Consider the following 72089-nt stretch of genomic DNA (forward strand, 5'->3'; position numbering starts at 1 on the left):
TACCTGCGTACTTACCTAATTTAAATCCAATTAAAGAGTTTTTTTAAAGAGCTAAAAGCTTTTATTTAGAGGGAGTAGTCTTCTTAGGCAGAGCACCCTAAAAGCTTTAACTATAGCTTTAAAGCCTTTCTTCTTTAGAGTATAGATAAGGTTAGTAGTAAAAGCAAAAGCGTAAGAGGACATTTCCGATATAGTGGGTATAATTGCTAAGGTTTTTGGTATAAGGGAAGATCAATTTTTAGTAGCGTTTTTAATCGTATATAGGTGTCTTTATTACTATAGAGGCTTTAGCAGTAATAAAAACACCCTATATTTTATTAGTTAAGATTATCTACGTCTTAAAAAAAACCCTATATAGGGCGTCTCTACTACTATAGGGGCGCTAGCAGTAATAGAGACACCCTATATTCTGCTAATTATCTATATCTTAAAAACTTCCTTTAAGCTAAGTACGGCGCTTATTTACCCACTTCTTTAAATCCTTCTATAGCCGCCTTATAACACCTAATTTAATACCAGCCTTTATAAGCTCCTTGATAGAATTAGCGCTATTAGATTTATCACATAGGAGCTCTAGGTCCCATCTTAAATTATAAACAATTTTATATACCGCCTTAAAGTTAGCCTCCTAGTTAAGATTACTAGATATACTCTGCTTCTAATACGTAAAAAACTCCTCTAAATCCCTTATATAGTTAATACCTTATAGACAGCTAATTAGTAATATAGGTAAGGATAATAATATTAGTTGGCTTACTAGTATAGGAGATTTTTAATTTAGTACTAGGCTTATAAAACCAATGTAAAAGTAATTAATAACGCCTAGAGTACTAGCAGTAGAGCTTTTACCAGAGGCTAATTAACGTACTCTTCTATTATTATTTCCTCCCTTTACTACTCTCTTAGTAAGCCGCGTAGCAAGCTTATAAGGTAGATTCTAAATATTTACAATACCCTACTAGATACCAGTTACCTATTCTCTTAAGTCCTTATCTATTAATTTAACGTCTACCTAGCTAAGAATATAGCACTAATTAATATTTAGGCAGCGCTTCTTATAACGCTAAAATCTAGTAAGCTTAACCCGTAATCCTATTAAATCGGTAGCATTAGCGGCAGAAATATAAGGCGTTAAGTCCCGCTCTAAAATCTACAAGGGCGTTAAAACTTTACTATATAATTAATTAAGCATTAATAGACGAGAGCTAACTCTAGAACGAGAGGCCGCTAGTTAATTTATAGCTGGGGTATATATAATTAAGAGGTTAACCATAAGAGCCTTAGTTACGCCGCTTCTATTAGTATACTTTACCCATAATATAAGCTAAGTATTAATCTTCTATAAGAGGCCAGCCTAACCGGAACATATAATTATCTAATTGACAGTGTTACCGGTAAATAGAAGGTAAGTCAAAGGTAAGTTAAAGGTAAGTTAAAGGTAGAATAAGTTTTACGTATTAAAGGACAAATGCTTCTAACTACTTCTATTTAAAGACTAATCGCTAGTTCTTCTTTAGAGGGGAACTAGCTTCCTATATATTTCTTTTAAGACGCTAGTAAAACCTTTCGCCCCTAACCTATCTAACTATGTCTTTTAAAACATAGATAGGATATAGATAAAACCTCCTACTGTCTTATTAGATATGTATCTCTTAGGGGATTCCGTTATAATTGCCTCCCCTTTTAGGGTCTTAGTTCTCTAAGACTTTGCCTCTACTAAGCTTTTATAGAGTTCCGGCTAAAACTACTAGGGAAACCCTTAGTAGAAAGGTACTCTATAATACGACTTATCGCCATCTCTTTACTAGCGCGGAACTTTACTTTATCTTTCGTTCCTCTACTCTTCTCCTACCCTAGCTCCTTATAGTGTTTTCGTAATAGGATTTTAATAATAGTAATAAAAATTTAGTGGGATTTACCTCTCTAATTTTAGGAATTTATTATAAATAGATCTGGAGGTTATCTAGTACAACGCGTCGACTAACCACTATTCCTATTTACCTAAATAGGCCTTAATAATAACGTCTTTTATTTTAATTTCTTTCTATTTATAAGTCGTTATCTCTCCCTTATCCTTCTATTAATAACACTATTTATACCAGAGCCCCCCTATCGCAGTTGCAATAGAAATACCACAAGGATTACCCCTCTCGCCTATACTCTTCCTTTTCTTTATAAGCAACCTGCTCGACTCCTTTAAGAAAGGGGCGACCTAGGGGATAGGCTTCGTTAATAATATAAACCTAATTATATACGGGCTAATAGCCGCAGAGAATTGCAGAATACTAGAGAAAGCCTATAACACTTATATAGAATGGGCAAAACGTTATAGAGTCTAATTCTCACCAGAGAAATACCAGCTAATCCATTTTATAAGAAAACGCAACTAATCTGCAGATCTCTAGCATATAATTCGTATCTAAGGCTTTAGGGGTTAACCAGTTCAGGGCCTAAGGGTATTAGGAGTATAGGTAGACAGTAAGCTCCGGTGGAGCGTATATGCGGCGTAAGCGGCCCGTAAAGGCCAAGTATAGTTTATCGCTTTATCTAGGATTGTTAACTCTATATAGGGTCCATGCTTTTAGAGGTTACGCCTATTATATATAGCAGTCGTCCGGCCAACTATAACATATAGATCCAGTATTTGGGCCATTAGAGAAACTAAGAAGGGCCCCCCTAAATTACTCCTTAAACTACTTTAAAAGGTCTAGACAGCCTGCCTTTAGAGTATTATAGGCGGGNATAAGCGAACGGCCATAGCACTGCTTAAGAAGGAATCTAATATTCCCCCCCTATAGTTATATATTAAAGCCGCTGCAATATAAAGGACGTAAAATAAACGCAACTCTAATGTTATAAAGTANATTAAGACACGCCTAAGTAAACTATAGAGGGATCCTAGGGTGCCCTATAGGAGAATAAACCAATAACCCTAAAGTAGGGAAGAGATATTAGAGAAACAGGTAAAGAAAGCAGAAGAAGAATAGTACCGCTTTAGGGCCCAGGCCTATATAGAGGAGGAAGGGAGACGCGTAAGAGGTTAGTAAAGATAATAGTAAGACAGAGAAAGAAGCTAAAGTAGAATATATAAGAACGCTAGGAAACCATCTACCGTAATATAATACTAGTTGGACCAACGCTGGAGAGGTAAATAGGAGTTAAAGGTATAGAGGCTAACTTAGGCAAGATAAACCTAAGCTATAGTATAGTTAACGCTATGGGGGGTAAATACCTAAGGGCTCTAAGAAGGCCTAATAAAGGCAGAAAATATAATAGTAATACTCTTAAGAACAGGAATAATAAGACTAAAAGATTGGCTTTACTGGGTGGGTGTCCTAGTAGGTAGCCCAAGATGCGAATATAGCTAGCTAAGATAGACACTAAAACACGTAATACTGCTATGCCCCCTACGCACCAATTAAGAAATAATACTCTTAGTAGCTAGCACAGAGAACTATAATATACTACTCTTAATATAAAAAGGCCTTAAGGCGGTTACCCAGTGGCTTATTAGTTAAAATGTGCTAAATTAGTTCCGAGTTATAAGGGAAATAGTAATAAAAGGCAAGGGGGCGAGTAGTAGGTGCCCCCTAGTAACTCTATAGTAGTAGAGTAATAGTTTATAATACTAGCGCGTCTATAGACTTATTACGGCAGTAGTGGTTCCTAAGGAGGTTAAATAGTAAGGTAGTAAAGCACTATAGGCGACTTATAGGCGCTAAGTAGGCAAGTCCTAAAAGGCGGGGAGATAGATTACGGGGTTTTCTTATTTTTCTTAAATAGAGTTTTCTCCCTATATGTAAATAAGGAGTAGTCTATATGGGCCCAATAGGGATCCAAATCGGACGTTAAGCAATGAATTATTATTATTATTAATAACACTATTTGTCTTATTCTTAAACAGGCTGTTTTTATTATATCTCGCCTTTTAGCTTCTATATCTTTAGCCATACTTCTATTACTACCTCGTTATCTTTTCTTAACGCGTTTATAAGCAATAGGATCCCTACCTTATCTCTTATAACGATACTAACTTCTTAAAGTATTCTCTTATAATAGCTTATGGTCCTTCTGCGCGTCCCCAGACCGGCAGCAGTATCGTTAATCTCCTAGTAACGCCCTAGACAGCGTCTGTTGCTCCTACGGCAGTTTCCCTAAAATACTATTATTGCTGCGTTTATACTCTTACGTAGGATCCTTCCTACGTTTATAAGATACCTTACTCCAGCAAAAACAAATCCAAGTGCTCCTATTGTTATAGTAGGAGAAAGACCTATGTCCTAGTATTTCCTATTCCGTCCTATTCTAGATTTCGCTAATTATACTAAATCCCCGCTATTTATACGCATAAGACTTATAGGCTCTAACGCGCTATCTAAGATTTCCGCTAATATTCTAATAGTAATAGGTAGGGATAGAAGGTGTCTTCCCTTGCTTATAAACTCTTTAATTATATAAGGGTTTCCACTACTATAGAGACGCAATATTCTTGGATATATAGTATCTAGAAGCGTATATATAAACAGCTCGTCCTTATTAATAATAACATTCATACTCTTATATAGGCTACTTTAGCCAAGTAAGTTTCTCTAGTAACTCGCTTAGGAACTATACTAACCTCTTTAGCTAATATCTCTCTACTCCCTACTTAGACGCCAATTTAGAACCTAGGGATACTAAGAATAGCGACAAAGGTTAAGATAAACGTTCTCCTTGCTAGTCTCCTACCCGTGCTAGTCCTTCTAGTACCCATTATTCTAAGAAGAATATTAGTGGAAGTATTAATGCTTCTAGGGATAAAGGAGCTAATAATACCGTTAATAATAACGTTAAGATAGAAGAGGAGGCTCCTATTACTACTGTTAGTGTTTAAGTTATTACCTAGCTCTTTCCTTCTTTTTATAGAATAGCTTTATATAGTGCCTCTTAGGATGCCCTATTATTAGGAATTAACTTTATACTTTAGGGATGCCTTTATTCTAAGCTTTAGTGACAATCTATATAAATACAGTGCACTACTATAATCCCTATATATAATAAACGGGTAGTATTCCTATAGGTGCCTTATAATTCCTTAAAATTTCTAATTCTTTATAGGCTGTCCTTTTACTCCTCTTTATACTATTAACTTTACTATATATCTCTAGTGCCAGGCCAGATACTTTCCTTTTATCCCTAGGGGATCTTTCTAAATCCCTAAGGCCACTTCTTATAATGCTACTACTCCTTCTTAAACAGCGTCTTCTTTAAACAGTATCCCTGGTAGTTCTCCTGTAGATCCTTATAGGCTTCCTCTTACAGGATTTTAGGATCCCTATTATAATGGCGAAACGTTTCCGTTCTTAATGCCTATACTTAATCCTATAGTTTTAATTTACGGGGTTTTCCCTATTGCTTTACTTATAGTATATCCGGAACTATTTCTAAGTCTTTACCTTTAGTTCTTAGGAAGGTTTTAATTACGGTGTTGCATCCTAGCTAAAGGTACTCCTTAGGTTTCCAACTATTATGCGCCTAAAAGTATCCTTCCTAATAAACTAAAAATTCGCGCTTCTTCTAGCGCCATCTTTAGTCTAAAATATCTTCTATATTCTATTCTAGTTCCCTATTAATTTCGCTAAGTAAGGGCGGTTCCACACTATCTCTTCTCCGGTATAGCTTTAGTAAGGAAACATAAAATATAGGATATATTAGATAAGATTTCGGTAATTCCAATTTATAGGCTTAGTTTCCTTTAGTTTTCTTAACTATCTTAAAGGGTCTAAGCCACCAGTAATCCAGCTTCTTCTTAATGCGTTTTATTTAGATATTTTTTATAGATAGTAAGACTTTATCTCCTATCTTAAATTCTTTTAGTATATGTTTTTTATTATAGTACCTTTTTTATACAGCCTAGGCGTCTAGTAAGTGCTTTTTAAGTTCCTCTCTACGAATTCTTATTTACTTAATTCTTTTAGACGCCGCCGGTGCCTCTCTTTTAGGAATAATGTCCTTAACATTCCAGGGGTTATTTACTTTTACCCCAAACAATACTTTATAAGGGGTCATTTTTATACTGCTATAGATGCTTATATTATATATATACTATACCAGAGCTAACCATAATATCTAATTATCCTATTAATAATTAATATAGCAGCGGAGGTAGTGTTCTAATAACGTATTTAAACGCTCTATTTGCCTATCTATTTACGGGTAGAAGGTAGTGCTTATTCTTCGCTATATTTTTAATAAAAGATAGAATAAAGACTAAAATGCACTATTAAATACGGTACCTCTATTAGATATAATTCCCCTTAGCGTGCTAAATAAGAGCTACTGTTTTAAAAACAGGTCTACCAGTTCTACTACCGTGATCATTATTATAATAGCAAAGTATTCTAAAAACTTTATATACCTATTAACAATTACTAGGATAGCGTTAGTAACCTCTCTAGTTCTTATCTTAGTAGGGGGTAAGCCTATAATAAAATCTATTATTAATTCTAATATAGGTCCCTACGGAATAGGAAGTACTAATAACTCGCTATATAGGCGATGCCTAGATATCTATATCCTTTAGCACATATTACACCTTAATATATAGTCCTTAACCTCTTTAGACATTCTATCCCAAAAGTATTTCCTTTAAACAGCCTTAAGGGTTCTATTAGCACCATAGTAACCCCTAAAAGGGTTATTATAGAAGACCTTTAGAATTTCATCTTAAATCGCTTAGTCCTTTAGGATATATACAGCACCCTTAAAGCGTAATAGACCCTTTTAGTCTTGCTACTATAGCTTCTTAGTAACTCCGGCTAAGTTAGTCTCCACTATATCTTTCCACCTCTCCCCAAAGGCGAAGGCGTCCCTTTATTAAGCTTAAAGAAGAAGATCTAGAAAGGTTTTATATAGATTACTTACTTCTATTTTACCTACCGCTATTATAAATTTAAGGCGTGGCATAAGACGTTTTAAACTATTAGTGCTAGTAGATTCTCCTATTATTATATAGTGTGCCATACTGCGGATAGGTATCTCGCCTATCCCCCTTAGATCTAAAAACTTGCAGCTAATGCGCCGTTAAGTTAAAGGTGCCACAGCACCTTTAGTATATCCCGCAGAATTCTCGCTAATTCTAGGGTACGCCAACTTTATAATATCTGCTTAGTCTATAACCTAGTCTATAACTATATCCTACGGCTCCATAATTATATTACTTTATAGCTGTATCGCTAGGACCTCTACCCTATTACAAAATTCTATAGTTTTAGAGAAAGAGTCTTCTTTCTTCCTAAGCAAATTTTGCAATATAGGGATTATTTCCCCTATACTGTCCTAGATCCTCCCTATCTCGTAATCCGGATATCTTAACAACCTATTAGCAGGATTTATCTTCCCTAAGTAGTACATAATTTTAAAGTTATACTATAATAGTGCCTCTGCCTATCTCGCTTATTAACCGCTTAACACCTTTATAGTTATAAAGTATTTTAGGTTATTATAGTCTATAAGGACTTTAATAGGATAATTACTTCCCATATAATAATGTCGCTAGTGCTTTATTACTATAATTATTACGAGCAGCTCCTAGTCGTATATTATATAACGCTGCTCTATAGGGGTTATTTTCCTTAACTAAAATACTATAGGATGCTATTTTCCGTCTTTTAATTAAGATATAATTGCCCTAGGGTAAAGCCGGATGTATCTGTTTTAAGGTATATATATAGCTCCTAGCAGAAGTATATTAGGATAGGCGCTGACGTAAATAAATCCTTTAACTGGTTTATAGCCTACTTAGCAGCTTCTCTAAATATAAAGGGTCCTAACTTCTTGCTATTCTTAGATCCTTTTAGTAGATTAGTAATTAGGAGTATTACTTATAAGTAGTAAACAATAAACATTTAGTAGAAGTTCGCCGTGCCTAAGAAAACCTATACTTCTCTAAATATTATAGGGTACGGCCATTCCCTAATAGCGTCTACCCGACTTTTCTCTATTAATACTCCGTTAACGCTAATAATAAAGCCTAAAAAATTAATGCTAGTAGTATAGAACGTGTACTTTTTTAGGTTTATATAGAGCTTATATTCCCGTAGTCTTTCTAGTACTATTCGCACGTAGTACGTATATACTTCGTAGTTATTAAAGTAGACTATAATGTTATTAAGGTAGACTATATATATCGTGTCTAATAGGCCCGATAATGCCTTATTAATATAGGCCTAAAATATCACCGATACGTTAGTAAGCCTAAATAGCATCACTAGGTACTTAAAGTGGCCATACCGTATTTAGAACGCCATTTTCCACTTATCGCCGGCTTTAATCTGGATTTAATAGTATATATCTTTTAGATCTAATTTTATAAATATCTTTATGCCCAACAGCCTGTTAATAAGCTCCCCTATTAAGGGTAACAAGTAGCAATTCTTTATAGTAATCTTGTTTAGCGCCTAATAGTTAATATAAAGGTAAAGGGTCCCGTCCTTTTTAGGTATAAATATAATCGGTACCCCTACTGGGCTTATAAAGGGCTAAATCTATCCTCTCTAAAGATTGTCTACTATATATTAATATAGTACCGCTAGCTTATTTTCTAATAGGTTATATAGTAGTCTAAAAGGAGGTTGTTTATCCCCTATATCTATCTTATACTTAACTAATATAGGGTTAAGTAAGATTTATACAGCCTCTTTACTAGAAATATTCTCTAAGTTTATATATTCCTATGGAATCTCTAATTCCTTAACTGCGTATAGCTAGACATCTAAAAATGAATATCCTGTGTCCCTGTTCTTAGTGTTAAGAGTAGTATATATGGTATATACCCACCCTTCTTCTTGTATATAGTTTAAGAAAGTCTCTTAATCTTTAACTATAATACGTAGTTAAGACTTCCGATGTTAATATAAGGCTAAAGGCTAATTAATGTCTGGATTAACTTAGTAAAGCTATAGGTATCCCAAAATAAGGTCATACCCCTTAATTTCTACAGCATAGAAGCGCATCTCCTATATGTCCCATAGACTATTACGGTCCTAGCTAGCTACGGAAAAAGCCTATTCCCTATAGCATAGAATCTAGTAGCCTCTAATACTTTAAATAGTGCGTACCTGTAAGCCGCTAAGGTCCAAATCTAATTCTTTTACTAGTAATTAAGAAATAAACCCTATACTCGCGCCGCTGTCTATAAGGTAGTCTTACGTCACCTATTTATTATTAACTTAAATAGAGACAGGAATAACCATGCGGTAGTTTACTCCCTTCTTCTCTTACTAGCCTAGTATAAGGGAGTAAAGATCCACTAGGCTGTCTCTTTTCCTAATTAGGCCGACTCTTACTTCTTTTATTAGCAGAAGCGGCTTATATAGCCCTTCTTGCCGCAGTTATAATAGGTATATATCTCCCGGTTCCCCTTCTACGGATTAGGTCTCTACCTATTATTATTTTAGGGTTAACTAGCGTTGCTCTGGGGCTGTAAGGCCTACTTACGTTATCCTTCTATAGAGCGGTTAGGTTGGAATCTACCCCTATTATTAAAGCTAGGTCTAGTCCTACGCTCTTTATTATTAGCGTCTCGTTCCTTTTACTTACCTAAATGGTTTCTTTTAGCACTCTTAATCCAAGTAGCTTTAGAGATAAGCTTTTCTTAAGAGGTAGGAATTTCGCCCTTCTCTTATATAGCCTGTTAAATCTTAGGTTATAGCTTAGCAAGTAGCTAGTAAAGTTATATAGCGTTATCCTATAGATCTAAGTAGGGTATATTGTCTTCTAGTTCTTCTAAGTAGTTTACAAACTAGACCATAGTCTAACTTGTTAAAATAGGTATAGTTTAATGATTATTTTTATTAAGTATACATATCTAAGAGGGTGGGGAAGCGACAATTATATAGAAGAGTGTTAGAGGTTCTACCTGATAAGAAGCAATACACGCTAACTGGAACCCACTTTAACAGCCCCCCTTAAGCTGAATATAGGTAACAATATAAAGGTCACAAGAGACGTTAATATCTCTCTAAACCTAAAGTATCTCTAAATGCATAGAATACATCTTTCGGCAGCGCCTTAGTGAAACCATCAGCCATTTGTCGACTTGTTTATATATATTCCAGCTTAATATCTCCGTCTACAACCTTCTCCCAAATGAAGTAATATCGGAGAGCAATATGCTTAGTTTGAGCGTAAAACTTAGGGTCTTTTACAAGAGCAATAGCACCTTAATTATTGGCGTAAATAATCGTTGCGTAAGGGGATTTGTTAGTTAGAGATAGTTTTTAAAGAAGTTGTTGTAACCAAATGGCTTCTTTTACTGCAACTGTCTATACTATATACTCTGCTTTATAGGTCGAGAGTACTACCATAGGTTAGCGCTTTAAGGACTAGCTAATTGCACCGCTTCCAATATTAAACACAAATCCCAACGTTAATCTTTGAGTTTCTAAGTTATCTGCCTAGCTAGAGTCTGTAAACCCCCAAAGCGCTTATATCTCTCCTTAGAGGACAAGTTAGAGGTTAAGTGTGCCGCGTAAGTAGGAAAGTATTTAAAGAACAGCTTATATATAAGACTTATTGGGATTAGAAGCAAAGCAACTAACAAGGGAAACGGCGAAGGTAATATTAGGTCAAGTACCGAGTATAGCGTATATTAGGGTGCTAACTAGCAATTAGTATTAAGTCTTAAACGTAGAGTCAGCCTAATAATCTGCCACCGCTAGTTAAAGATAAGTAGTTCCTATTGGCGTAAGGTAAGAGGAATAGTTCTAAAGACTAGCGCTACAAATAGCCTCTTTAAGGTAAGAGAATTGGCTAAGCCGTAGTTTACGGAGTTGTTAATCTTGAGTTACTTTTATATTAAGGTAATAAGTAATAGGGCCTAGATCGGTTATACTAAAGCGTCCGCTAAGTTAAGCTTTAATAATTTTAATGTTAATAATATCTGGTCTAATAAGTAGGAGGTTGTTAATATAGACTGCGATATATATGGAACCTTTAGCGAAGACTAAAGAGTTAGAGTTAAGGGGTTTAAAACTAGCATCTATAAGGAACTCCGAGAGCGTTTAATGCTAAACTTAAGGCGACTGTTTAAGACCATAAAGTGCTTTATTTAGACAATAAACCCATCTAGTTCCATCATCAAAACCTTTAGGTTAATTAACGTAGATCTCCTCCTTAACGCTTCCGTAAAGGAAGGCGGTTTTAATATCCATTTGTTTAATCTTAAGGTCTTATACAGCTGTAATGGCAAAGAGCGCTTTATAGCTTATAGGTTTCACAACGGACATAAAGGTCTTATTAAAGTCAACCCTAGCTTGTTGTTTATAACCCTTTATTACCTACTTTACCTTATATTATATAATCCTTCCTTTACTATCCCGCTTATGCTTAAAAACCTATTAGGCGTTAAGAACTTTATAATTAAGAGGTCGGTCAACAAGTATCTAGGTATTATTTGCTTTATAAGAGCTAATTTTATCTTTGCTAGCGGAGTACTATTTATTATTATTAACGTTAAAGGTAGATTGTTTCCATAACCTTAGCTCATAAGATTTAGCTATAGGGGAGTTGCTAAGTATAGCGTAGAGGTATTTAAAGGAAGGGGTTAAGAAGTAGGCAAGCGCTAAGAATGCTGCAATAGGCGGGTTTTCTCTAATGTCGACAGAATTGCGATACTTAAGAGGTAGTTAAGGCCCATTAGTAGCTACTAGACATTTTAACTTCCGTAAGGGTATCTTATTAGTGGTAAGGCGCTTTAATTTTCAAGCTTTTTTAAGGAGCTGTTTCTCTTCTTGATGCTATTTACGTTAAGTAGCGTAATTAGGTAGAGCTTCTTCTCCCTTAAACTAAGCGTCGATATCTAGAGTATTGGAGTTGTATTTAATATATTATTCTTAAATTCGACGCTTATTACTACCGGGAACTGTTAAAACAGTCTCTTAGAAGTAGATAGCTAAGGCATATATAAGCCATCCTGTCTCTTTATCTCGAATTCGAATGATATGTTTACCCTTAAAGCCGACAAGGTTCCCTAATCTTACCTTCTTATCTATATAAGAGCTAAACTTCTTCTAACTACCGGCCCTATACCAGACATCGTACCTAAAGGTGCAAATCTAGGAGTAATTAAAGACTTCGCCTTGCTCTATTTTATAGGGGGTCTATATTTCCAACGATTTAATAGGGAGGATATTTCGTATAAAGTTAGCGTGCTTAACTACTTCTGGCCAGAAGTTCTTAGGAAGTGAGCAATTATTTATAAAGGTAAAGGCTCGGTTATATATCGTGCGATTAAGTTATTCTAAGGCTCTATTTTATTGCTAACTCTCTAGGGTTAAGTATAAGAACTAAATTCCCTCATTTGTAAGTTCTAGCTAAAAAGCATATCTAAGATATTCTCCTCCGCCATTACTATGTAGCCGTAAGATAAGACTTCCTCGTTGTTTAACCTTCGCTTAATATTATTAAAAATAGAATAGGACTTCAGCCTTATACTTTATTAGGTAGACTTCGCTTATTTTATTAACTTTATCTTAGAAAGTAACGAAATATCTCAATCTATTATAGCTAGCTACTTTTATAGGTCCTTTAATATTAGAGAATATGACTTCGTGAGGCTTAGTATCGTAGTTAATAAGAGAATCCCGATGTATAATATTGTGCATTCTGCCACATAGGCAGGCTTTATAGGTACAGTCGTAAAGGTCTAGTGAGTAAGTAAGGTCTATCCCTTTTAACATTCTTTAGAGCTTTTGTAAGTTCTAGGGGCTAATATAACTAAGCCTTTCGTACTATAACCTCTTAGCTAGGTTTCGTAAGCTGCTGTATAATATATGGCTGGTTTAATAGCTAACTGTAAAGGCTATAAGCCCTTCTTAATAGTCGGCCTAAGTATAGAGAAAGAAAAGGCTGGACTTGTGAAACGCGTAAGCTATAAGCTTTAAGTTATAGAGAAAATCGCATCTAAGGTCAGATAGATAAAGATAAACTTAATTATTAATAAGCTGTAAACTAGATACTAGGTTGGCTTATAAATTAGGGATATAAAGGACGTTAGTAAGAATAAGCTCTCTCTTAACTCCTAGAACTATAAGTTTTAGGTATACATCTCCCTTTCCTATTAACTAGAGACACGTTTCTCCAATTCCGGAGATAATAATCTTCTTATTAGCTTGAAGATCTTAATAGGTAATAAATAGCTCTCTTAATTAAAATATGTGCTAAGTATACCTAGTATCAATAATAATTGCAGAGGAGAGATTAATATTTAGTTTAGCTATAAAATAAAGTTGTCTAGTAAGCTTAGAGGCGTAGAAGCAAGGAGGAATGTGAATAATATAGAGAACCCGCCACCAATAGGCAATAAGGCATAGTCGGCGAAGTAGGTTACATATAAAGTAGCGTAAGTTCTTCTATAGGTTATATATATAGGCTAATAGTTTCTATGCTAATAGTAAAGGTTAAAGGGCGATCTATATAAGCAGTAAAAGACTATAAAAGAAGAATAGTATGCCGGCTGTAAAGAGTCTAAAGGGAATAAATAAAAGATAATATAAGAGTGGATGGATCTGTAGTAAAGAACGTCTAATATAATCGGAAATACGGGAGTTTCGACCACAATTATTAAGGTGCAATTATGGCCTAGTCAGCTTGCTATAAAGTTAAAGCTTTTATAGCCACCTTATTTATTACTAGACTGTAGTTAATTAAATAGCCATTCCTATATATTGCCTCAACTCAGTAAGAGGCTTGCCATTTATTATTATTACTAATAGTGCTGTAGGTAATAATATAGATCCTAATAAGGAGTTGCTCTAATAGGCTCTTTATTGTTTTCTAAAGTCCCTTCTATAAGCAGAGCGCGTATCTATCTCTACGGCTTTTTTAGGGTTTTCCTTTCGCCAGATCTCCTTTAAGTGGAGTTAAAGGATCCAGCATCTGTCTTTCTAGTGGCCAGCGCGTTTATATAGCCTACAATACGGTCTATTATATTGTTGTTAGCCTTGCTAATTATAATACTACTAGCGGTAAGAGGCTTAATTTATGTATACTTAGAAAGCTACTAGTTAACTTTAGAGTATAAGTTGCTCTTATATATGGGCAAGGCCCTAAACTTTTAAAAAAGTGAGGGTCTTATTAGTAAGGGAGTATATAAGGTAAAACGATTCTTGCCAGCCGTTAAAAGTAGGACTAAGACTATTAATAAACTTAGAGAGTAGGTCTATTCGGTCTATAGTATGGTTTTGGGTCTTAAGGTCCAAGTATATCTCCTTAAATTTAATAACGTATTCTTTAACGTTCTTATAGTTTGCGAGAGTAAGGTTTTGCCATTTAGCGCATATTTTAGCGTATATCGCGTCTCCTTTTGGCTTAAATTCCGCGTATAAGATTTCTATTACATCCTTAATTTCGATATAGTCTTTAATAAGGTTCTATCCGCGAGTGCCATAGGTTATAGAGATATAGTTTACTCCCTTAAGTTGCTTTCTCTTTTAAGCTTTAAAATCCGCCTAATAAGTTTTAATAAGTTCATTGTAAGCGTCTCTCTTAACCTAAGGTTGGTTTATAGCTGGTTTGGCTCCTAGGTTAACTAAAGCGTCTAAATTAAAGTTATTCTTAATTAGCCACTGCCTAGTACCTTTCTTCTACTTCTTATAGTCTATGGGGCTTTTAAGTGTCTAAATATTAGAGAGATTAATATTAGACTTAGAGTATTTAATTACTATAATAACTTATAAGAGAGAAGCAAGTATTTTAGTAAAAAGGTAGGAAATAATATTCTTTAGCTTATATACTATCACCTTTTTAGTATTTAGTATAGTGCTAAGGATTTAACAACTAATAATAATAATAATAATAATAACAATGGCACTAGGAATAGTAATAGTAATAGGTAATTAAGACATTAATAGAAAACCTAATTTAAGGTTAACAGATAGTAATAGGCAACTAAAACATAGTAAGAAAAGCCAATCTTAATTAATAGGATGTCTAAAATTTCTAGAGTGCGTATATCTAAGTTAGAGTACGCATATCCGAATGTCCAAAATATCTAGAGTGCGTATGTCTAAGGTGTCTAGAGTACGCATATCCGAAATATTTAGAGTGTAAAGTGTCTAGAGTACATATATCTAAAATATCTAGAGTGCGTATATCCGAAGTGTCTAGAGTGTAAAGTATCTAGAGTGCGTATATCTAAAAAGTCTAAAGTGCGTATATCCGAAGTGTCTAGAGTATAAAGTATCTAGAGTACGCATATCTAAAATATCTAGAGTGCGTATGTCTAAGGTATATCTTAAGACATAGTATACAGGTCGCTGCGCGATAGAAGCGTCTCTAGGCTCATAACCTGTTAAAATAGGTATAGTTTAATGATTATTTTTATTGAGCATACATATCTAAGAGGGTGGGGAAGCGACAATTATATAGAAGAGTGTCAGAGGTTCTACCCGACAAGAAGCAATACACGCTAACTAGAACCCACTTCAACATAACTATCCCGCTATTTAGCGTTATAGTATTACTAATTATAGTCTATCCCTTAATTAGTAGGGTTTTAGACCTAATTAACTAACTAGGTCCTAAGTTTACTAAATTTAAGGGGTATAGTAAGTTTCTTCTTATAGCATATCTATAAACTCTTAACGGTGCCACGCAGGAAGGTAGAAGTAATTAGTGTTTAATTATACTCGTTAGAGTAACGTTTTAGATCTAGCTAAAACTTGGTTTTATATTATTAGATAAAACAATTATAGTTCCGAAGACTATCACTATAGTACTTATCAGGTTCCTTTATACGGAATTTAGGTTTTTCTGACGTTATAGTATAGTATAGCGTTACCCCTTTAAGTCCGCTTCGTGTCTGGGGTGTCTATACTTCCCCTAATTGTCCTTATAATTATTCTTAGTAGTCTTAATATACTTATTTTAATCGTATCTCTAACTCCTTTATTTTTTATAGGGTCTTATATAGCGACCGCTCTAATAACTCCCTAGCGGTAATTGTTCCTAAGGGTCTCGCAAGGTTAGATAGACTAGCTGTAGCTTCTTCGTAAGAAGAGGGAATGCGCTCCTTTAGGGAGACTCTTTAAGCCTCTTACGGTAAGGGCGTTGCTTTATAGGTACAGGAGTATGGTCTATTATCATTAATTAATAGCTATACGTTCCTAACGGATTGTAAGCAATTAGAATTATAAGAGGCCAGCCTAACCGAACGTATAATTATCTAATTAATAGTGTTACTGGTAAGTAGAAGGTAGTTAAAGGTAAGTTAAAGGTAAGTTAAAGGTAAGTTACATCGGAAAATATTCGCAGGATGAGATTCAAGTAGACTTTATGTGGCGCGTTTCGCGTAATTGACATGCAATTTGACTAACTTGACACGCAATTGACCAACTTGACACGCAATTGACCAACTTGACATGCAATTTAACCAACTTAATACGCAATTGACCAACCTTGACATGCAATTTAACTAACTTAATACGCAATTAACTAACTTGACAACTTTAAAAGCTAACTGCATATTCCTTGACACGCAGTTAACCTATTTAACAACTTTAAAAGCTAACTGTATATTCCTTGACATGCAATTAAGGTAAAGTTATATGCCAATTACGCAATCTTATATAATCTTACATAGTCTTATTACTTAGAGGCTCTGCACAAGGCTCTGCACAAGGCTCTACACGAAGCTCTACACGAAGCTCTACACGAAGCTCTACACGAAGCTCTACACGAAGCTCTACGTAGAGGCTCTGCACGAGCCTCTGCGCGAAGCTCTGCGTACGGAGGCTCTACACGAAGCTCTGCATCGGTCCCGCTATATTCCCGATAGCGTCTACACGTGTCTCTGCCTATGTAGCCGCCTTATTTTTACCCTTCCTTCCTCCTTACATCCTCCCTACCTAAGGGAGGCACTAGAACGGGCAGCCAGCAGAGGACCGTTGCTAGAACTAGATGACTATCGCTAGAACAGACGACCGTCGCCAGAACCAGACGACCGGTTACCAAAACCAGACGACCGTCGCCAGAGCCAGACGACCGTCGCCAGAACCAGACAATCGTCGTCAGAGCCAGACGACTATCGCCAGAGCTAGACAACTGTCGCTAGACAGACGACCGTCGCCAGAACCAGACGACGTTACCAGAACCAGACGACCGTCGCCAGAGCCAAACGGACCGTCTCCCAGAGTCAGACGACTGTCGCAAAAACAGACGACCGTCGCCAGAGCCAGACGACCGTCGCCAGAACCAGGACGACACGTCGCTAGAACTAGACGACCGTCGCCAGAACCAGACGACCGTTACCAGAGCCAGACGACGTTACCAGAACTAGACGACCGTCGCCGAACCAGACGACAACGACTAGCCAGCGAACACATATAACGATTCGATTAATATGATCGAATCAAGGGTAGCACAGACAGGTAGGTATAAAACAGGGAGATGCTGGACGGTAGGCAGATGCAGACAGGTAGGCAGATGACAGGACAGGTAGCAGATGCAGACAGGAAGCAGATGCAGACAGGTAGGCAGGATGTAACGCTAGGCAGATGCCAGGTGGCAGTTGACAGACAGGTAGGCGATGCAGACAGGATTAGATAGCAATATAGAGAAGACAGCTAATACCAAGAAGGATAGGCAATGACAGGAGCGAGCAGGTATAGGCAATGCAGGACAGGTTAGCGTAATGCAGGCAGGTAGGCAATGCAGACAGTACAAGTAGGCTGAGACAGGTAGCAATGCAGAATAGGTAGATACAGCGTAGAATGCAGAGTAGGCGATGCAGGCAGAGGTAGGCGATGCTAGGCAGGTAAGGTTAGGCAGTCAGGTAATCAATAGGTAGATAGGTAGAAGAGAACCATCGCTATATTTATATAAATTAAATTATCTAAAATAATATTATTTATTTTTACTAGGCCTTATAAATAGCTTAAATAGCTTTTATTTATTTAAAAATATGCTATTAGTATAAAGAGGTAAATAATTAATATAGGTTGCCAATAAAAAAACACGACATAGGCTAGTCGGTCGAGTTGCCAAATGACCTCAACTGCGCGCCAATTGCGTCAACCACCAACCATTGAGGCCATTGAAAGGGTACCATATTTTGCCGATGTAAAGGTAAGTTAAAGGTAAGTTAAAGGTAAGTTAAAGGTAGAATAAGTTTCATATATTAAAGGACAAATGCTTTTAACCACTTCTATTTAGAGACTAATCGCTAGTTCTTCTTTAGAGGGGAACTAGCTTCCTATATGTTTCTTCCAAGACACTAATAAAACCTTTCACCCCTAACCTGTCTGACTGTGTCTTCTAGAACATAGATAGGACATAGATAAAACCTCCTACCGTCTTATCGGATATGTATCTCTTGGGGGATTCCGTTACATCTTCTACTACTAGGCTATAACCTTAACTTCTATTATATTAAATCTAACGTTACGAACGCCTACGTATTAAGTGTTAACTTTAGCCTTAATTAGCTGGAGCTTAATACGAATACCTTACTCTTAATAATATAGCTCTCTCTTATAAATAGGAAAGACTTAGAGTTGCTAAAGATTATAAAGCTAAAGGCTTATACCAATAAGAGTTTTAGTAAAAAACGAATCCTTTAGGTATTAAATTACTATATTATAATTATAAGTAATAAACACGCCGCCGCTTCTCCTCTCTATATTACTAATCTTACTCTTAAAATATAGGCGAGGCAGCGGCGGGATTAGCTCATCCTTATACTTACTTAGTAAGCGTAAGCGAGCCCTTAGGGGTAAGTAAGAGGATAATAGTAAGCGAGTAATTAGAGAAGTATAAGCCTAAGCAGCACAAGCCTAAGCCTAAGGAGCACGAGCAACTTCCTAAGAGGTCGTGGCCTAATATTATAGTATTAATACTAGCGGCTCCTGCGTTAAATATAGTAACTTATAAGATCTTAATTAAGGTAATCCACCGTGCTAACTTTAGTAGTATCGCCAACCTTCTGCCTCCTCCTTAACGGCCTCCGCTGTGGCTTCTAGATTGTTATCTATTTCCTTAAGCTCCTCCAATATAAAACCTAACTAAACGGCGTTGTGTTCGCGTCTTAGCAGCTATTATATTATATTTAGGCGATAGTTTAATAGCAGTAGGGGCCTAGGTAATAAGGAGGGAGGAAGGTAGCTTCGTCAAGTTTATTAAGAAGGAGGACTCTCGCCTATTAATTAAGCTGCTGCGCGTTTTAAAGAAGGATGCATATTAAAGGAAGATAGATTAATAATAGTATAACACGATTTGATGTAGATATTATAACTTTGGTAGGCCAGGCAAGTCCTGCATGGCTTCAATTCGATTGCCCCTGGCAACTAAGACGGTCCTTGCGTGCAGGCACATGCGTTCGCTTCAATTACTATGTACAGTTGGTGGCAACCAAGCGAGATTGGATGCGCGTACCGAATTTGAAAATTTGGAGCCCTCGCTAAGGGGGGGGGTGGAAGCTGGTCGTGCACATCACTGTATTCTGTATGGGCAAAAGTGTAACCACGCCGACCTTTTGCCGGCGGTTCCATCGGTGACCACGCTTAACTTTCGCCGACCCCATCGGTGACCACGTTCAACTTTTCCGTGACCACGCTCAGCTGCACCCTGAGCCACTTGCAAGAAGCAAGGCTCTGCAAATGATTTTAGCAGGAAATATCCGGTGGGGTGGCAGGGAGCGGAACAGGCAGAGTATGGTAGTTCATTTCCCCTTGTATTTAATCCGCATACTACAAGTAGGATTAATGGAAGAGGATATATTCTAATTTGCAGACCGGTCTCCATATTTTCTCTAGGTTGCTGATCTCCTCACCATTTCTTTCTGGTCATTTCAAAAGAGGAATAATATGTCAACATTGTTGGTCACATGTTTTTGTTGAGGAAGAGCTCTCGATCAAATGCGAACGCACATGTAATTGTATGTACCAATGACTTAAATTTTTCCTTAGCTCACTGTCTTATTTAATACGACGCTCCAATCACAGTTTTCTGGTACCCATGCATTATCAGACGCCTCGCTATATCACATAAAATATCTTGGCCATGCAAAAGTCGTCCAATTCTCTGCCTTCTCTGGGTCTGAAAGAGGCCGATTTGCAGGGATTTTAAACTCAGAATAACACTCGCAGTTTTGCTTTAAAAGTGCAAAAGGTAGTTGGTAGTGGAGCATCTTTGGAAGAACTTGCTAATGGCATTTTCTCTGTTTCTAATTCCGTAGTCCTCCGAAAGCTTACTCTAAAGTTCTTTTAGTCTATCACTACTCATAGGTACGTCGCGCTAACAGCATTTCGGATATCCCTTGAATGTGGGTTACAGATATCGAGTTTGTTGCAAGGATTATTTTGAGACAAGCCTTGTCCTGTAGGACAAATGCATAAGGACTAGTGGATACAGGATGTAATCGATTATTCATACGCCTGGAACCTATGGAAATCTTAGCAAACTGGCCACATCCGACACAACTGCCCGTATAAGATGCTCTTAACCCCCTTCTTCCGCTCCGTGTCTATTCATGCCTCTTCTCTGTGACGATTCTCTCTATAATTCTGCGTCAATGCTCACAGATCCTTCCAACCGTGAATAACCACAGCGAAGGTTTAACGATGTGCATATCCGCTAATACGCTGTACTTAGGGCCTCTGCAAGTCGGAAGAGGCTGCGAGTTGCGGATATGCAGAAGTGATCGCACAGGGCTGAATCTCGGTGGCTGGGTTGTGTGGGAATTTCATGATGATGATCCGCTGCTGCTATTGCCTTTCTCGCCCAATCCTTCGGGTAGCTCCCAACCGGATGTATCGATTCCTCTTTCCCTTGCAATGTCCAAAAGCCGCTTGCGCTCAGAAATCTGTGCTCTCATGTATTTGATAGTGGCCCCGAGTACAACGGCTTCGCTTCTACCCTGTCCCTCCATTCCAGGCACAATGCTGGCGAGACGGTCGAAGCCATCCCGGATTGCTTGACGGCGCTTCTGTTCAGAGGCGATGTGGTTGTTCTTCTTTTCTTGCTCAGTGAGACGAGGTTTTTCAGTCGTGGTTTTGTTAGGAGATGACATTGGTGAAATGCGAGCGCGAGGACGAGAAGTAGATGGGTGGCTTTTTGGATGACTGCCTGAAGGGCTCCCGCGACTTTGATGGAGGGAAGAGGACTTAGCGCGACGACTATTTGTATAACTTGAGGCTGTGCATGTGAACGAGAGAGTTAGCAGGCCCGAGGCTAAGGAGGTTGCATGGAGAGAAGCATGAGCTTCATTTTATTGATCTCTCGAGGCCATGAGAAGGTGGAGAGGAGGAGATGTGGTGTTGCGTTGGGGCCCAGGATGGAGTTACCGATGAGAATATGGTCCCTCGGCAAGCCCGTGACGTGAGAGATCGCACAGGACAGGGCTGAGAAGCGCGGACAAGCCTGTGGATTGGTGGCGTTTCAAGGACGTTGTTTCACGCGAGGAAGGTCTCCTTGCCGCCCAGCGTTGAGATCGTCACCTGCCTTGGCATGTCCGTTCCTTCCAGCCGCCGGGGTAGGAGTCCAGTGACTGAGCGACGCTATCGCGAAGCTGCGCCATCCCCTTTGGTCCACCACGACTTATTCTTGTTGAGTACCATACATAGTTGGACAGAAAGTGCGGGTCGCTGCTCCTTCAAGCCCCATCCGCGATATTATCCCCGTTTCCACCAGCAGCTCCACCAGGCCTTCGAAACGAGTGACATGAGGCCAGGCTCACTCCACCTCACATATTGAGCACGCTGCTACTCGACGTTGCTCACTCGCTGCGATGTCGACCGCTTCAACCCGCTCGCGAGGCAATAATCCAAGATTTAACAGCCTCCAACAAAAAAATCACCTGCAACGTCAGAGCTCTTACACCCGGAAGCGCGCTATAACCTCCCAAGATGCTTACCTTTACGCCCTCCGCGTAGCATACCTTTGCTACCTCCTCCAACCACGTCAAAAGCGCCTCCAACATATCACTGCCCCTCCTCGTACCATCCACAGGTCGTCGACCTCCGTAACTGACCTTGTGAAGGACTTCTCCCTCATCAGAGACTCAAAGAGTACCCGGTTCCCTCATGGCTTTATGACTGAGCTGGACAAACGGATAACAGGGGTGTTATTGGGAAAGGAGAAGATGCCAGAATATAGTGACTCACTTGTCAAACGCACGTTCGCCGTTTTCCTCAATGAATTCAAAGCACCACAGTATCGAAAATCTATGGAGAAGGACCGGAGAGTGGAAGATTTGCTACTTATATTCTTTTCCAGTGCCACCAAAGAGCTGCAGAAGGGGAAGGCTCCCGGTGATGATAACTGGAAGCTGATGGTGGATCGCCATGTGGCCTTGTTCATTCGCCTGGTTAGCTCCACGCTGAAAGATCATGACTGGGTGCGAGATAGGCCTGAGTTGAGCAACAGGTTGCAAACCATGGAGAAGAAGCTTCTCATGCATGATCAAGACCTAGCAACAGAGAGCCAGCGCAATGGAGGCGCTGGTGGATCTACTATTGAAGTTGAAGTTCCCAGGAGCTATGAGGTCAAGGATATGCCTTTGGTTCTAGTTGTTTCCCGCATATTTAACATCTCCTACTCTCAGGTACAGTCAGACATAAACAACAACAAGGCAGTATGGACAGAGAAGGCTGCCCTGCAGGACTTGAAAACTTATCAAACCTATCTTAGTCTCAATACCAAGAAGACCCTTAACAGCGAGGACTTTGACCTCGAGGATGCTTACGAGACGTGGAAGAAGTCTGAGATCCCGGATCTGTCTCAGATGATGTTAGCAATAATCCAGTCAAACCCTGAACTGGCGAAGAGCACCCCGGGCGGAAGTCTACCACAATTCAAGCCTAGCGGCGGTCCTACTTCAGATTCTTCTAGCTACTCTGATATGTCGAGGAAAATGTCAGACCAGTCAGAGAGCGGGTCTTCCTATGTTATCGATCAACCAGTGGATATGAGCGCTTTGAACCTACGAGACGAGCCATTACGCGGTTCAGGTGATGACGACTCTTCATATGTCTTCATCCCTCCGGATCCAAGGGCATTCTACCGAGCAATTCTCAAAGAAGCCCTTATCTATGATTTACACAATCAAGAGCTTCAACCAGCAGAAGCTACCACCGAGACGCCTTCAATAAAAATATTATCCAAGCTGTCTGCGGAAATACTCAACGAGATTGCGTTGCGATGGCGCATACCTCACTTCTCTAGACTCATCATTTTCTTGGATGTCATTAAAGAGAAATACCAGCACCAGGAGATAGATCTCGACACCCTAGATGCTGCATTCAACTACGTCAAGGAACCACCAGCGGATAAAAAAGTCAATAGAATGAGCCATATTGGTGCGGCATTGTTTGATCGGACGAAATGGACGGTAGCCGATTACGCTCTAAATCAACATATACTTTCGTCACTTCATGACGCTCTGCTCAGGGAACTTTTTGAGCTCATGCTACTCTGCTTTGATACGAAAGCACCGCCCCTTGGCCCTATTATGTATGTCTTGAACAACCATATCTATGATGACCCTCTTTTCTCGCAATCGCCTGAGGATCTCGATCGGTTCTCTGAACAGCTGCGGGATTCGCTACGGCACAGAGCAAGTGAGGTGTATCGGGAGTTACTCGCGAAAAATATTCCAGACACCAAAGAAGAATGGGAGTTCTACCACGTCATCCAACTCGGAAAGGCTGTTGTAAAATTAGCCGAGAGAATCCAGAAGAGATACCGCAAGAATCCCGAAATCATGGGGTACGCAAACCTCGCAATCATATGAAATATAAGCTTATACTGCTGTAGGGTTAATCCTTTAATGGTCCTTGTGGAAGAGATGCTGCCAGCATATGCTGCAGATGCAAGAGATCTAGTTGCACGAATAATGGATGTCGCTCAAAGTAAAGGCGAAGAAGTACCTATTCAAGATGGGTTCGATCTCTACAAAGAGCTGGTTGAGATTCGCCGCATACACGCTGATGCTCTACCTGGGTAAGTACGTGCGCCTCTCAGTCTGGCAAATGTTAATCTGTTCTAGTCGACAATTTGCGTTCCACATTGAAGGATTGCTTCAAGACTTTGTTTGGAGATGGATTGAAATGACCGATGCTAACCTTGTGGGGTGGGTTGAGAATGCAGTGAAGCAAGATTCATTCATCGTTGGATCCGAACACCCAAATCAGATCCTCATGGACGATGAGCGGCATAGTGTCTCGGTTGTTGACATATTCCGTTCCTTTAATCAGAGCATCGAACAAATTGTAAATTTGAATTGGGATGACGACCTCCAATACGCAAAGTTCATGACTACGCTATCCAAAGCTATTGGTGTCGGACTTTCTAGATACTGCGAGCTAGTCGAGCAGAAATTCAGCAAAGAGATGGATCGGCTGACTCCGGAGCAAGAAGCTGCGGCCCGTCAGACTCGCCAAGAGAAGTGGATGCAGCTGGCCAAGGATGCTTGGTCAAATAAGGAGAAGATCGAGCCTTTTCAATTTTTGCCTGAAGTAGATCCATACCCCCCGCTCGCTCTGCGTTGTACTGACTATCAACTAGTCTCTCGTGAAACTGAACAACATCGAGTATGCAACTCTTCAACTAGATAAGCTGGAGCGTGAGATTAATGTCGACGCATGCGCGGAAGTAATTCAGAAACATGCTCCGCCTCCTACCCAACGGATCCGAAAGCCTGACAACTATGTTTTTACTATAAAGATAATAGAGGCAGAAGATCTCAAAGCGTGTGACATGAACGGCCTTAGCGATCCTTATGTTGTTCTCGGCGACGAATACCAGAAACGTCTAGCTAAGACCCGAGTCATCTACGGGAACCTCAATCCTCGCTGGGATGAAACCATCGACATCACTACACAGGGGCCTCTGAACATCATTGCGACCATATGGGACTGGGATACGCTGGGTGACCATGACTGTGTCGGTCGCACTTCACTGAAACTTGATCCTTCACACTTCAGGGATTTTATGCCCCGAGAATACTGGCTTGATCTTGACACTCAAGGAAGACTGCTTCTGCGAGTCAGCATGGAGGGCGAGAGGGATGATATTCAATTCTATTTTGGGAAGGCGTTTCGGACACTAAAGAGGACAGAGAGGGACATGACGAGAAAGATTACTGACAAGGTGAACAGAGCAAAACTAGTGTAACCATTTTTGTTGCTAACGTCTTCCAGCTTTCAGCATACATCCATCACTGTCTATCTCGACGAGCACTGAGAAGCATGTTATCTCGAGGCATCACGATGTCATCCGTATCAAGCTATTTCCAAAGAAGTCGGCCTCAATCGGTACCGCAAGGTCCCACACAGCGTGATGTTACGAACGCACTCGAGCCGCTATTCAATTATTTCAATGACAATTTTGCAATAATGAAGCAAACATTGACAGACTCCGCCATGGTCATGGTCATGACGAGGTTGTGGAAGGAGGTTCTTGCGACTATTGAGTCTCTACTTGTTCCTCCACTATCTGACAAACTGTCTCAACAGCGGCCCTTAACGCAACAAGAATTAGATATTGTTTTTAAATGGCTACAGGTATTCCATACTCCTTATTTTGATAAACAGCACTAATAGGCATAGCTTCTCTTCGATTTCTTTCATGCTGTGGACGATGAGGGAGAATCGTGCGGTGTACCAATCGATATTTTGAAATCTCCAAAGTATCATGAGCTTCAGAACCTCAACTTCTTCTACTTCGAAACTACTGAGAACCTTATTCGTACGTCCGAGACAATGGCTTCTGCCACCGCTGCTCGCCAGCAAGCGGAACAAGCACGTCTTAACCGACTGTCTGCCCCTGCTGCCGTTGGTCACCAATTCGGTGGAGCGGTTGGCCTTCTTGGTCTCCCTACAAGACGCACTAAAACCATAATGTTATCCCGAAATTTGGGCACTATGAGAAAGGCAAAAGAGGAAAAAAGAAAGGAAGCACAAGCAGATCCGAACGACGACATCATCCTTCGAATTCTGAGAATGCGGCCAGAGGCGGAGCGGTACTTGAAAGATAGGAGCAGACAAAAGGAAAGACTAGCGGCAGCGGCAGCGGCGGAGATGATTGTGAGACAGAGCTTAAATGCCGGTGGTGGAAGAATGACTAGCACGCTACCAAAATCTCTTCGATAGGAGAGCGGTATGATGATTTGATTCGTTAATTATATGCCACCCTTTATACGATACCTTGGAAGTTCTGCTAGGGGTTCTGATTCAGCGGGTGTCTTGGGATGATGGGCGTTAATGACTGGCTAGGCGATCACAACGGCGGAATGGTAATGATTAAGCCCTCTAGAACCGGACCCGAGTTCTCGTCAAGCATACTTAAACAATTAGGCCTATTAGCAGACTAGAAATATGAAGCACATAGACACATGTCCTTTTAGATTGCTAAGTGTTGCCACTACAGAGCAACTGCCTACCACTGTTCCGAGACGTATCAAGAAACATTGAACAAAATTAATGGTTCCTTTCGATGATCTCCTTTGCAAAAGTAGCAAAATCCCTTTTTCCATCTACCATCTCCCATAGATTCGGTTGTGTAAATACGGCAAGCGTGTTCCTAGCAACCTTGCCGTCACCCATTCCTAGTTCAGGTCCACGAACAAAATGAGGGACAGCCTTAAATCTACCCTTCGTAATGACTTCAAGAGCCTCACCTGTCTGAAATGCCAGACAGTCGCGTGGTATGTTGACTTTCGTAACAACTCCAGACCGTGAGTGTATGTAAAGGCCAGATTTGGGGTCTGGGGAAGAATCCAGTTCCGGAAGCGTGGAATGTGAGCTCGAGATTCTTGGTGCGTTGGCTGTCTCATCAATAAACATAGCAGAGGTGAGGCCGGTGAGACAGCCGTGGTCTAAATGAGTGGCACACCAGTCATCATCCTCACTTGCCCTAACATCGAAACTCTCATGAGATTTAGGAGAAGGGTAGTAGTGTAGCAGTCGTGCCTTCGTTGATACACTTGTCCCGACAACATGTTCAAGGTAACCCTCAAGGTAACCATCGATATGCGCCACAGCGTACCTGTCACATGCCTTGGCAACTAATACTCCGGTTTCGATAATGAGATTGCACAACTCTCGAAATGTCTCTTCAAATCCGGGAAGTAATTCCTCAGCCGGCCAAACATTCGGAGCAGTGTACTCTGAAAAATAAGGGTACTTCTCGGAAAGGCTTTTCTGAATGGTCGGGTCCTCAAAGGCTGGGGAACAATTCACATAGTACGATCCCTTGAAGGTATCATAGCGACCGTCTTTCAGTGTTTCTTTGCCGCATGACCAGCCGACGAGCCATTTTGAAGTAGGTGATTCTAGTTTTTCTAAGGGAGAAATTAGCTGCGTCGGGAAAGCCTCAAGATGAAATGGACTATGCGAATTATTGTAAAGAAGCCGTAGTCACCTCATGCTTTAGGATAAGATGCTAAATATGCAAATAGGATAGAAACCATAAGTATTCAAGAGAAAAAATTACCTAGCTGATCTGGGGGTAAACTAGCAAGAAACGATGAATAAGACAGCATTTTATGCCTTAGATCGGCAAACCTCGAAGGAAGATCTTTCACAATGATTATTCCAAGAGAATAAGGGCCAAAAGCTTCTTCAAGGGTTGAGAACTCAACACTGCCTAGTCATCAGTCAGAGGTTTAGAATACCATTGTTGAAATTATATGACTCGCCCTGGCGCAGGTCTACCAAACTGACAGCTACAGCGTTCTGATTTACGGTACTAGCAGCCATACTAGATGCCTATTGCAAAATTTATTATATGCTACATTCAAGATGCGGTGGGTATGCGTTTTAAAGAATTGGATCTCCATTCACTTGCCGAAAACGCGCTTTCACCGCCGGCGTCTTCCGCAAATCTTTCTAAAGTAGTTGCCGTGATTGCCTTTCTAGCCCTTCGTAACTACTTACTGTATGTTGAACACCATTACGAGCAATACACAAATAAACTCGCAAAAATGGTCAAAGCACTCACATTCAAAGGCGATAAGAAATCCAAAAAGCGCAAACGAACCACAGAGCCAGCAGATGCCGACGCCCCCTCCAAAGAGCTTGCAACGACGTCCTCGGCAGTTGCAACTAACGAAGACGACTCTTGGGTCACCGCGGAGGTTCCCAACGATGTTTCTGGGCCTGTTATCTTCGTCCTCCCCACCGAGCCTGCCACATGCCTAGCCTGCGATGCGAATGGCAAAGTCTTCACTTGTGAAATAGAGAATTTTGTGGACAATGACCCTGGGACGGCTGAACCACATGACGTACGACAAGTTTGGGTAGCAAATCGAGTTGCAGGAACAGAGAACTTCAGTTTCAAGGGACACCATGGAAGGTATATTCGAACAAGTGACAAACTTCAGACCATGCATCTAATCTTTGACACGCTGCTCCAGGTATCTGAGCTGCGACAAATATGGCATTCTTTCTGCCACACCCTCTGCCATCTCTCCCGAAGAATCATTTCTATGCATTCCGGTCCCTGATAGCTCTGCCACTTTCAGTATACAAACCCAGCGCGAAAAATTTCTCACTGTCGATACTAAATTATCCAAACCTGAAGTTCGTGGAGACGCTGGAGATATATCCTTCAGCACTACTGTCTGTATTCGCATGCAAGCTAGGTTCAAACCGAATTTGAAAGCATCAAAAGAAGAGAAGGCACGCGAAAAGATTAGCCGGAAAGAGCTGGAGGAGAGTGTTGGGTGGCATCTCGACGACGATGAGGTCAAGAAGTTAAAGAAGGCCAGGAGGGAAGGTAATTACCACGAGGTCTTGTTAGATGTCAAGATAAAAGGGAAGCACGATAAATTTGCATAAAGCGACTTAGGTTTTATGTAGACGGATCGATTGAATCCCATATCAAATCATCCTTCGCAGTGCAGTCACGTTGACATAAGACCAAAATAGGCACCGGATAACCTCACATGGTACCTGAAGAGTAATAGAAGGCTATGGATATCTCACAAGCCTTTTTCCAACGGATACTGGGACGCCTAGTTATGAGACCGACCTGCAGAGTCGCCATATGAAACTTCCCATGAACCCAGCCATCTCTCCACCAGTCACATGCAAGGGGATTTCAAGGTAGCATGAGAATATCCTTCACTTTCACGACCACAAAAGCATTTTATTATGGTCGGTCAAAGCAATTCCTTGTGCTGGTCGAGACGGGCTTCGAAGCGCACACAAGCATCAACTTTACTCCATGTTCACTTGGGCCACCTTCGACGCGAATTGTGAAGTGTTGTGTTTGACCGACAATCCCTCCCAAGGAGTGCGTCGCTGATGAAGTCAAGTCAGATGTTCATTTAATTACCGAGATCGGCCTTGGTTTATTCCTACTATCCCTTAACCCGTCAACTTGGGCACGCAGGTTATCGATAAGAGTCCACCAATCAGATCGGTAGGATTCGGTAGCCGTGCTCAGGAATACACAATTCGGGGAGTGGCCAAGGCTTCTGGGGGGTTTTTTTCGCCGTCTTATTTGGGGGAATCTTATACNGAGTCTTCTGAACAAGATCTACATCAATTCTAGCGTGATTAGAAGGCATGGTGGTGGTATATTTGATGGTTTAATTCTACGCGTTGTTCTGATTCTGGTGTTCGCGCACGGGCCTTCCACTCTGCTCGCCCTGACGGGTCAAGGGATAAGTACATAGAGTTCAAATTCTGCCATCATACCCTCCAGCAGACGGCCTGTTATTCTAACTAGTAACTGAGATCGCCTGGGTCTCTTTTTTGGGTTGTTGAACCTAATCGTTACGACTTATACACATGAATAACATGCGGATTGCAATAACTAAGTAGGCCACTCTGTCCCCACTACGTTCATTCACACGGTTAGCTTGCTCTTACAAGGGGAAAATCAAAGCAAATCACCTACTTCGCCACCAATTCCAGATTCCTTGTGACCTCCAAAGATTGCTTGCGGCGTGGGCTTCTCCCAGCTGTTGACAAATACACTACCCGCCTCCAGTCGCATAGCAATCTTCTCGGCGTGGGCGACATCCTTGCCCCAGACACAAGCTCCAAGGCCTGTATTAGTATTATTAGCACGCGCTATAACTTCCTCCTCATCCCACCAAGGCTGTGTTGGAACGATTGGCCCTAGTTATTGCCGTTAGTACATAACAGGATGTACTCTCAGTTGTCCAAATATAACTTACCGAAAGGTTCCTCGGTAATGATTCTTGAGTCATTGGGCGGATTGTCAATGATTGTTGGCTGTATGAAGAATCCCTTGGAAGCGGAGATATCGGGGCTACCGACAGCGAACTTGTAACCTTTGGCTTTACTATCTGCGAAGAATCCCTTGATTTTCTCGTACTGCATCTGATTCTGGACTGGCCCAAGCAAAACGCCATCCTCATCACTCGAGCCAACCTTCATGCTTTTGGTAAAGTTTACCATGGCCTCAACGAATGGTTTGTAAATATCTTGGTGGATGTAGATTCGCTTCGTCGCTACGCAAACCTAGGGTAGGGTTAACGGTGGAGTTTCTAGGTTGAGATTGGCAATTTCCACAATTTCGTACCTGCCCTGAGTTTTGGAAAGCACCCATGGCAACTTCAGGAGCAACTTTCTTGATATCCACATCCGGTAAAATGATAGAAGCATCATTTCCACCTAGCTCCAAAGTAATCCTCTTCAGGGTTTTGGCGCACGCCTCCATAACCTTCTTCCCTGTGGCAATAGAGCCGGTGAATGAGATCTTAGCAATGCCTGCGTGCGCCGTGAGCATGGCACCAAGCTCATTACTGCCACCAACGACTTGAACTACGCCAGGTGGAAAGATCTCTTGCGCAAGCTCAACTAATTTCAGGCCAGTGTAGGGGGTGAATGGGCTATCATCATTAGCGGGACGCAAAGCAGCATTGGATGGCCCTACCTACGACGGCTTAACAATCACACAATTGCCTGTAAGTAAAGCCGGGGCGATCTTGCCCGCAGCTTCATATTGTTAGCAACATCCAAAAGAATATTTCATAATGAACATACACAGGATGAGCGGGACTGTTGAAAAGAGTTAGCATGTCACGAATAATATCTGGTGGCCGCAAACTCACAGTTCCATGGGCAAATGGCACCCACCACACCAAGTGGTTTATATCTTGTCATTACAACTTTCTCATCATCTTCAAATCTCTCTTCCGGGATGTTGAGAGTACCTAGGTGCAGGTCAGCACCACCAATGTCAAGATACCATTTTAAAAGCCACTCACAGTGGAAGCCCACAAATGCAGGAACTCCTCCGACCTCTATGGTTGCAAATTTTCTCTGGTTTAACGAGTTAATTCACAAACAGTAAAGGCAACTTAGGCAGTGCAAAGTGGTTCACAATACCGGCTTCCCTGCTTCTCTACAGAGCAATGTAGTGAATTCTTCAGAATGGACTGCGAATAACTCTGAGAACTTTCCAAGCATTTCCTTCCTCTTCTCTACAGGAGTGGCAGCCCAAGCGGGGAAGGCATTCTTTGCCGCCGTCACAGCATCATCAATATCTTGCTGGGAACCGATTGGGCAATCCCATAGTTCTTCTCCCGTAGCCGGGTTAATACCGTGGTGTACATTCTTTCCGGTACGCTTCTTGCCATCGACGATGTTGTAAAAAGTCTCGAAGTCGAGACTAGGAACTTTGGACGGGGACATGATTACGCCTGTGGGTTTTGCAATGATTTTCAAAGGTAATGGTAATAGGATATGCGTAGGTAGAATGAGGTAGGAAATCTTGTTGGTTCCTAGGTATCAGTGAGATATAGTAAGCTGACAGTGGCTGGGAGATTTGTGATTGTTCAAAATAATTTGTGAAGTGGCGGATATGTGGGCAGGATATAGTCAGAGAGCAGTATTTATCAGGTTTCGTAGGCTCTCCAACACTTAGGGAGGAGGGGTATCAAAAACATGGATTTCGTTACACTAGTTGTAGCTAATTTAGGAGGCCTGAGGGAATACGGCTTAGAGGATGCTGATTTGGGCGAGAGGCTGCTGATTTGGGCGAGAGGCTCTGCAAGGGAGCCATGCTTAGCTTCATGCACGAGCTAGCGCCGAGCCTTGTGTTTTTTGAGGTTTCAAAATCGTATAATAGACCGGTTTTTCGGGTAAATGAGGATCTTCGAACCACCTACCGTGTAGAGTTAGTATACAGATTAGTAAAAGGACGCTGTCGATTGAGGTTATACAGGGATCCCTTACAACTGTACCATACCTAATTAATCCAATATTAAGCCCCTCGTCGCGTCTTCTAAATTTAACGTGATTGTGCCGTCGCATTAGGTCTTTATTGTTGTGTATAACGCCCGAATTAATGAGCCGCTTCTTGGACGATATTAATAACGGTTTCCTCCTTCTTTGGATGGTAAATCGACGCCAGAATCTATTGATAGAAGAGTCGTGGCGCGGTGTACAGGCGCCCAAGAGTCGTGCTTCCTTTCGGGCGCTGCGTTTCCAATAGGATCTTAATGGTACAGATAAGGAGGTTTATCGATAGGAGACGCGGTAAAATTATTTAATCTGCCTACCTTTTTTTGGATATCCATTGTATTATACTGCGTGCGATACTGCGCATGCAGCCTCTAGGCTATGGTGCTATAGTTCTATATATATATATCCTTTTTAGGCAGCTTAATATATACTAGTAGCTATATCCTAGTAGTTTATAAATCCCTAGACTAGGGGTTTATAGTTTTCTAGTAAAATACTAAGTTACTAGCAACTATTAAGTAGTAAGAAAACGGTGAGAAAATAGTAGGAAAAATTAAAATAAAATTATAAGTAATCCTAACGCCTATCCCTATCCTATTTATTGTTTATTTTTATCCTTTTGCTCTTTATAGTCTACCTACTAGGAATCTAATAGGAGTTGCTATAACGAAGCCTTGTAGGAAATACTACGATAGACTTGTTAATGGGCTAGGTATATAGGTTAAGGAATAGTTAAATAATAAATATAATTAGTGAAGTAGGTTGCCTAATAGATTAACTCTAATTATATTTTAAGATTTACTATAAAAAAGAGAACTATCTAGGTAGGGACTGTAGTCCTTTAAATATATAATACTATATCTAAGAAATATACTAAGTATATTAGTACGTTAGTACGTTAGTATATTATATTTCTATATTTCTATATTTCTACGTTCTAAACTTATAATATAACTAGATATATAACTTAGCTACTTCTTATCTTATAGCTTAATCGGTTCTAGCGCCTCCTATACTATCTTAACTAACCCGTTTATGCCCTTTCTTAATAGTCGTACTGTAACGGCGCTATCGCACGTTACCTGCCAAATTCTGCCATATTCTGCCGACCTGCGATTGGCCCGCCTAAAGCTAGCGCCTTAGCGGCTCACCCTATATATTTGTTTACATCGGTCCTAGCGACCCCTTTTCCTTCTCTTTAGCTTAGTATCTTTATAATATAGTATTCGTTTAAGCTTCGGTTNAGAGGCATTTNTTNAAGCNNTAANATTATACTAAGCTCTCCCTACCTTNCCTGGGAAGGCCTTAATAATATCCCACCCTAAAGAAACTTCGTCTGCAACGACGCATTAACGCGCTATACTTAGACACTAAAATAACTCTACATTGCCTGGGAAGGCCTAGATAATATCCTACCTTATAAGCCAAATAGGACTAGACCTATACCCCCAGAATTAAAACTAAAGCGTATAATACTAACGAACCTTAAGAAGCTAACGATGGCACCTAAAGTAAGCTTATTTAAGAGAGCTGCCTCTACCTAAAAGGAACCTAAGATCTAATTGGGATTAGAAATTAAAGACAATAATAATATTATAGACATACGCGAGCAGATTCGCGCCCTTATAGCCAGCTAGGAAGCCGATTATCTTAAAGTAAGAAATATATAAGAGACCCTATAAGAGATCCTAGAAAGCCTTACGGCCCTATAAAATAGCCCGGCTTCCCCTTCTTAAAGCCCTAGCTAACCTATTTACTTTACTAAATGTGATATACTAGGGAGTACGGATATAATAACAAAGTAATTAAAGTCCGTTAAGCTCCCTAACCCCCTACTACTATCTAATAAGATAGACCCTACCTTTAAGAATTAGAGGATTTAAGTATAAGGAAAGCTCTACGTTAATTATAACTATTTCCTTTCTAAAAAAGCTAAAATACTTTACCTCTTTAGTTAAACCACTAGGGACGCCTAACGGCACCTTTAAGCTAAGTTTGAGGACAACTCCCCTATCTAATTTATATCTGTTAATAAGATAATACAGCACCTAGCAGCTATCTACGTTAACCTAAACAAAGTATAGGATGCCCGTTATAACTATAATTACCTAATAATAAAACCGAACTAACCCTTTGCTAAATTCTAGACTTAATTTCTATACCTTACAGGAGAAGGCTAGGTTCCCCTTAAGAACTACCAATTAGACCTATATAATAAGCTAATAATCTAGCTATAAAAAAAGATTACTGTAACCTTAAATAACCTACTAACCTATAAAAAACTCGCAGCTTATTGCCTATTATTAGACTTAGAACTAAAGTAGATTAACGCCCGCCCTAATTGGTAAAAGTAACTCTATAATAATTAGAACTCGCTAGCTATACCTATAGGAGCTAGAGCAGGAAGATAAGTTATAACTACTCTTATACTAAAGGCGGTTATAACTACGCACTAGTAAGCCTCGCCCAACTAGCTACGTACTACGCTATTAACTAGTATTTACCGTAATACTTTAATTAACCCTACCTCGGCTATATGCTTTAACTGCGATAAGTAAGGTTACTTTACCTTATTCTGCCCGGAGCTAAAGGATATAGGCGATATTAAGGAGATAGAGGAAGAAGAAATATCCAATAAGTCGGGAAAAGAAGAACCCTAGGGAAAGACTCCCCCCTAGGGTACCCTATTAATCTTAAAGAGATTAATCTTAGTTAGTTAATAGGTAAAAAGTATTTTATGGTTCTATATATAGTATCTTAAAATAGATATAAAGTTAATATAACCGCCCTTATTAACACTAGAGTAAATAGCTTTGCCTTTATAAATATTATATATATAAATAATATTGCCAAGTTTCTAAATATAGAAGCTATCTAACTAGAGAAGCCTATTTAGGTAAAGGGCTATAACGGCTAAACCGGTCGGCCCGTTACCCATATCTTAAAGTTATATATTGCTTTTAACGGACAACGCCAATATAGTATCCCCTTTTACATCCTAGACCTAGGGTCCTATAATATAATCCTTAGACAAAAATAGATGTCCTATTTTAATATTTAGTTAAATATATAAAAAAGATAGTTTATCTAGCCGGAGGATAGACTAAGGTTGCTCTTCTTTATTAGGGAGATCTAAACTAACCGCAAGACACTAGCTGTAAGGGCTAACCCTACCTACTAGTAAGATGTCCGGGCCCGTAACCTAGCCTTTACCTAAGAGGACGCCCACTATAAAGCTAGAAAGAACTCTATACCGATAAAGATACTTTCCTAAAGCGCTATATTTAAAGAGGACTCTATATATAAAAGCGGGACAGATAATAATATAGATAATATCTAAATCGCATAGATTTAACCGTTATAGAAAAGAATATATTAATAGGATATAAGGAATAACCTCTAAAAGATATAATAGGAGCTAAAAGGAGTAATAATAACGCTAGTACCCTAGAAGTCCCTAAAGTTATATACGCCCCTATTGTTAGTTAACCCCTCTACCGTAAATATTACCGTAATTAGCGCTATAGCGTTCTACTTTAATATATACCAAAAGGATAATAAGGTTTTTATAATAAGCCTATATAAAATTAACCGAATTATTAATAATAGAGAGAAAAGGCTAGATAAGGAAACCAATAAGGAACTAGTTAAACGCCTTTTTCCTACCATTTATATAAGCTATAAGGATGCATTCTTAAAGGCGGCCTTAAATAAGTTACCCCCCTACCAGATATACGATTATAAGATTTAATTAAAGGCCAATAACTTGCTAGGCTATAGCCCCCTCTACTATTAATTAACGGATAAGCTAAAAGTAATAAAGTAGTACTTAATTAATAACCTAGATAAAGGGTTTATCGAGCTAAGTTAAGCCCCTTTTACTTCCCCTATCCTATTCGTAAAAAAGCCTAATAAAGGCCTTTATTTTTATATCGACTATTAAAAGCTAAACACTATTACTTAAAAGGACTAGTATCCTATTTCTTTAATTAATAAGACCCTTATACATCTAAGCTAGGCAAAGATCTTTACTAAACTTAATATCCGCCAAGCTTTTTACCGAATTAGGATAAACCCTATATCTAAAGATTTAATAACGTTCTATACCTATTATAGTTCCTATAAATATAAAGTTCTTTCTTTTANATTAATAAACGGACTAGCTATATACCAAAGGTATATAAATAATATTCTTTTTAATTACCTTAATAAATTCTATACGGTATACCTAGACGATATTCTTATATACTTAGATAACGAACTTAAGCATTAAGTTTATATTAAGAAGGTCCTAGAAAGACTACGGAACGTAGGCTTATAAGTTAATATTAAGAAATATAAGTTTAGGGTAAAACGTATAAAATACCTTAGGTTTATTATAACTATAGAAGGAATTAAGGTTAACCCTAAGAAGGTAGAGGCAATCCGTAACTAGAAGCCCTCTTACATAGTAAAAGGAATTTAGTTCTTCCTTAGTTTTTATAATTTCTACTACCGGTTTATTTATAACTACAGAATTATAGCAAAACCTCTTATACAACTAACTAGGAAGGATATACCTTTTATCTTTAATAATAGCTGCATAGAGGCCTTTAAAGAGGTAAAGAATTAGCTTATCTCTTCCCTAATCCTTTATCACTATAACCTAGACCTTAAATTAATACTAAAAATAGACGCCTTTAATAGGGTTATAGCGGGAATCCTATTACAGTTATATCTAGACAGTAAATAATACCCTATAGCTTTCTTTTTAAAGATAATAGACCTGGCTAAGTGTAACTATAAAGTATATAATAAAGAAATACTAGTTATTATTTAATTACTCTCCTAATAGCGCGTAGAGCTTAAAGGTATAAACTCCCGGATTAAGATATATATAGATTATAAAGCCCTAGAGTACTTTATAACTATAAAGCAGCTTATAGGGTAATAAGCCTAGTAGGCTAAAATACTTTCCTAATTCTTCTTTATAATTATATATTGTTCTAGTAAGCAAAACTCTAAGGCTAATGCCCTAACCCAAAGAGAATAAGATATAGGACCCTAGAATAAGCTAAAGACCTAATATTGGACGCGCGCCCTCCTCTATCTAGAATAGCTTAACCTATAGATCCTTAAAGAGCTAAACTCCTAGTAAAACAAGCTAGCACTAATAGAGGAGTCCTTAAATAAGCTAATAGGGCTAATTAACCGCCTCTTAACTATAAACCGCATAGCTAACGCCCTAAAGGCCCTCCGCGAATAAGCTATAAAAGAAGACCCCAATTTTAAAACGGAGGAAGGATTGCTCCTATACTAGGAGCGGCTTATAGTCCCTAATATTAATAATCTATAGACTAAACTAATCTATAAAGCTTATTACTAAGTCTTTATAGCATACTCTAGCAAAAACAAAACCCGTAAAATTATTAACTACCGCTACTACTAGCTAAGAATAGTTATAGATATTAATTAATATATACGGAACTGCGAAGACTGCTAGAGAGCTACAATCCTACGGGATAAAACCCTAGGACTACTTAAGCTACTTCTAATACTAGAGCGCCCTTAGCAGTATATTTTTATAGACTTTTATAAACTACCTAGGGACCGTAACGGATATAATATAGTTATAGTTATAGTTAACCGCTTTAGTAAACGCCCGTTCTTAATTCTATATTATAAGAATATTAATACTAAAGAGGTAGCCTAGCTATATATCTATTACGTCTACCAAATCTACGGACTACTAGATACTATTATATCTAATTATAGGCTATAGTTTATATTAGCCTTCTAGAATAAGTTTACCTAAATCTTAGGCATTAAGCTAAAGCTTTCTATAGCTTATTACCCTTAAACAGACGGTTAGATAGAGATTATAAATTAGTACCTAGACTAGAGGCTTAGGCCCTTTATTAACTATTTCTAAGATAACTAGTCTAAACTACTACCCTTAATAGACTACGCGCAAGTAACCCTACCCTATAACTCTATAGGGTTTGCCCCAATTTAGCTAGAAATAAAATACTTACCCCGCATAAGCTTTAACTAGAAAAGGCTAGAAGCTATCCTATACTAAGGCCTAATAGTACGCTAAACAATTAGAGGAGGCCTAGACGGTAGCCTATAAGAACCTGGAAAAAGCTTAAAGGTTAATAGAATAGTAGGCAAATAAACACCGTTAAGAGCCCAATTTTACCCCTAGTAATATAGTCTAGGTTATAATAAGGAATTAGAGAACTAAACGACCTAGCCGTAAGCTAGACTACTAGATAGTAGGACTATATAAGGTTCTTAAGAAGATAGGTAACTTATATAAGATAAAGCTCCTAGACTTAATTAGGGTTTACCCTATTTTCTTACTAGATAAGTTACGGAAAGCTATAAACAACCTATTGCCTAGACAAAAAAATAAGCCTCCCCTACTAGTTTAAGTAAACAGTAACAATAAATAAAAGGTTAACGAAATACTGGCCTATAAGATAGTATAGGGAGCGCTAAAATACTATATTTAATAGAAGGGCTACGATCTTAACCTAACCTAATACCCTATATAGAACTTTATAGGCTGCCCCTAGAAGCTTAAAGAATTCTATAANTAATACCCTAATNCNCCTANACCCCTAAAGTACCTANANNAATNNATNGAATNCTAGTATAATAAAGANNATAAGTTACCNGAAGAATATAGGGATAAAAACGCCCTAAAGCCCTAATACAGCTATCTGCCAAATTCTGCTATATTCTGTTGTTTTCTGCTAGTACCGTAAAATTTTAGATATCTAGGAACTTCGACCACCAGTTAAAGTTGTCTGATTGGTTAGATCTATACTAAGACTTTTAGCGGCTACTCTTTCTAGCCTAGTGCTTCTACTTAGCTTACAATCGCCCTTTATACTTAGTTAGGACAGACTCGTGTCCCCTTTATCTCCTTATCTTATATTTTTATAATCCTATATTTATAAGCCTAGTGCTACCCTATTTCTAACTAAGCCTAAGGGCAGGCTTTCTTTTAAAGAGGGGGGTNATGTAANNGCGCTATCGNANGTTACCTGCNAAATTCTGCNATATTNTGCNNACCTGNNATTNGCCCGCCTAAAGCTAGCGCCTTGGCGGCTTACCCTATATATTTGTTTACATCGGTCCTGGCGACCCCTTTTCCTTCTCTTTAGCTTAGTATCTTTGTAATACAGTATTCGTTTAAGCTTCGGTTCAGAGGCATTTGTTTAAGCCGTAACATATACTACTGCTAATATAAGGTCCGTAATAGTTACCTCCTTTCAGATACTATTATACCCTTTAGTGTATATAACGGCCTAGGCGCCTTCTAAAGCTATATTAATAACGCCTTATAGGACTACCTTAACAACTTCTACTCTACGTACTTAGATAATATACTTATTTATAATAATAACCCTTTTAAGTATACTAAGCACGTTTAAAAGGTCCTAGAGCGCCTTAGGGACGTAGGACTCTATATTAATTAAAAAAAAGTATAAATTCTTAGTTATAGAAGTAAAATACCTTAAACTAATTATTACTACTAAGGGTGTCCGCATAGACCCTAAGAAGGTATATATAATTACCGAATAGTAAGCCCCTAACTATATTAAGGACGTATAAGCCTTCCCTAGTTTCGCTAACTTCTATTAAAAATTTATATACAACTTTTTAGGCGTGGTAGTACTACTTACAGTAATAATATAAATAAAGGGCCTTTTTGTAAAAGGAAGAAAAACGTATTTATGCTTTACCTAGACGCCTAAATACGAGAAGGCGTTTTAAGACCTTAAAAATGCTTTTAATAAAGCACCTATTCTAGCTTACTTTATACTAGAATAATAACTCTACCTTAAAACCGACTTCTTAGACTATGTTAATACAGGCGTCCTTTCTTAGATAGGTAATAACGGTCTCCCCCACCTAGTCATATTCTACTCGTTTAAGCTTATACTCTAAGAGTATAACTATAAGATCTATAATAAGAAACTTCTTATAATTGTATAAGCGTTTAAGGAATTCTAACTAAAACTCTCCTTAGTAGAACCTAATTAGCCTACTAAAGTCCTTACGGACTATCGCAACTTTAAGTACTTTATATAGACTAGGAGTATAAGGTACTAAGCCTAGTAGCTTAACACGCCGCTTATAAGACCTCCCTTAGTTAAAAGAAGACCCCTAAAATTAGGTTTAATAATAAACAATCCTAAAAGCATGGAATTTAGCCCTAGATATACTACCTACAATAGAGCTAATAGTACCTTAGCTTTGTACTATAGAACTAAAGTTACCTTCTAAAATTAATAAGCTTATTACTACGGCATATAACACCTCTATTAACCTATTACTATATTAACTTATTACCGTAAAGATTACTAGCGCCTATACGCTACCTACTAACCTTTAAAGCCTAGGCTAGATTAATATAGCAGCCTTAGAAGTAAAAGAGAACAGACTCTATTATAAAGGCCGCCTATTTATCCCTAATTTAGAAAACCTATAATAGCAACTAATTTAAATAGCCTATAACCTCCGGTTAAGCAGCTACTTAGACAAAAAAGAAACCTATAAGCTCCTTAGCTAATACTACTTCTAGCCTAAGATAATAGACTTAGTTAAACACTTTATAGGTACCTGCTATAGTTATAAGCGCGCTAAGGCCTTTAATATAAAGTACTAAGGACTACTATACCCNCTACTAGTACCTATACGATAATAGGCAGATATCGCTATAGATTTCGTTGTTAACCTACTACCCTATAAACGATACGGCCGTACCTATAAGAATATCCTTATAATAATATACTAACTTATAAAAGAGCGCAACTACGTCCTAACTAAAGGTGTAGCCGTTAGCAACGTTATTAACGCCTTTATTTGCGAAGTTTACTAACTATATAGGTTACCTAACTTAATTACGTCCGACTAAGGTATATAGTTTAACTCTAATATATAGAGACGAATCTGCTAACGCCTTAGCATCTCTATTAAGATATCTATATCCTTCCACTATAAAACTACTAGGTAATTAGAAAACGCAAACGCTAGTATAAAAGCGTATCTATAATTGTAACGGCTTATATAAATGCTTCTAAACCAAAGCTTATAGAATGCTATCTTATAAAGATACTAAGCTAAAGAGAAGGAAAAGGGGTTGCTAGGACCGATATAAACAAATATATAGAGTAAGCTGCTAAGGCGCTAGCTTTAGGCGGGCTAATTATAAGTTAGCAGAATATGGCAGAATTTGGCAGGTAATATACGATAGCGCCGTTACATTACCCCCCTCTTTAAAAGAAAGCCTACCTTTAGGCTTAGTTAAAAATAGAGTAGTACTAGGCTTATAAACGTAGGATTATAAAATATAAGATAAGGAGATAAAGGGGATATAAATACGTCTAGACTAAGTATAAAGGGCGATTATAGGCTAAGTAAAAGCACTAGGCTAGAAAGAGTAGCCGCTAAAAGTCTTAGCACGGATCTAACTAATTAGATAACTTTAACCGGTGGTTAAAGTTCCTAAATATCTAAAATTTTATAGTACTAGTAGAAAACGGCAGAATATAGCAGAATATGGCAGAATTTAGCAGATAGCTATATTAGGGCTTTAAGGCGTTTTTATCCCTATATTCTTCCGGTAACTTATTATCTTTATTATACTAGCATTCTATTTATTCGTTTAGGTACTTTAGAGGTCTAGGCGTATTAGGGTATTAGTTATAGAATTCTTTAAGCTTCTAGGGGCAGCCTATAAAGTTCCACATAGGGTACTAGGTTGGGTTAGGATTATAGCCCTTCTATTAAACACGGTATTTTAGTATTCCCTATACTATCTTATAGGCTAGTATTTTGTTAACCTCCTATTTATTATTACCGTTTACTTAAACTAGTAGGGAAGGCTCGTTCTTTTATCTAGGTAATAGGTTATTTATAGCTTTCCGTAACTTATTTAGTAAGAAAATAGGGTAAACCCTAATTAAATCTAGGAGCTTTATCTTATATAAGTTGCCTATCTTTTTAAAAACCTTATACGGTCCTGCTATTTAGTAGTCTAGCTTACAGCTAGGTCATTTAGTTTTTTAATTCCTTATTATAACCTAGACTATATCGCTAGGGGTAAAATTAGGCTCTTAACAGTATTTGTTTGCCTGCTATTTTATTAACCTCTAAGCTTTTTCTAAGTTCTTATAGGCTACCGTCTAGGCCTCCTCTAATTATTTAGCGTACTATTAGGCCTTAGTATAGAATAACTTCTCTTATATAGTCTAGGGTTCTTCTAACCTTTTCCAGTTAAAGCTTATATAAGGTAAGTATCCCATTTCTAGCTAAATTAGGGCAAACCCTATAAAATTATAGGGTAGGGTTACTTGCGCGTAGTCTATTAAGAGTAGTAGTTTAGACTAGTTATTCTAAAAATAGTTAATAAAGGGCCTAAGCTTTTAGTTTAGGTACTGATTTATAATCTCTATCTAACCGTCTATCTAGGGGTAATAAGCCGTAGAAAGCTTTAGCTTAATACCTAAGATCTAGGTAAACTTATTCTAAAAGGCCGATATAAACTATGGCCTATAATTAGATATAATAGTATCTAGTAGTTTATAGATTTGGTAGACGTAATAGATATATAGCTAGGCTACCTTTTTAGTATTAATGTTCTTATAACAGGGAATTAAGAATAGGCGTTTACTAAAGCGGTTAACTATAACTATAACTATATCGTATCCGTTCCGGTCTTTAGGTAGTTTATAAAAGTCTATAAAGATATACTATTAAGGGCGCTCTAGTATTAGGAGTAGCTTAAATAGTCCTAGGGTTTTATTTTATAGAATTATAGCTCTCTAGTAGTCTTTATAGTTCTATATATATTAATTAATATCTATAACTATTCTTAGCTAATAATAGCGGCAGTTAATAATTTTATAGGTTTTATTCTTGCTAGGGTGTGCTATAGAGACTTAGTAATAAGCTTTACGGATTAGTTTAGTCTATAGATTATTAATATTAAGGATTATAAGCCGCTCCTAGTATAGGAGCAATCCTTCCTCCGTTTTAAAATTAGGGTCTTCTTTTACAGCTTATTTATAGAGGGCCCTTAAGGCGTTAGCCATGCGGTTTACAGTTAGGAGGCGGTTAATTAGCCCTATTAGCTTATTTAAGGACTCCTTTATTAGTGCTAGCTTGTTTTACTAGGAGTTTAGCTCTTTAAGGATCTATAGGTTAAGCTATTCTAGATAGAGGAGGGCGCGCGTCCAATATTAGGTCTTTAGCTTATTCTAGGGTCCTATATCTTATTCTCTTTAGGTTAGGGTATTAGCCTTAGAGTTTTACTTGCTAAAACAATATATAATTATAAAGAAGAATTAGAAGAGTATTTTAGCCCACTAGGCTTATTATCTAGTAAGCTGCTTTATAGTTATAAAGTACTTTAGGGCTTTATAATCTATATATATCTTAATTTAGGAGTTTATACCTTTAAGCTCTATACACTATTAAAAGAGTAATTAAATAATAGCTAGCATTTCTTTATCGTATACTTTATAGTTATACTTAGCCGGGTCTATTATCTTTAAGAAGAAAGCTATAGGGTACTATTCGCTGTCTAGATATAACTGTAATAGGATTCCCGCTATAACCTTATTAGAGACATCCGTTTCTAGTATTAATTTAAGGTCTAGGTTATAGTAATAAAGAATTAAGAAAAAGATAAGCCGATTCTTTATCTCTTTAAAGGCTTTTATATAGCTATTATTAAAGACAAAAGGCGTATCCTTCCTAGTTAGTTGTACGAGAGGTTTTGCTATAATTCTATAGTTACGGATAAACTAGTGGTAGAAGTTATAAAAACTAAAAAAGGACTAGATTCCTTTTACTATATAAGGGGGCTTCTAGTTATAGATTGCCTTTACCTTTTTAGGGTTAACCTTAATTTCTTCTATAGTTATAATAAACCTAAGGTATTTTATACGTTTTACCCTAAACTTATATTTCTTAATATTAACTTATAAGCCTATGTTCCGTAATTTCTTTAGGACCTTCTTAATATAAACTTAATACTTAAGTTCGTCGTCTAAGTATATAAGAATGTTGTCTAGGTATACTATACAGAATTTATTAAGGTAATTAAAAAGAATATTATTTATATACCTTTAGTATATAGCTAGTCCGTTTATTAGTCTAAAAGAAAGAACTTTATATTTATAGGAACCATAATAGGTATAAAATATTGTTAAATCTTTAGATATAGGGTTTATCCTAATTTAGTAAAAAGCTTAGCGGATATTAAGTTTAGTAAAGATCTTTACCTAGCTTAGATATATAAGGGTCTTATTAATTAAAGGAATAGGATACTGGTCCTTTTAAGTAATAGCGTTTAGCTTTTAATAGTTAATATAAAAACGAAGGCCTCTATTAGGCTTTTTTATAAATAGAATAGGGGAAGTAAAAGGGGCTTAACTTAGCTTGATAAACCCTTTATCTAGGTTGTTAATTAAATACTACTTTATTACTTTTAGCTTATCTATTAATTAATAATAGAGGGGGCTATAGCCTAGCGAGTTATTAGCTTCTAATTAAATCTTATAATTATACGTCTAGTAGGGGGGTAACTTATCTAAGGCCGCCTTTAAGAATGCATCCTTATAGTCTATATAAATAGTAAGAAGAAGGCGTTTAACTAGTTCCTTATTAGTTTCCTTAGCTAGCCTTTCCTCTCTATTATTAATAATTCGGTTAATCTTATATAGGCTTATTATAAAGACCTTATTGTCCCTCCGGTATATATTAAAGTAGAACGCTATAGCGCTAATTACGGCAATGTTTATAGTAGGGGGGTTGCCTAATAATAGGGGCGTATATAACTTTAGGGACTTTTAGGGTGCTAGCGTTATTATTACTCCTTTTAGCTTCTATTGCATCTTTTAGAGGTTATCCCTTATATCCTATTAATACGTTCTTTTCTATACCGGTTAAATCTATACGATTTAGATATTATCTATGTTACTATCTATCCTACTTTTATATGTAGAGTTCTTTTTAAACGTAGCGTTTTAGGAGAGTATCTTTATTAGTATAGAGTTCTTTCTAGCTTCGCGGCGGGCGTCTTCTTAGGTAAAGGCTAGGTTATAGGCCCGGACATCCTACTAATAGGTAGGGTTAGCCCTTATAGCTAGTGTCTTACGGTTAGTTCGGATCTCCCTAATAAAAGAGGGCAACTTTAGTCTATCCTCTAGCTAGATAAACCGTCTTTATTATACGTTTAACTAAATATTAAAATAGGATATCTATTTTTGTCTAAGGATTATATTATAGGACCCTAGGTCTAGGATGTAAAAGGGGATACTATATTAGTGTTGTCCGTTAAGAGTGATATATAACTTTAAGACGTAGGTAACGGGCTAACCGGTTTAGCCGTTATAGCCTTTTACCTAGGCTAGCTTCCCTAGTTAGATAGCTTCTATATTTAGAAACTTGGCAATATTATTTATATAGGCAGTATTTATAAAGGCGAAGCTATTTGCTCTAGTATTAATAAGGGTAGTTATATTAACTCTATATCCATTTTAAGATACTATATATAGAACTATAAAATGCTTTCTACCTATTAGCTAACTAAGAGTAATTTCTTTAAGATTAATAGGGTACCCTAGGGGGGAGTTTTTCCCTAGGGTTCTTCTTTTTCTAACTTATTAGACGTTTCTCCTTTCTCTATCTCCTTAATATTGCTTATATCCTTTAGCTCCGGGCAGAATAAGGCAAAGTAACCCTATTTATCGCAGTTATAGCATATAGCTAAGGTAGGGTTAATTAGAGTATTGTGGCGAATACTAGTTAATAGCGTAGTACGTAACTGGTTAGGCGAGGCTTACTAGTATATAGTTATAACCGCCTTTAGTGCAGAAGTAGTTATAACTTATCTTTTTACTCTAGCTTCTATAGGTATAGCTAGCGAGTTTTAATTATTATAGAGTTGCTTCTACTAATTAGGGTAGGTGTTAATCTACTTTAGTTTTAAGTCTAATAATAGGTAATAAGCTATAAGTCTTTTGTAGGTTAGTAGGTTATCTAAGGTTATAGCGATCTTTTTTTATAGCTGGATTATTAGCTTATTGTATAGGTCTAATTAGTAGTTCTTAAGGGGAACCTAGCCTTCTCCTATAAGGTATAGGAATTAAGTTTAAAATTTAGTAAAGGGTTAGTTTAGTTTTATTATTAGGCGATTATAGTTATAATAGGCATCCTATACTTTGTTTAGGTTAATATAAATAGCCGCTAGGTGCCGTATTATCTTATTAATAGATATAAATTAGATAGGGGAGTTGTCCTTAAACTTAGCTTAAAGGTGCCATTAGGCGTCCCTAGTGGTTCGACTAAAGAGGTAGAGTATTTTAGCTTCTTTAGAAAGGAAATAGTTGTAGTTAACGCGGAGCTTTCCTTATACTTAAATCCTTTAATTCTTAAAGGTAGGGTCTATCCCGTTAAATAGTAGTAGGGGGTTAGAAAGCTTAATGGACTTTAATTGCTTTATTATTATATCCGTACTCCCTAGTATATTATATTTAGTAGAGTAAATAGGTTAGCTAGGGCTTTAAAAACAGGAAGCTAGGCTATTTTATAGGGCCGTAAGGCTTTCTAAGATCTCTTATAGGGTCTCTTATATATTTCTTGCTTTAAGATAATTGGCTTCCTAGCTAGCTGCAAGGGCGCGAATCTACTCGCGTATGTCTATAACGTTATTATTATCTTTAATTTCTGATCCTAATTAGACCTTAGGTTCCTCTTAGGTAAAGGCAGCTCTTTTAAATAAGCTTACTTTAGGTGCTATTATTAGCTTTTTAAGGTTCGTTAGTATTATATACTTTAGTTTTAATTCTAGGGGTATAGGTCTAGTCCTATCTAGCTTATAAGGTAGGATATTATCTAGGCCTTCCTAGGTAATATAGAGTTGTTTTAGTGTCTAAGTATAGCGTGTTAATGCGTTATTGTAGATAAAGTTTCTTTAGGGTGGGATATTATTAAGGCCTTCCCAGGCAAGGTAGGGTAAGCTTAGTATAATGTCACGGCTTATATAAATGCCTCTAAACCAAAGCTTGTAGAATACTATATTACGAAGATACTAAGCTAAAGAGAAGGAAAAGGGGTCGCTAGGACCGATATAAACAAATATATAGGGTAAGCCGCCAAGGCGCTAGCTTTAGGCGGGCTAATTATAGGTTAGTAGAATATAACAGAATTTGGCAGGTAACGTGCAATAGCGCCGTTATATATTTATAGGAACCATAATAGGTATAGAACGTTGTTAAATCTTTAAATGTAGGGTCTATTCTAATTTAGTAGAAAGCTTAGTAGATATTAAGTTTAGTAAAGATTTTTGCCTAGCTTAGATATATAAGGGTCTTGTTAATTAAAGGAATAGAATACCGGTCCTTTTAAGTAATAGTGTTTAGCTTTTAATAGTTAATATAAAAATAAAGGCCTTTATTAGGCTTTTTTATAAATAAAATAGGGGAAGTAAAAGGGGCTTAACTTAGCTCGATAAACCCTTTATCTAGGTTATTAATTAANTACTACTTTATTACTTTTAGCTTATCNATTAATTAATANTAGAGGGGGNTATAGCCNAGCGAGTTATTGGCTTTTAATTAAATCTTATAATTATATATCTAGAAGGGGGGTAACTTATCTAAGGCCGCCTTTAAGAATGTATCCTTATAGTCTATATAAATAGTAAAAAGGAGGCGTTTAACTAGTTCCTTATTAGTTTTATTAGCTGGCCTTTCCTCTCTATTATTAATAATTCGGTTAATCTTATATAGGCTTATTATAAAGACCTTATTGTCCTTCCGGTATATATTAAAGTAGAACGCTATAGCGCTAATTACGGCAATATCTATAGTAGGGGGGTTACCTAATAATAGGGGCGTATATAACTTTAGGGACTTCTAGGGTACTAGCGTTATTATTACTCCTTTTAGCTTTTGTTATATCTTTTAGAGGTTATTCCTTATATCCTATTAATACGTTCTTTTCTATACCGGTTAAATCTATGCGATTTAGATATTATCTACGTCACTATCTGTCCTACTTCTATATATAGAGTCCTCTTTAAACGTAGCGCTTTAGGAGAGTATCTTTATTAGTACGGAGTTCTTTCTAGCTTTATAGTAAGCGTCTTCTTAGGTAAAGGCTAGGTCACGGGCCTAGATATCCTACTAGTAGGTAGGGCTAGCCCTTACGGCTAGTGTCTTACGGTTAATTTAGATCTCCCTAATAAAGGAGGGTAACCTTAGTCTATCCTTCGGCTAGATAAACTGTCTTTATTATATATTTAACTAAATATTAAAATAGAATATCTATTTTTGTCTAAGGATTATATTATAGGACCCTAGGTCTAGGATATAAAAGGGGATACCGTATTAGCGTTATCCGTTAAGAGTAATATATAACTTTAAAATATAGGTAATAGGCTGACCGGCTTGGCCGTTATAGCCTTTTACCTAAATAGGCTTCTCTAGTTAGATAGCTTCTGTATTTAGAAACTTAGCAATATTATTTATATAGGCAGTATTTATAAAGGCGAAGCTATTTGCTCCGGGTTAGGGAGCTTAATGGACTTTAATTGCTTTGTTATTATATCCGTACTCCCTAGTATATTATATTTAGTGAAGTAAATAGGTCGGCTAGGGCTTTAAGAAGGGGAAGTTAGGCTATTTTATAGGGCTGTAAGGCTTTCTAGGATCTCTTATAGGGTCTCTTATATATTTCTTACTTTAAGATAATTAGCTTCCTAGCTAGCTATAAGGGCGCGAATTTACTCGCGTACGTCTATAATATTATTATTATCTTTAATTTCTAATCCTAATTAGATCTTAGGTTCCTCTTAGGTAAAAGCAGCTCTCTTAAATAAGCTTACTTTAGGTGCTATTATTAGCTTCCTAAGGTTCGTCGGTATTATATACTTTAGTTTTAATTCTAGGGGTATAGGTTTAGTTCTATTTAGCTTATAAGGTAGAATATTATCTAGGCCTTCCTAGGCAATATAGAGTTGTTTTAGTATATAAGTATAGCGTATCGATGCGTTGTTGCAGATAAAGTTTCTTTAGGGTGGGATATTATTAAGGCCTTCCTAGGTAAAGTAGGGTGAGCTTAGTATAATATAACGGCTTATATAAATGCTTCTAAACTAAAGCTTATAGAATGCTATCTTATAAAGATACTAAGCTAAAGAGAAGGAAAAGGGGTCGCTATAACTAATGTAAATAAATATATAGGGTGAGCCGCTAAGGCGCTAGCTTTGGGCGGGCTAATCGCAGGTCGGCAGAATATGGCAGAATTTGGCAGGTAACGTGCGATAGCGCCGTTACAATAATAAGTAGTCGCCTATAGTTAAGATAACTAAATAGATTACCTTCCACTAGGTAAATTCGCAGCGAATAACTATATATTAACTACTATAGGACTTACTCTATTCTTTATAAATAAGGGTTATTACCCCTAATCCGGTATAGAGCCACTAGAACCTATTAATAAGAAACTACTATATAGAAAACGCCTTAAGATGCTACTTACTAACTAGTATATAGACCGTATAAAAAAATCTACTTAACTACTATAAGGGAGAAATGGCCTAGGCTTAAGTAAAGTAGGCCTACTTTACTAACTATTATAGAACGCCACTACTAGAGATATGTGTTAGGAACTAGGTATAGCTAAATATACGCAATATCTTTATATAGAGGCCTATAAAGTTACTTAACTATAAAAATCTTAACCCCTATTAAATTAAACAAGTTATTAATAAGGGGGCTATATATAAGCTAGAGCTTTTACCTACCCTAGCTACCTATAGAATATAGCCTATATTTTACCTATAGCTACTATACCTTTACTAGCCTAACCCCTTACCAGGATAGATATAGCCTAAACCCCTACTAGTATCAATCTAAGATAAGAATAAAGATAAGAACTATAAGGAGCGGACTGTTAAACAAATTATTAACTCTAAATACTTTAGTAAAGGTAGAGGACGGCGGCTTTACTATAGAGCTATCTATATAGGATTTAATATAGATTAGCTAGAATAGCAACTATAGGAAGACTTTAAAAATACAAAGGATCTAATTAGCGATTTTTATTACGCGAACTTATAGAAACTGGGCCTAAGTAGAGATTTCATACCTAATCCTCTATAGGAGCCCTTATAGAGTTAAACTATTATACATTACTATATAAGGGCAAATTGCCGTTAAATTACTAAGATCGCCGTTACGTAATAGTAAAGTACGATTATATAACCGGAAAATCATTAAGATGTCTAGGAACTTTAACTAGTAGTTAAAGTTATCTAATTAGTTAGATCCTTAGATGCTAAGCCTTATTATATAACGTTATTATAAGCCTTTAGCAATACCCCTTTCTTCTTCTTTATACCTTAAGTGTCCCTTTTATATATATATAGTAACTATAGCGTCGCTAGAGCTCCGCCCCTATAGGAGGGGGGGTAGTGTTACGGAACCCCACCGTAGGGGCCTCTAAGGGAGAGCCCCGTGCTTTTGCGTATACCTTACGTATAGCTTATATTAGCTACGCGCAGGTATATTACCTCCTTACGCCCTTAACCCTTATAATTGATTGCGTAATGTCTTATAGACTTTTTAAATATATACGTTCTATAGCTACTGCCTCCGTCCCGTAATAGACTTACTAATAAAGCACCTACAATCTTTAGAGGATAATCTTAAGCTACTATAAGTAGAAAATAAGGAGCTGTAATAATATACTAATAAGAGGCGGGTAAGGAAGAAGTGGAAGTGAACTACTCTCTAAGGAGTTAGTTCTTATACTAGCGGCAGCTTAGGAACTTGCTACTAGTAGAGAAGCTGCTATAAGGGCTAAAGAAGAAGCTAAGATAGCTAGAGACGAGCTATAAAAAAAGCGTTAAATAGTAATTGCGCTTAAAAGAAAACAGGTAGAAGCTAGAAAGGAAGCTATATACGCTTTATAATAGAGAGGTAGGGGACGCAGCAAAGGTGGCGAAGAAGGCGAAGAAGGCCTCTAACGCTACCGCCAAGATTACTTGCTAGAAGAATACTAAGAAGACCCAATTAGCAGCTACTAAAGCGGCTAATTAATGGCAGTTACATTAATTAACGGCTAACACGCTTTATAAGTAAGTAGAAGGGTCTTTTTCTACATGGGCCGCAGCTTAAGTCGTTATTAAGCAACTTTAGGATGTAGCTAAAAAGACGTTGGATCTACCGGATCTACTAAATAGCCTCTAGGAAGACTAAGAGGAGGACTATATAAGTAATATAACTGACAACGAGTTCTTAAATAAGGAGACTAAGCTAATTGGTGGTGGCTGGGGCTAAATTTACCAGCCAATTAAGCTTTAAAATACTAGAAATCGACTTTAGATAGACTTATAAATATATCTTTATTGCTTTAAGACTCCGTACTAATAATGCAATGATTTGTGATGGTTTTTACTAGTTATTTGCCACCAAATCGGCATTTTGGCGAATTTTGGTGTTTAAATCGTGCAAAACCCCGGGAGCCACGTTAAGTTTGCAACCGTTAGGTGGGCAAGTAGCGCGTAATAATCGGCCTTTACTACGGGCCAGAAGGGTTTTATAATTGATATTATATGCCGTTGCAGTAGCATTAATAGTTCAAAATTGACCGTTGCGATACGCGTTTAGGGCTAATAGGTATCTACCCTCTTTTTCTGAAGTTGATAAAGGCATTGCGTTGTAAGTTATTTAAGAAGTGAGATCCGTCGCGTCGAGTATGCAAAAAAGTTGGTCACTCACTTGTGTTAATAACTCGCTTGTGGAATACGTTATAGGAAAATAAGAAGTTAATAACGTAGCTGAGTAGGTTACTTAACAGATTAACTCTAATTATATTTTAAGATTAATTATAGAGAAGAGAACTATTTAGGTAGGGACTGTTGTCCTTTAAGTATTTAATACTAAGTACGTCAGTACGTTAGTATATTGGTACGTCCTTTACATTCCTATATTCCTATATTCCTATATTCCAAACTTATAATATAACTAGCTATATAACTTAGCTACCTTTTATCCTATAGCTCGATCAGTTCTAATACCTCCTGTACTATCTTAACTAACCTATTTATATCTCTTCTTATTAGTCGTACTACTGCCAATATAAGGTCCGTAACACTAGGCCTACTATTAGTTAACTTAGCTATATTCTTATTATAGTTTCCTATATTTTAACCGTCCCCTATATACTACCTCCTATAGACCATTACTATATACTATATACGCCCTATCCCCCCCCTAAGGCCTATTAGGGGGGTTTATCCGTAACCGTAATACTAAAAGGCGAGCGGGATATTATGTGCTGGGTATTTTTTATACCTAGGCCCTAGTTACCAGGCTCTCTCTAGGGGTTACCAGTCCGTAGAGAGGAGACTATAAAAACTGTGTGGTCGCTATCCAGGCTGCCGGGCAGTATAACGTAAACGTCGAGCGACCGCATGCTCGGCGATTACCCTGGGGGTTAGGAGGGGGGTATACTTATTCGTTCGTTCGTTCGTTCGCCCGTTCGTTAATACAAGGTCGTCGATGCTTTCAATTGGAGGTCGGGGGACGTTGTTAGAATCCGTGTTGTATCTATAAGGATTACACAGGTACTTGGAATAGGAGTACATAGTAGCTGCTGTTTTGTGAAGGGGTATCAACAGGATCCCATGTAAAAACTTTTTACCACCGCCCACGACGCTCAACAACCAGGCCCTACCCGCACGCTGTGCGACGTCTCTGCGTTGGCTCTGCTGAGTCTGAACTTCGAAGACCGCAGGTTCGTAGCCGTTACCACGTACAGGTGCAGAGTCCGATTTCAACGGCCTTGTTTACCTATATACCTAGCCTATTAATCAGTCCACCGTAGTATTTCCTACAAGGCTTCGTTACATTAGGGTAGTAGACTTACTTTAATTCCACTAAACTACACGGCAATTTAGCTATTATATGATCTAAAGTATTTAGTATATAAGGCTTTAAATTAAAATCAAGGTCAATCTATAGGCAGATCCTAAGCAGATAGCTCTGCATCGAGGCTCTACAGTCCAAATATGCACTAGATTCGGGACTAATATAATCTTAATTATTAACTACAAAAGGTATATCAAAAGCCTCCAAGCTAACAGCCTCCAAGTTAAATCCGGGCTTCAAATTGGAGCCTTAAATCGTGGTGCGAATGGAGCTTTGATCGATATTTTGATTAGGCGAGGTTTGGGTTGGCGGTTTGGTACATTTAGTCCGCCATAGATTCTCGAATTCCTCATCCATCCAAACTCTGGATCTGCACCTTAATCGCGCCTGTCTTTGGATCGGCCGCAGTCTTAAAGGCTTTAACAGCATCCTCTAACTTGAATCGATGTGTTACTAGCTTCTTCATGTCAATGACACCGCTCTTTACGAGTCGAATAGCTCTCGGCCAAGTGTTACAGTAGCGGTACTGGAATTGAAGGTCGACCTCCCGTGTACTTAGTCGCATGAACGGAATCTTCATTTCGTTCTTTCCGACACCAATAACAAACACCTTTCCGCCGAATTTGACTGCCTGAATGGCACTCGCAATGCTACTTTCAACCCCTGTGCATTCCATGACGACGGCAGGTTCGACACCTTCCATCAATCCCACCACTAATTCTGCGAAATCTTTAGAAGTGTGCGAGAACTCTACCTTATGCGTTAAAACGCTAGGCACAAGCTCCTTCGCAAATACAAGCCTTCCTTCGTCAATGTCTGTTATGACGAGTGGGGAAGCTCCAGCAGCTCTGCAGCAGAGCAACGTAACAAGCCCGATAGGGCCAGCACCGCATACGATGACAGGATCACCTAGGCCAACACCAGCTCGCTGCATTCCTGCTAACGCCACAGATAGCGGTTCCAGCATTGCCCCATCCTCGAAGCTCATGCTCTCAGGTATTTTGTGACACCATACGGCCGGGTGGTTGACATAGCGGCGTAGAAGGCCTGGCACTGGGGGTGTTGAGAGAAACTCAACATTCTCACACCCATTATATCGACCTGTGAGACATGGTTCGCAGGCGTGGCAGGGAATATTGGGTTCGATGGCAACGCGGTCACCTGGTTTGAGGCTTGTTACGGAAGGGTGAACGGTTAGGATTGTGCCTGCAGATTCGTGACCGAGAATGTGGGTATCTTTAACGATCATGGGGCCAATGCGGCCAGCATGCCAGAAGTGGATGTCAGATCTGTATGTAATACACCATTAGTTGGTAGAGTTGGATGTGAAAGAAAGAATTCGAACCCGCATATTCCAGTGCTCTTGATGCTAATTGTGACCTCGCCGGGTTTAAGACTCTCTCCTTTCCGTATTGTTTCGACAGATGGTTGAACTTCTGCGACCCAAAGTTCATGTTGTGGATTTGTGTAGACACCAATATTTGGCCTTGAAGGTTGGTCAATTGTAATAGTCGGAGTAGACGACATAGCTACAGTTGAAGCGTGGAAAGAATGGCGGGGTGACTCCGTGCACGGTCCCACTGTTACGGACCTTATACTGGAAGTGTTACGGATACTTAATTACACAACTAGCCTTACCTTTATTTGATAAATTAGACCCCCAGAGAGAAATTGCGCCACAACGTAGCTAAGGGCTAGCGCTACGCTTATGGACCTTACCCTAGTCCTATAGGCTCCTGGACTAATTAGATCGCACTAAGAGGAATTTCTCCCCAAGGGTCTAAGAGCTTATGGGCGCCCTTTATATATAAATGTATTGTTTCTTGCTACGCGACAACTCTTCTATTATAACGCTATATCTCGACCCTTTTATAACGCCTAGTTATTATAAAAATACTACAAGGTAAAAGCTCTTTAGCTTCTCTATCTATTGTATTAAATAGTAACGTTGTAGCTATATAACACGGTTAGTTGTAAAACTTATTATAGTAAACCCCCCTTATTACAATATAGGGTATATAACGATATACACCCCTTAATTAAGCCTTTTTTGGTGTAATATTATAATAATCCGACTTTTAACGATATTGTTAAGCACCTACTACCAATATCGCTATAAGCAGTTTTTAATTCGTCAGATTTGGCCTTTACTTACCATAGGTTTAGCCATTAAATACACCACACAATGATTAAAATGTATCAAAATTATACCCAGATCTTACTCTCTGCACTTAATTCTATTATATTTATTATAGAAAGATAGAAAAATTCTAAAGCGTAATGCCGTTATGGCTTCTTGTAAGGGCGCGGAGAGACTTCGGGGAAGATTTAAAGGAATGATATAAATTCTATCTAAATCTAAGGGTATATAGCTCTCGCTAAGAACAAGACGTTGCGTAAAGAAGAGAAGGGAATAACAAGAGAATCATATAATTAAATAGTCAGGGGCTTGGTGGTCAATGCGTGCGTATATACGCACGCGGTCTTTAACAGACTTCGGTAGAACTTAATTAATCTAGCAGAATTCGGTTAAAGCGTCGGAATTTATCTATTAAGTGTTTTACCGAGATATTCCTACTATAACTAGGCTAGTCCCGTTATAGTACCCCCCTTTTTAGCTAAAGGTCCAAATAATTTAATTTTAGTTAAGACTTATAACTTATCGCGTGTTATATTTTCGCGTTAAGTAGTAGGATAAAGTTTTATTAGTTTTAATTATAAATAAACTAATTAGGATTTTCTATGCCCGGTATAAAAAATTACTATTAGCTTAGTTAGGGCGGTAAGCAGAACTAATATCTTTATAGTAGGTCTTAGTAAGGCAGATCTAACTAATTAAATAACTTTAACCGGCGGTTAAAGTTCCTTAATATCCTATATATTACGTAATTATATTATAAACGTTATAACGTATTTCTAGTTCTTTTTAATTTTAAGCTTCCTACTATCGTGTTTCGTGTATTTGTATTAGGTAGTAATTATTTACTTTTATATTATATTTATTTAGCCAGAGTAGGCCGCAAAGGATAGTCTTTATAGAATTTTTTTACTAGGGAAGGCGCGTTAGTCTTAATCTAGTTATAGGTTTCCTAAGTTTATATTTTATATCCTTCCCATTTAATAAGAAGTTTAAATTATTTAAATTATATCTTTTATTATATATTATTAATTAAATTAATAAAGTAAGAACTATTGCCGTTATTAATAATTATGGGAGGTAGTAGTAGTACTTCGCGAGTTATAGGTTTACCCTTTAAGGGTTATAGCAAGTTTACATAAAATATTAGATGTATTTTTATTTTAGTTAGTAGTTTAAGTTTATAAGTATATAGGCTTAATTTCTTCTCTACTTAGTATAGGCCTGTAAACTTCTAGTCTAGTTTTTTTAAAGGTTATTAAGTCTTTAGGTTTTATATATTTAGGTAAACTATATTACCTTCCTTAAAGTCCCACGCGGGAGCTTGTCCTTTATTTACATACTATTTATATACTATTTAAGCATACGCTAATTTACTTCGTAATAGTTCCGTTAACTACTTTATTTAATTAGCAAAGTTATATATATTAATTAGTTAAATCCTCTTAATTATAGGTCCTATTATATTAATTTTAGGTTATAGTTTAAATCTAAGTTAAGGGTTTTATCCGTAAGTTGCGTAAAACGGCGTTACGCCTATTAATTCATTTCTTATATTATTTGCAGTAAACTTAGTTAATAGTAGCCACTTTTCCTAATTATTTTATAGGTAGGAGTAGTACATTTATAGGTATTATTCTATTATTACGTTTATAATTTCGGTTTAACTATCTATTTCTAGATAAAATATAGTTAAGAGTTATATTTATATACTTAATTATTTATATAGGGCTTACTAGAAGTCTAAAACAAACTAGCTTTTATAGTCGGATATTATTAAATTAAAAAGTCCGTATAGCTTAAAGACATACTTAATAAAATATTCAGCTACTAATATTGCATTAATTAAGTCTATAGGAATTATATATTACATTTTTATAAGACGGTTAATAACTACTATAATATTTATAAACCTATTACTATTAGGCAGGTTAACTATAAAGTTAATTAAAATATCTCGCTATCTTTATATTAGAATTGGCAATAGTTAAAGTACTCCTTACTTCTTTATATAAGAGGTCTTCCTATACACGCATATTTTGCATACTTAAACGTATTTTCGTATATAGTTATACATTATAGGCCAGTAATATACTTATTAGATAATCTTATAGGTCTTTATACGGCCAAGATACTCTACTATAAGGGAATTATATATAAATTTAAGTATCTTAAATTATAAGGGTTCGGAATTCAGGACTACTATCTTTTATTAATAGTATAACCAATTATTACAGATTTCGCATTTAGCGAGTATAATATCCTTATATTACCGTTTCCCTATTTAAATTACTTTTATTATATTTACTATCTAGGGGTCGTTCTTATATTTATGCTCTATTAATTTATCAATTTCTATATCCTACTTATTAATTTCTAATTTATTCCTATTAAGCTCCGCGTTTAAAAATATAGGCGTAGTTTCTTAAAGCATTTAGGCGGTAGTAGAATTCGCGATTAATTTATAATCCGTTTATTAGAGGCGTTTATAGGTAAGTCCTATAATTATTATATTAATAAGTTAGGCTTTTTATTAAGTTTACTAGGTCGGTATATAATTTTAAAGTTAAATAATAAGAGGTATTCGGCCTAACAAATTTAGCGCTACGTTAATTGCTTTATAGTTATAAAGTACTATAGGTTTTTATAGTCTGTTAATACGCGTATTAGAAATAATAATCCTTTAAGTTTTAGACGCCATTATTTAAAGCATCTAATAATTATAAGCAGTTCCTTATTATATATCTTATAGTTTAATTTAGTAGGGGTAAGTTTCTAGGAGAGAAAGGCTACTAGGCGTAGCTCGCCGTTCTTATTATATTGCGATAACACTCTTCCTAGCATATAATTAGACGAGTCTGTTTTAACGATATATTTAAGGTTTAGATTAAAGTAAGCGAGAATTAGAGTAGTTATAAAACGATATTTTAGGTCGTTAAAAGCTTATTTATATTTAGTAGTCTATTTAAATCTTATATTCTTCCTTATTAAGTTTACTAATAGCTAAATAATTTTTAAAAAGTAATTAATAAATTAACGGTAGAAATTTGCAAATCCTAGAAATCCTTAAATATCCTATATACTACTAGGACTTTTCTAGTTTATAATTATAGCGATTTTCTTAGGGTCCATTTTAATTCCGTTGCGAGATATAATTAGGCCTAAGTATATAACTTTGGACGTATAGAACTTGTATTTCTTAATATTGCATTATAAGCCCGCGTTTTATAGGCGTTTAAAAACTATTTAGATATACTTCTAATGCTTAGAAAGCGAAGATAAGTAGATTAAGATATTATTAATATACGCGGTAATAAATATATTAAGGAATTCGCGAAGCGTATTATTAACGTATTACTAAAATATACTAGGACCGTTTTTTATACTAAATAGCATTACTAGGTATTTAAAAAGTCCCTATTATATATAGAAAGCCATATACTTCTTATCTCCTTTATAAACACGGATTTAATTAAAGGCAGTAACTATGTCAAGCTTCATAAAGTATTATACTTTTAATAAGCGGTCGAGCGTTTCTTAAAGTAGAGGAATTGAATATTGGTTTTAAATCATAATTATATTTAGGGCTTAATAATTAATATAGAACCTTAAGCCTCCTTTAGATTTCTTAACGAATAGTATAGGTAAAGTAAATGGTAATTAACTAGGGCAAATAAATCCTTTCTCTAAGTGCTCTTTAAGGTATTATTACATTATAAGCAGCTCTTTTTATAATATACCGTATAACGGGCCGAACTTTAGTGTCGCACTAGGTTTAAGTTCTATCTTAAAATCGTGCTTATCTTAATATAGGGGTAGTTAGTTTACAAATCGTTTCTTAAACATATTAATTAGATTAACACCAATTGGAGCTCTTGCTACACCCAGCCTAAAAAGACTAAAACCAACTAAAAGAACCCTAAAAAACACCTAGAGAATCCCCCTAAGATACATGCATCACAGGGGAGGCACATATCGCACGACGGCGGTTCGTACTCGCGCGCGACCGCTAAAACTATACCTAGTAATGGCCCTCCATAATAAAGACGGGCGAATACCACACTATAAAGCGGAAATACCTTTATTAAAAAGGCATCTAATAAAATATAAAGCCTACTGGACGCGTCTAGTACCTAGAATCGCGGGGGAGTAACCGTTAGCTATAATGATCTAATATAGCTAGTAGAATGGCTCCGCTAGTCTAGCGAACCTTAGGCGCCCCTTTAACAAACCCTTAATTAAATCCTCTAACGGCCAAGCAAAATTAAAAATAAATAAAAACTTCCCTTACCGGCGAACCGCACCTAGGCCACCGTAGCTGTGCTTCTATAGTATAGGGAACTTACCCCCCTTAAGATAATAACTGGGTATATAATTATAATATAACTAAATATAGAAAAAGTAGAGGGGCTTAGGGGATAATTAGAAACAGAAGTCCTTATAAAGATCCATAAAGAGGTCTATAACGCTATTGCGGTCTAATACCTTAGGAGCGGAGATATTAAAGTCACCCTAAAGGACTAATAGGTAAAGGAATAAGCCATAAGGATAGGGGACAGGCTAGGAGAATATATTGGCATAAAAGTACTCTATAAGGATTACCTAGTTAAAGTCCTAGCGGTGCCTATAAGCCTTAGGGTAAAAAAGGGACACTAGGCGGACAATATAGCAATTATATAGGAGATAGTAAGATAAATAGAACGCCTTATACTAGGACTTAAGATCACCCAAATCTAATAGCTTTAATAGGAAAATATAAACTAAGTAAATAATAAGAATAATAAGAGGATATAAAGGTTGCTGGAGACTTGTTAGGGAGACGCCAAACAAACGCATAGCTTCCTTATTATTAGTATATATACACTAGGAATGCAAAAACTCCTTATTTAAAAAGGAATAATTATAAACGGCCTTATATATAATATAAGGCTCTATAACTATAGACTATGCCTAGAATAATAATATTGCTATATATAATAGGGATACACCTAATCTATATACGTAGTATAGGTGTGCTATAGCTATTATATAGGCCCCCACAATATAAGACACTGCTTAAATTAAGACTAAATAAAATGTGTAAACTGCCACTAAAGTATATATAAGGCGTGGGAGAGAGAAGACTATATTAAATATAGGAGACGGAAGGTAAGGGCTTAATAGCTACGGGAATAACTACACGCGAGGTTATACGAATAGAAATAATAGGCGATAAGCTAGGGGAGCGCAGGTGCCTTTTAGCGTTTCCTATCTTTAATACTGGGGGGCTAGGCCAGCTATCCTAAGCCTTAATAGGCTAGAAGCAACACCGCGCGATATCACTAGACCGTATAGGGACATAAGGGTTATAGGGGATATAAGGGAGAGAACGCCCTATAGGAAGACCCTTATAAATAGCTACAGTAAGCTTAAGACCGGGATAATTAAGAATTAGACTTAACGCGGTAAATATAACATTTATAGCCAACTTTTAAAGGGTATATAGCCAACTAGTAAGAATAGGGGAAGAACCGGAGTTAATAATAGATTTAGATATAGAAGCGCTAGTAGGAATATAAGATACGGAAATAGAAAGCTCTATATAAAATAAGTAATAATTAGGGTGTAGATATAAGAGATAGAAGTTCTAAATATCCTAGAGAAAGTAGAAATAGAAAAAGCGAGGAATAATAGAGAGGTAAAGGACCCTTGCTAGGGGTCCGCTACCTATTTATTATATAGTATAACTATAGTAATATAAACTACCGTCTTATAAGGCCCTTACTAGACAGTCTAGACTTAGAGAAATACTATATCCTTACTATATAAGAGCCGTACTATAATACCTATATATAATTAACATACTGCCCCTAAGGATTTTAGCTCCTATATAAACCAAAAGCAGCCACACGCGTGTGCTTTATAATTAGTAAGACTATTAGCCTATCCTTATAGTTATAGCAGGCAGTTAATCTAGATATTATAGTTATAATAATCTAGATATATAGAGGACTAGTATAAATTATTAATGTATATAACCCTAGGGTTAAAGGGGTCCTACAAATAGAGAATATTATATTAGTAATAAGCTTACTTAAAACCGAAGGCATAGAGTCTATTCTATTAGAAGATATAAACCTCTACTACCCGCGGTAGGGGGGTATCCACGTCGCTGCTAAATAATAGGTAGAGTGCCTACTAAAAGCTATAGACACCTAGGGCCTTAAACTAGCCACCCCCCCTAGAGCAATTATATGGCAATAAGGATCCGCTAAAAGTATAATTAACCTTATATTTATAGATAAAGGCCTATACCAGAGACTTAAAAAGTATAACCCTAAAGAAAAATAGGTACTTACCTTAAACTATATCCCCATCTAAATATAGCTAGATTTAGACATTAAGGCGTAACTAAATAGTAAAAGATACGCAATAAGGATGCTTAAGGCAGATAGTTTCCTTAATACAGTTAAATAATAACTCTAAGACTTAGAAGAAATCTACCTAATACTAAATAAGCGAGGCTTATTAGCTACCCCTAAGGAAATTAACTAAAGACTAGAAAGGATCTAGGCAGCGATTAAAAATAGGCTAGAAGAGTACTACCCGGTCTTAAAACCGGGCCCTTATACGCGGCACGCATAGTCTATATAATGCGCGGTTCTTATAGCTAGCTAATAATAAGTAAAAAGGAAATACTTAAGTAGCTATAACTCTAAAGATAAGAGACGATATAAAGATATAAGAAACTAGTTAAAAAATACCCTAAAAAAAGAAGTAAGGAATAACTGGAGACAATTTATAAATAAGCATACTTTTAACCCGAGCCTCCCCTATAATAAGGGCCTGTGGGCTATAGCAAAATAGGTAAAGAAAAAGGCAGGGTAACTAGCAGAAGACCTATACCTACTACCCCTATAAAGAGCAGGGGAATTACAGGCCACTAATAATAATAATAATAAGAAGGCAAAGATCCTTATAGAAAGGTTCTTCCCCTAACCGGCTCTAGTAGACCTTAGTAATATTATAGGTAAAGCACCGGTAACTCGCCTACAGGTTAACAGCGATATAATAATAGAGGAAATGGCTAGAACTATTAGCCGCCTTTTAAATAATATAGCACTAGGTCTAAATAGGATTCTAAATAAGGCCTTAAAGACCTATAGACCACTTATAGCACCCTAGCTTATAGATATAGCTAAAGCATGCTTTATTATAGGCTACTACCTACGACTTAGAAGATTTATAACGACGGTTATCCTACGAAAAGAAAGTAAAGTAAATTACTTAATCCCAGGAAGCTACCGCCCTATTGCCTTAGAAAACACCCTTAGCAAGATCTTAGAAAAGGTAATAGCGGACCGTATAATAGATATAGCTAAGAAATACGCCCTACTACCATAGAGCTAAATAGGGGTAAGAAAGAACCGCTTAATACTATTAGCACTTACGCTACTCGCTACCACCATTAAATCTACATAAGCGATGCGAAGGGACTTTATAATATTAATGCTTAGCCTAGATATTAGTGGCGCCTATAAAAATATACCCTATAAGCGTCTCCTATACATCCTTAGGGCAAAAGGCTTCCTAAAATGGATTATATAATTTATTTAAGGGTTTATAGGTTAGAAAAAAATATTACTAGTCTTTAGCGGATACTAGAGCCCCCCTATTATAGTTGCAACAGGAATACTATAAGGATTACCCCTCTCGCCTATACTTTTCCTTTTCTTTATAAGCAACCTGCTTAACTCCTTTAAGGAAGGGGCAACCTAGGGGATAGGCTTCGTTAATAATATAAACCTAATTATATACGGGCCAATAGCCGTAGAGAACTGTAGAATACTAGAGAAAGCTTATAACACCTATATAGAATAGGTAAGACGATATAGAGTCCAATTCTTACTAAAGAAATACCAGCTAATCTATTTTATAAGAAAACGCAACTAATTTATAGATCTCTAGTATATAATTCGCATTTAAGGCTTTAGGGGTTAACCAGTTTAGGGCCTAAGGATATTAGGAGTATAGGTAGATAGTAAGCTCCGGTAGAGCGTATATGCGGTATAAGCGGCCCATAAGGGTTAAGTATAGTACATCGTATTATCTAAGATCGTTAATTCTATATAGGGCCTATGCTTCTAAAGGTTACGCCTACTATATATAGCAGTTGTCCGGCTAACTATAACGTATAGGTCCAGTATTTAGGCCATTAGAGAATCTAAGAAAGGCCCCCCTAAGTCGCTCCTTAAACNACTNTAAAAGGTCTAAATAGCCTNCCTTTAGAGTATAANAGGNGNATATAAGCNAACGGCNANAGNACTNCTTAAGAAGGAAGCTAATATTCCCCCCCTATAACTATATATTAAAGCCGCTGCAATATAAAGGGCGTAAAATAAATGTAACTCTAATGTTATAAAGTATATTAAGACACGCCTAAATAAAATATGGAGGGACCTATAGGAGAATAACCAATAACCCTAAAGTAGGGAAGATATATTAGAGAAACAGGTAAAGAAAGTAGAAGAAGAATAGTGCTGCTTTAAGGCCTAGGCTTATATAGAGGAGGAAGGGAGACGCGTAAGAGGCTAGTAAAGATAATAGTAAAAGAGAGAAAGGAGCTAAAGTAGAGCATAAAAGAACGCTAGAAAACTATCTACTATAATATAATACTGGTTAGACTAACGCTAGAGAGGTATATAGGAGTTAAAGGTATAAAGGCTGATTAAGGTAAGAGGAACCTAAGCTATAGCATGGTTAACGCTATAGGGGGTAAATACTTTAGGACTTTAAGAAGGCCTAATAAAGGTAGAAAATATAATGGTAATACTCTTAAGAACAGGAATAATAGGACTAAAAGACTGGCTCTACTGGGTGGGTGTCCTAGTAGGTAACCTAAGATGTAAATATAGCTGGCCAAAACAGACACTAAAACACGTAATACTATTATGCCCCTTACGCACTAACCGAGAAGTAATACTCTTAGTAGCTGGTATAGAAAACTATAATATACTGCTCTTAATATAAAAAGGCCTTAAGGCGGTTACCTAGTGGCTTATTAGCTAAAATATACTAAACCAGTTCTGGGTTATAAGGGAAATAGTAATAAAGGGTAGGAGGGGTAAGTAACGGGCGCCCCTAGATGACTCTATAGTAGTAGAGTAAAGTCTACAATACTAGCACGTCTATAGGCTTATTACGGCAGCAGTGGTTCCTAAGGAGGTTAAAAAGTAAGGTAGTAGGAGCACTATAGGCGATTTATAGGTGCCTTATAGGCGCCTTATAGGCGAGTCCTAAAAGGCGGGGAGATAGATTACGGGGTTTTCTTAAATAGAGTTTTCTCCCCATATATATATAAGGAGTAGTCCGCGTGGGCCTAATAGGGATCTAAATTGGACGTTAAGCAATGAATTATTATATTAATTAGATTGTAATATTCTTTAGGTATAAGAGGTTAAGGGTTAATATATTGCTTCGGTTTTAACGCTTTCTTAATATCTTCTAGTATTATAGTAAAGATCTTATAGTCTTATTTTCTTACTAATAAGTAAAAGGGTACGGCTTGTACTATATAAATTTTAAGGGGTTTTAATATATTATCTTCGCATTCTTTACTAAGATCGGTAGTTATAACTTTATTATGTTAGTTTAAGGTTTATAGTAAGGGCAATTTATATTATATTAAATTTAAATAGTTGTGTATATATTTATAGGGTAAGTGGTATTTTAAGTAATAACTTTGGCAGTAGGTTGTACGGAATTTTAGTATTTCTTTAACCCAGCTAATTAATGGGTTGTGTTGTTTTAGCTATCTATATCCAAGTATTACCTTATAATACTTTAAGGGTATTATAAATAGGGAAANNTATTTAAGGTNTTNNCCTATNNACATCTTTATAANAGCGTAGTGCGTTAGTTNGCNGTATATTAAAGGCTTACNATTAAAGCCTTATAGGCCTTAGGGCTTATTAAGTTTCTTTAAATTTAAGTATTAAGTTTTCGCGTAGTTTGTATTAATAAAGCCTATACTAGTAGCTCCGCTATTTATAAGGATTTATACTTCCTTCTATTTTCTAAGTATTTAAATTTTGCTAAGTATATTAAGGGAGTTATATTGTATATCAGCGCTAGAAGAGCCTAGATACTTATACTCTTCCACTTCTTATCTTAAGGCGCAACTTAGCCCTAGGATAATTCGTTTTCTAAATTAACTAAAGGTAAAATACTTTATAGCGACTAAGTATAATTTATAGAATAAGTGCGACTTAAGGACTAAGAGGAGCTACGGCGGACCTTTTTAAAAGGGTAAATTTAGTAATCTCTCTAAATATATCACTTTTTTCTATATCTAAAACATTCTCCATTTACGGCTTATATTCTTCGTTTGTTAGTTCCTAAGGGTGTATAGGATTAAGTAGCGTTAAGGTCCATAGGATTATATATAAGACTTTTAGGTCTTAGAGACGGGTCGCGCTTTAGAGTATATATTAGTTTCGTAGAGTTTTAAACGTAAGGTATAGTTAGCTTTAGGAAATAAGTCTATTTATTATATTAAAGGTCCTTATTAATTCGTTAACATATTATAGCAAATTTAGGTAAGTCCTTTAGCAGTTCTCTACCTACTAACTATACTCTAATTTTATCCGAAATAGCTTAACAGAGAGCAGTAACTCTAGCGGCTTTATTCTAATTTAGTTCACTAATAAGGCCTAAAAATTCCAAAAAGAAGCTAGTAAAGTCTCGGTTTTATTATTATAGGGTTTTAAGTTTAATAAAAGCTGTATATTTGCGGCTGGCGTTATTATATATTCATTCTAGTAGAGAGATAAAGATTTTAAAATTAACGAAGGTGCTATTACGGAAGAATGGGTCCATAGTTCGTGCAGCGTCTTTATTTAAACGAGATATTCCATAGCTAATCTTACTAGCTTTAGTAGGGTATTAGTTATAGTTTATTAAAAGTTTAAGATAGAGCTTAGTTATAAAGGGACGTAGGTTATTTTAATTTCTATTAAATATTAGAGGGTTAGGGAGCTTTTTAAATTTCGTAGTAGGTATTAGGTTTATTATAGGTACGGGTTAAGCTACCGTTACTAGTTTGGGGTTTATATTTAATAGGTCGGGTTTATATACAGTTATTTTAATTTCGTTTATAGGTGTTGCTATTAGGGTCTCTAACGCGAGTACTTTAGCGTTATAGAGTTCTTTATATATTACTTTAATTGATTACTAATACTAAGCTTCTAGTATAGTTCGTTACTGGGCCAAGGCATCCATAAAGGACTATTGTATTATAGTTATTTATTCCCTAACTAGGGCCATAATAGTTAACGTGGCGGATTTAAGTTCGTTTGCTATTTTAAAGGTATTAATATAATATAATATAAGGGCGCGGAGAGACTTTGGGGAAGATTTAAAGGAATAATATAAATTCTATCTAAATCTAAGGGTATATAGCTCTTGCTAAGAATAAGACGTTGCGTAAAGAAGAGAAGGGAATAATAAGAGAATTATATAATTAAATAGTTAGGGGCTTAGTGGTCAATGCGTGCGCATATACACACGCGGTCTTTAACGGACTTTAGTAGAATTTAATTAATCTAGCAGAATTCGGTTAAAGCGTCAGAATTTATCTGTTAAGTGTTTTACCGAGATATTCCTACTGTAACTGGGCTAGTCCCGTTACACTTCTCTAATTATAAGCGTTAAAAAATACGTGCCTACTACTAAAAATACCCTAGCCTACTATAAAGAGAGCTTACTACCTAGGTAAGCAACTTTCTCTATTATAAGATTAATTAATCCTTAATATTAGAAATATTAAGCGATAAATTTTAACACCTTAATAGAGTTAAATTGCTATATAGGAGTGAAGGAGAGCTGCTAAATATTCTCTTTTAGAGGAGGCTCTTTTTAAGTGGCACTAACGCCTATAAAACTCTCGTATTCCTATTACTAGCAATCTTATACATACTGCTACTACTTAGTTATAGTACTAAATACCTATATTTGCGGAAATGGTTAAGCTAAAGTAGTTATAAGGATAGATAGAAAGCTTTAAAGATTGCAACGGTATTTATAAAAGAAAGTAGTATGGTAAAGCTGCCTTAGTTAATATAAAAGGAGCAGAAGATCGTATAATAGAGCTTTAAGAGATTATCGCTCCTTATTTACTAAAGGATATTTATAATATGGATAAAACAGAGCTATTTTAAAGGGCTACACTAGATACTATATTAGCTATTAAGGCTTAATTAGGAATAAAGAAGGAGAAGGTAAGAATCTCTTTTAGTAATTACTCTAATACAAATGGCTTAGATAAGCTTCCTCTCCTTATAATTAGCTTATTACTATAGCCTCGCTACTTTATATCCAATCGCATTAATATAGCCTTATTAAATATTATATAAAGGCATAATAAGAAGGCGTGGATAACAACAGTAATTATACTTAATTAGCTTACTTAGTTTAATAGAAGAATATATAGTAGAAAAATACCCCTCTTAATTAACGGCTTTAGTGCTTATAAAGTAGCCGTTTAAACGCTTATTAAGAATAACTCTTTTAAGAATATGCGCGTTAAGTTCCTCCCTTCTAATTATACCTTAGTATATCAGCCACTTAATTAAGGGATAATTGCAAACTTTAAGCTACTCTATAGGCGATACTAGCTGCAATTTATAGTGGAGCGCTTACTTTAAGGTAACGATCTAATTAAACAGATATATATCCTATGGGCGATTTAATAGGCAATCGCAGCTTGGGAGGAAGTTACGCCCTAAATGATTAAGAACTGCTTTGTTAAATCTACGTTGTTCGGCTCTCGTATTGGCCTATAGCCTCGCCCTCAAGATTATATAGATCCTCCTATAATTAATAAGATGCAGTAATTAGCAGAGCAGCTATATACGGTAGGAAGGATCCGCGCTATAATAAATATTTAGGATTTTATTAAGCTGCCTAGCGAGGAAGTAAAGAATTTACTAGAGGATCTTATTAAGAGTATAATAGAGCTTTATGTAGGGCCTAATTGCGATACGGAAATGGATAAGGAAGTTATTAATTAACCTTAAATTAAGTTTAATAAGGCGCCTGCAGCCCTATAAAAGCTTTAATTTTATAAGGAGCAGTAAAGCAACTCTAAGAGAGACGTAATTATAACTCTACTAAGGCACGAGCGTTAAATCTAAGGGCGATGAGCTCAAAACACCAAGCAGCAGTTAATCGCGATGTATTTTAGTGTAGGCGATTACTTAATTATGGCTTCGCAGGCGTAGATATACAATATTATTACCTAATTTTAATCTTAGGTATATTTTACATACAAATACGGAATATAACGATACCCCTTATATAACGATACGCTTAGCTGCAAAACCTATATTGTAATAAAGAGGTTTTACTATAGTTGGTTATAAAACTCATTAGTGTTACGGGATACCCCCGTAATACCTTATACACGTCTACCTATTTTTACTAACTTAGCAACTAGAGACCGACTATAAGATAGCAATCTAACGGTAATCTGCCGCATTCTAACATATTCTACTAAGTTCTACTAAGTTTTACTAAATCCTGTTAAGTTCTGCTAGGACTATTACCTAAATCCTATTCTACTCTATATATATATTAGCTAAGTAACTAAGCCTATAATATATACCCTTTCTTCCTATTTTCTTACATTCTTTCCTTATATAATATTTTAATCTTATTATATAGTTTATATATATAGCTTAATAATATTTACTTACTATATATTATCGTCGCTTATACTTACTCTGTAATACTATATTGCGTTAAACCCATACCTTATACCGCCTAACTAGTATATAGAATAACCTAGAAGCCCCTATATCTATAAAAGACCTATATACTATATTTACTAAATAAATAAATAAAGACTCTATAATAGGCTTTTACGGATACCCTTACCTACTAAAAAGCCCGATATTATAAGTTAATCAAATCTCTTATTATGGGACACCCCTATAATACCTTATACACATCTACCTATTTCTACCGACTTAGCAATTAGAGACTAACCGCGAAATGGCAATTTAATGGCAATCTAATAGCAATCTAACGGCAATTTACGGCATTCTGCTATATTCTACTAAGTTCTGCTAGGACTATAACCTAAACCCTATTCTACCCCATGCATATATTAACTAAGCAACTAAGTTAATAATATATGCCCTTTCTTCCCGTTTTCTTACCTTCTTTCCTTATATAACGTCTTAACCTCCTTATATAGTTTATGTACATAGCTTAATAATATCTACCTTACTATATATTATCGCCGCTTATACTTACTCTGTAACACTATATTATATTAATCACCTATATTACTATTAATATGCAAAACAAACCCAAAACTCTAATAATGGCCGCCAATATTATATCCGTACTTTAAGAACAATTAGTAAGGATATAGAAGTCTTTTATAGACGCCCTTATACAGAACTAAGCTATTTTAAATTAATAATAAGCCGAATAAGAAGCATAACACCGGCAATTAATTAAGGACCTTTAAGAAGAAATCCGTACCCTTAAGATGCCTACGCTAGGACCTTAAGACTAAACGCTATCTTTAGAGATAAATACGTAGAACGCAAGCCCTAAACCTATAGTAGTCTCTTACCCTAAGCTAACTACTATACTATAACAATCCGAATAACTATTAAATCCTTTAGTATTTACTAATAAATAATAAGAGCTCTAATTATTTTTAAGCTAGCTTAAAAATAAGCTAACTGGTAATACTAACTGCTACCTAACTAAAGCTAACTAACTTTATTACGCCCTAAGTTAACTAAAAGGAGAGGTAGCTAACCTTATTAAATCTCTCTAGCCGAACTTAGTATAAAGCCTAGTTATACTTCTTAAAGCTATATACAGTAACCTAAACCACTAAGCTACTACTTAGAGGAAAATAAACTATATAGCTTAAGAAACGAAAAGTTTCCTAGTATACTTCTCTAAATTTAACTATTACGCAAAGGAAACTAGCTAAAACGACTCTATATTAGTTAACAGCCTTATTAAATCCCTAAGCCCTAAACTAAAAACCTCCCTAATAGGCGTAGACCTACTAGGAGCCCTTAATGCCTACGTAAACGTTATTAATTAATAATATAATAATATACTACGCCTAATACCAAAACACGCTCCTTAATATAATATAACAGCCCCGCGAACGTCTATTAAGTTATCTTAGTTTAAGCACCTTAACACCATAAATATTAACACTAGGACCCTAGGATACGCCCTACTAGGGTTCTCTAAATAAGAACGACGTATTAGGCTAGGCCTCTGCTTTAAATATAGAAGTAACTCCTACCTCTTTAACTACTACTCTGTCCCTATACCTAAACACGATTTATAAACGGCTAATACTAGTAACCGTTTACCGCCCCTAATATTTACCTAGTTTTAGCCCTATATCTAATAAGTACTACTTATAAAGGCAAAGCTATAACTAATGTTTTATAAGAACCTCTTCCCGCTTGCTACTAAAAGGTATATTTTAGAGTTAAGTCGCTCTCTAGAACGGCTCTGCCTTAGGATCTTATTAAATGCTTTAGATGTTACGAACTCTAACTCTTAAGATTATAGTATAACCGTTAACTATTATCTTTAGTAGAATAATTAATAGGCTAATGCTTAAGTCCTAATTAATATAGGAGCTAGTAGCATAGGATTTATTAATAAGATTTTTGTATAAGATAATAGTTTTACCCTAACCCTCCTTAACTGGCATATTAATATATTTAGATTTAATAGTAAACATATAGTCTTAGGCTAAATTACCTATGGAGTATACCTAAGACTCTAATACCTAAACCACGAGGAACTAATTAAGCTCTTTATTACTACCTTAAGTTACCTAGTAATCCTTAAATAACCCTAGATAAAGTTATATAAGGTAACTATTAATTAGGATGACCTTAAGCTTTTATTTACCGCCTCTTATTATAAATAGAAGTGCCTTATAACATACTACCTTAACCCTAAACCAAAATCTAGGAAATCCACTAAAATCTATTAGCCTAAGATTTCTATTAATATCTACCCTACGCCTAAGAAATTTACCAGATTCCACTAACCTAGAAATTCTACTAAATTCCACTAATATAAGATTTCTACCAATATCCATTAAGGATCTAAAAATTCCACTAAACCCTATAAATAGACCCTAAGTACTATACCGCCCTAAACTAAGCTTAAGCTTAAGCTTAGTATATAAAACTACTAAAAGAACTAGTACTCTATAATAAAAAGAATACTTAAAGAACCTAAACCTAAATCTAATACTAACTCTATACCTAATACTAAACCTAAAATCGAGTAAGGAACTATATAAGAAACTATATAAGAAACTATAAACGCGACTATAAGATTATACTTAAAGAAGGAAAGCAGCCTAGATTTAAACCCCTATACAGAATGTCCTAAAACGAACTTTAAGTACTATAGAAGTATCTAGACGAGAACCTAAGTAAAGGATTTATTAGAGTAAGCTCTTTACCTATAGCCGCACTAGTAATCTTTATTAAGAAACTAGGTAGTAAACTACTAAGTTCTTAACGCTGTTACTATTAAGAACTAATATCTAATCCCGCTAATATAAGAGACACTAAATTAACTAAGTAAGGCTCGCTTCTATACGAAGCTTAATATTATCTCTACATTTAACTGCCTATATATTATAAAAGAAGATAAATAGCTTACTACATTTTGTACCCAATGTAGATTATTTAAGTACTTAGTAACACCCTTTAGCCTTATAAATACTTTAAGCTTATTCTAATATTACGTAAACAACACCCT

At 36.8% G+C, this 72089-nt stretch overlaps 7 protein-coding genes across 7 annotated transcripts; 2 read left to right on the forward strand and 5 right to left on the reverse strand.

Moving 5' to 3' along the window:
* Positions 1–20788: 20788 nt before the first annotated feature.
* K441DRAFT_502839 (uncharacterized protein) lies at positions 20789–21019 on the reverse strand (the record flags this gene model as incomplete). The annotated part of the gene is made up of 1 exon (XM_067642027.1): positions 20789–21019. A coding segment is annotated over one exon (231 nt), but the record flags the coding sequence as incomplete, so codon positions are not given.
* A 466-nt stretch (positions 21020–21485) lies between these two features.
* K441DRAFT_670081 (uncharacterized protein) lies at positions 21486–26383 on the forward strand. The gene is made up of 6 exons (XM_067650224.1): positions 21486–23742; positions 23791–23976; positions 24023–24491; positions 24541–25125; positions 25176–25538; positions 25584–26383. The coding sequence occupies exons 1-6, from the start codon at positions 21764–21766 to the stop codon at positions 26124–26126; spliced, it is 4125 nt and encodes a 1374-aa protein (XP_067497275.1). The 5' UTR covers positions 21486–21763; the 3' UTR covers positions 26127–26383.
* A 70-nt stretch (positions 26384–26453) lies between these two features.
* Positions 26454–27734, reverse strand: K441DRAFT_592119 (Clavaminate synthase-like protein; the record flags this gene model as incomplete). The annotated part of the gene is made up of 3 exons (XM_067644862.1): positions 26454–27316; positions 27469–27617; positions 27670–27734. 3 exons carry the CDS (start codon positions 27732–27734, stop codon positions 26454–26456), a joined length of 1077 nt encoding a protein of 358 aa, XP_067497276.1.
* A 224-nt stretch (positions 27735–27958) lies between these two features.
* Positions 27959–28814, forward strand: K441DRAFT_592303 (actin-crosslinking protein; the record flags this gene model as incomplete). Its single annotated transcript, XM_067644872.1, has 2 exons — positions 27959–28329; positions 28391–28814. 2 exons carry the CDS (start codon positions 27959–27961, stop codon positions 28812–28814), a joined length of 795 nt encoding a protein of 264 aa, XP_067497277.1.
* Positions 28815–29369: 555 nt separating this feature from the next.
* Positions 29370–29648, reverse strand: K441DRAFT_670085 (uncharacterized protein). Its single transcript, XM_067650225.1, has one exon. It carries the CDS (start codon positions 29546–29548, stop codon positions 29393–29395), a length of 156 nt encoding a protein of 51 aa, XP_067497278.1. The 5' UTR covers positions 29549–29648; the 3' UTR covers positions 29370–29392.
* Positions 29540–31828, reverse strand: K441DRAFT_647756 (aldehyde dehydrogenase). The gene is made up of 9 exons (XM_067646869.1): positions 31341–31828; positions 31220–31274; positions 31064–31165; positions 30996–31010; positions 30890–30947; positions 30532–30841; positions 30164–30470; positions 29881–30104; positions 29540–29819 (listed from the first exon to the last, which is right to left on the reverse strand). The coding sequence occupies exons 1-9, from the start codon at positions 31644–31646 to the stop codon at positions 29757–29759; spliced, it is 1440 nt and encodes a 479-aa protein (XP_067497279.1). The 5' UTR covers positions 31647–31828; the 3' UTR covers positions 29540–29756.
* A 21454-nt stretch (positions 31829–53282) lies between these two features.
* K441DRAFT_670088 (sorbitol dehydrogenase-like protein) lies at positions 53283–54541 on the reverse strand. Its single transcript, XM_067650226.1, has one exon. The coding sequence runs from the start codon at positions 54387–54389 to the stop codon at positions 53490–53492; it is 900 nt and encodes a 299-aa protein (XP_067497280.1). The 5' UTR covers positions 54390–54541; the 3' UTR covers positions 53283–53489.
* Positions 54542–72089: the final 17548 nt, after the last annotated feature.

This window comes from Cenococcum geophilum, assembly GCF_001692895.1.
Source record: "Cenococcum geophilum 1.58 unplaced genomic scaffold K441scaffold_79, whole genome shotgun sequence".
Taxonomy (NCBI): domain Eukaryota; kingdom Fungi; phylum Ascomycota; class Dothideomycetes; order Gloniales; family Gloniaceae; genus Cenococcum; species Cenococcum geophilum.

Bases quoted from the DNA above. Each gene is read 5' to 3' on its own strand.
- K441DRAFT_670081 (XM_067650224.1), top strand. From the start codon at position 21,764: ATGTCGACCGCTTCAACCCGCTCGCGAGGCAATAATCCAAGATTTAAC. The intron at 23,977-24,022 runs GTAAGTACGTGC...AATCTGTTCTAG, and splicing joins CACGCTGATGCTCTACCTGG to TCGACAATTTGCGTTCCACA. The intron at 24,492-24,540 runs GTAGATCCATAC...ACTATCAACTAG, and splicing joins CTTTTCAATTTTTGCCTGAA to TCTCTCGTGAAACTGAACAA.
- K441DRAFT_647756 (XM_067646869.1), bottom strand. From the start codon at position 31,646: ATGTCCCCGTCCAAAGTTCCTAGTCTCGACTTCGAGACTTTTTACAAC. The intron at 31,166-31,219 runs GTGAGTGGCTTT...ACCTGCACCTAG, and splicing joins TGCATTTGTGGGCTTCCACT to GTACTCTCAACATCCCGGAA. The intron at 30,471-30,531 runs GTACGAAATTGT...ACCCTACCCTAG, and splicing joins CTTTCCAAAACTCAGGGCAG to GTTTGCGTAGCGACGAAGCG.
- K441DRAFT_670088 (XM_067650226.1), bottom strand. From the start codon at position 54,389: ATGATCGTTAAAGATACCCACATTCTCGGTCACGAATCTGCAGGCACA.